This window comes from Cupressus sempervirens, chromosome 5 (assembly GCF_028749045.1).
Source record: "Cupressus sempervirens isolate cs-2001-9-10 chromosome 5, ASM2874904v1, whole genome shotgun sequence".
Classification (NCBI taxonomy): domain Eukaryota; kingdom Viridiplantae; phylum Streptophyta; class Pinopsida; order Cupressales; family Cupressaceae; genus Cupressus; species Cupressus sempervirens.
Window position 1 is genome coordinate 399,758,228 of NC_143122.1, and position 72,089 is coordinate 399,830,316.

Here is a 72,089-nt window from a genome sequence, read left to right on the forward strand (position 1 = left end):
TTAATCATTGTCTAGCTTGAAACTTTGCCTAAATTTTTTTCGAATCATCATTTGGATTTTGTACTACCAAATCTACAATGATAATCTTGCAACTAGTTCCTACACATAAAAAATAAGGAAGAATTTTTAAAAGAGGGGTTTACCTTAATTAAACCTCTATAAGGAATCAACCTTAAAATTAAATGAAATAAATAAAAATGTGTTGTCATATAGAAGAGACCAGATTTATTAAACTTTTAGTATGTCATACCCTGGAAATATAAATGCTTATTTGTATGTGATCAAATATGTCCATGCAATAGCTTTGACATTACTCAAAATCCAAAAGGAAATCACGAGAGATAAACCCTTGTGTAATAGATATTATAGTTTGTCACAATTATTTGAAGGAGAAAGAGAACAAAGGGTATAGATGAATGGTATTATTCCTTGATGGTTGACTCCTTTTCTTGGCCTTTAACAAGGGAAAGAATCTTGATCCATTGAGAGGGTCACCTTGAATTATTGAGAAAAAAACTAGATCTGGATGATTAGATATTTGGATGCTTGCCTTCAAGCCTTGAGCTTGATTGTTTAATAATAGGTGTAGATTCTTGAGAGTGATGTGATATTTTATTTATGAACTTCATATCCAAATGAGGAGAGACAAGATGTTTATATAATTCTCACAATAATTCTAGGGTTAAAACTTGAGAAGAATGACCACATATCCAAATAATCCACCAAATTACCAATATTAACTCATGATTTAAATAGAAGCTAATAAAATAGGGTGTACAATGCACTTGGCATTCTATAGAAGGCATATAACATTGAGTTTATTTTATAACAACCAATCATGGCTCAAATTTGGACCTTGATCCCTCAATAATTAAGGGATGTCAGATCAAAAGGTATATGTGATTTTAAGGTTGAGAAGAAGTACAAAGGCCATAAATGGTAAGATAGGAACCATGCAGGCTAATAAATGAATCAAGAGGTGAAATAATAAAGAAGTGTGTCTAGAAATTAGGGCTTGCATAATGTTTTGATAAAATTGAAATAACATATAACCTGTATTCAAATTTAGGTGTCCATTAAGTCCCATATGAAGCCTTATTATGCATGTTATGACATAACCATACTATGGTGGGTGCTAAACAATCACAAAATGGTACACACCTATAGGGTCCTTACAATTTCTGATTGTACAAGTTGTAATCAATATATTTTTACATTTTTTATTCTATCAATTGTTATACTAATACATGCTTATGAATGGTAGAACTACATCTTTAATTCATAATATTGTCTTTTGAAAACTTAATAGAACAACCGATATAGAAAGTTACAATGCACAACATAAAGAACATGGAAATAATTAAATAAGATTCTATCTTTGTCATCGATAATTTCTTGTCAAATATTATCATTAAATAGTTCCTATACATGAATAAAATATTGATGCAAACATTTCCACACAGTTGAATCCATAAACATTCATGTAAAAATAGGTAAGTTTGATATTTCATCACTAACAACATAACATAAATAATTGTAATTAACTTCTTCTTTCACATATCAACTAGAATAAATGGTACAAAAGTTGAATGCTTAAGAAAATGTCAATGCTACTTATTTGTAACAATAAAAAAGTACCTTCAATGGATATATATATTTTTAAGGTTACGTATTGTCCTTTCCTATTTAGTTTTTAGCATATTTTGAGTGGAATTCACATACTTCATTAGTATTATTACATCAATAGAATCAATTACTTCGGGGATGAAGTTCTATTTCTAAGCCTTTACTGGGTTTTGGCATAGGATCACATATTATTTTTTCATCATGGCATATGAGAGACCATTTATATTTCGATACTAGATGGTGTAAAAATATAATTGTTTCTATCTTTACAAAATCATAACCTGGACAAATTCTAGGACCTGCACCAAATGGTATGAACATATAAGGTGGAGGTCGATTGTCAAAGTGAGTAGGATCAAAGTTGTCTGGCTCTTTAAAAAGTTCCCCATCCCAAAATGTGATAGCTGTTGTCCAGAATATCTATTCAATTTTGACATGAATAAAATATACATTAATGTTAAAAATATGATTAATATAAACTTATCAAAATAAAAATCCTATAAAATAATATAGAAATTAATTAAAAACTCAACATGCTTAAAAAATTTCTACTTGACATACTTGACTATTTTAAGTTTGGAAATAACTTGTTAGCTTTGATAAATCAATTAAAATTTACCTGACAATAACCTCATCAAATTTTTAGTAACAATTAATCTTTCAAAGAAAAAAACACAAGTATTCACTTTCATTATTAAGTAAGATTTTTTGAAGAAAAATAAGTGTCAATTTATTTAATATATATGTTTTTGATCAATGATTAATCCATTTATTTTCTTATTAGTTTTTAGTGATAGGCTAAATACTATTGTTTCATTTTTTGAATTACTCATGTTAAGTAGTGATTAAAAGAATTGTAGTTTACCAATTAGATTTTTTTTATATTTGATCATTTATTAGAAGTATTATGTTTTCTAAAATATACATGTTAATTTTTTTACTTTATAATTGTATAAATTAATTTTCTCTCTTCTAATTGGATGAATCAATTGAAGTCTTATATGCTGATCTGTATGCTTGTGAAATAGATATTTTATAAAATATATTTTAACTCACACTCCACCCTTATCGTGGATATTATCTCCATGATATGTCTTATCCCTTCTTATCCTTAATTATCAACAAATAATCTGGCAGAGATTTCTTTTAAATAAAAATATAAAATTCATTTACAAATAAAAATAAGAAATTCAAGAATTGGTATGATTCTAATGTAGATATTTTTTAAAAGAGTTAATTTTAACATACATTATTGCTTCTTATATTTATTTATATATTTTCTTATGTTGTACAAATAATTTAGCCATAATAGTGATAATTGTCTATTATATATATCTTAATTCTATACATTATGAATTCAAAGTATTTTTTTAATTATAAAGAAATATATTGAAAGAATTTTTGTTTTTTAAAATATATTTTAAGTGTTTAGTGTAATTAGTTATTACAATTATCAAGCGAGAACGATTGAGTTCAAATTTTTATTAATTATTGATTCAAGATTTATTTTAAATGAGTTAGAATACATTATTTGAATGCATATTTCTTAAATGTTGAATTCGAATTGAAATATATTGTGGCAATTTCATTCATCCACTACTAATATCAAATTTATTAAATAGTTCTTTTGATTTTATTTATTTAAACTATAATATTATATTATAAAAAATTTAAAAATAAAATGTTATAAAACTAAAAAATTATGGTAGCAATATAGTTAAAAAATGTTATTGTTTCAATGCCAATATTTGAAAAATATTATATTGTGAAACAATAAAATCATTATTATTCTTCTTTGTGAAAATGGGTGGAAGGACTAACCACAAAGAAATGAAAAATTGTGAATGGAAAAGTGATGAACTAGCATGGAAGAAGCTTGGTAAAGGTGAAGTTACACCCTATTTGGAGAAGTTTCATGACAACAACCTTGAAATTACCAGAAGTTTTGTGGAGAGTTGGAAAAATGGCAAGGTCAATATTTGTCACTACAACATTTGGGGTCAAATTGCGACAACAGTGTAATTTGTGGTGATTTTCGTATTTTTTTTGCAATTGTCTTTGACGTTGTCACAATATTGACATTGATGTTGTAATTGTGACATCAACGTGATTATAAACAAAAAAAACTTGACATTAGTCATTCACATTTGATTGATTGTGGAGAGTTAGATGTGAAAGATTGTGGAGAGCTCTGAACGAGGGTATAGAGAAGTTGTGAAAGAGTGTGGAGTGTGGAGATCTACGATTGCCTAGTCATGCTCTTGCTCTGCATTTTTTTTCCCATCTCTATATTTTGTTGTTGTGGTATTTTTCTTATAATGCATTCTCCTCATTATTTTGTCTTTCTATTATTTCACACTAACTTTGAATATCTTCCTCTCTATATGAGATCTTAAACTTAATAGATTTTTTTTTGTTGTCAATGGCATCGAATGAGCTTGACTATATTGTAATAATCTCCAATCAATCTATGGTCGTGCCCTAGCTCTGTGAGTGCATTGTTGTGCCATGCCCTTGTGATCTTTGTGCCCTAGCCCTTACTCTGCCCTTGCTGCATACATATTCTAGAATCCAAATAATAAAACAATAAAACTCACTCAACTCATGCTAAGTGATTTACCTCAAGATCCTACATAAAAATAATGTAGACCAAGAAAAATGAGCAGAGTTTGCAAGAAATTTTACAAAAACATATCATAAAAGATAATTTTAGAAAGAAACAAGCCATAACCCAATTAAATTGGTCTAGTTGCTAATTATTTGGGTTGATTAAAAATTCCTGTAGAACTATCATAAGATTGGGTACAATAAAACAAACAATTAGTTATTCCCAGCTAGCAGGATGAAATATAGTTTTCCAAGGTCATAAAATTGCATATGCAAATGCATCACTTGCATGCTGGGCATGAAGCACATTCCAAAATTTATAACGAATGGTTGGATATAAAGGCTCCATATGCTAGCCCAACAATGGAATCCAAGGATGTAACCATGCATGTATTGGCATAGTCTCCCTGCGAGGATCCCAAGTATCTACTCTTGTTGTTAATTTGGGCATCACTATATGATCCAAAATGTTATGAAGTATTGAAGCCAATAATGACTTATCCCATGTCTCAAGAAAGCATATCATAGGTTCAAGGTCCCTTGGCTCCTAGGAATTTGTAGTAGCTCACTACTCGAAGAAAAACTTCAATGAAGAGTTGAGTGTAAGGAGTTGAAGAAGCAAGTTTTACTTCTATATAAATGCCATAATCATGAGGCTCATTCCCTTATAGAAACCTTTGCCACAATGACATTACCTATAAACCATGTGAAGAATGTTGAAGTGATTCCCAACCTTGAAACACTCTTATAAGCAATGAATACTTGGGATCATCACAGGGAGACTGTACCAACACTTGAAACACTCTTATAAGCAAATACAGTTGCAATACATGACAAATTGCACAACTTGTAGTCCTCCTGATATTTGGACTGTAAACTCTCAAAGAAACTTGTAAGTTATTCCAATGTCATAGTGCCTACCACAACACTTTCCTAGATTCTATCTAGTGGCTCCCATAATATCCTCTATGTTGTCTAGCTGATGATCCTGTCATGCATTCTCTTTCTAAATCCCCTCCTTCTCCTTCTAGTATATTGTCACAAACTCTCTCTCGTGCCTTCAATTTTGATTATAAAACTTCTAAATATCTACCTCTACCATATCTAAAAATCAACTTCATATTGTGTTGTAACTCTGGCATGTGTGTTTGATCCTTGATAGCTTTCATTTCATCATTCAAGTTTTCAAGGTTGATCAACACCCTCACCTATAGACCTCTCATGTCAAGCACTTTTTGTATTGTTTCAACACCATATTCTTGATTTTGAGCTAATAGTTCTTTAGGTGCGTTTTCTTGTAGAACATTAATTTTGTTGAACAATTATAAACTCTTTGAAAGTGCATTGTTGTGTTCTATAAGCATTGACTAGCTTCCCTTCAACAACAGCAAAATGAAGAGGCATAAAAGACACAAATTATGACATTTCCTTCATTCCAACCATATCTTTTGTTTATGTCCCTAAGATAGACAATAATGTCTATTGGTTCTCATCAACAACTAAGATAATTAGTTCTCTGCTACTATCAAAACTTATCAATGGGAGAAACATAGTCCAAATAAGTAATCAATATGAAATGAGAGTTGTGTTAATGTAGTAGATATGTATGTATGTATGTGTGTGTATATATGTGTGTGTGTATGTATATATATGTACGTATATGTATGAATTTATGTATGTATGTATACATATGTATTTATTTATGTGTGTATACATATATACATACATACACACAAATATGCACGTATCTCTTTATATATAGAGAGAGATCTTTTTTAAGGTGCTCATTACATCTTAGCACAATAGAAAAATTGATCAAGCTACATAGATATTCTAGAATCCAAATAATAAAACAATTAAAATCACTCCACCCATGCTAAATGACTCACCTCAAGATCCTACACAAAAATAATGTAGACCGAGAAAAATGACTAGAGTTCGCAAGACATATTAAAAAAACATATCATAGAAGATATTTTTAGAAAGAAATAAGCCATAACCTAGTTAAATTGATCTAGTTGCTGATTAGTTGGGTTGATTACAAATTCTTGTAGAACTATCATCAGATTAGGTACAATAAAATGAACAATCAGTTGTTCCTAGCTAGCAGGATCAAATAGAGTTTTTCAAGGTGATAAAATTGCATATGTAGATGCATCACTTGCATGTCGTGCATGAAGCATATTCCCCAATTTATAATGAATGGTTGGATATAAAGGCTCCATATGTTGGCCCAAAAATGGAAGCCAAGGATGTCACCATGCATGTATTGGCATAGTCTCCTTGCGAGGATCCCAAGTATCTACTGTTGTTGTTAATTTGGGCATCACTATATGATCCAAAATGTTATGAAGTACTAAAGCTGGTAATACTTATCCCATGTCTCTAGAAAATTTAGCATAGGTTCAAGGTCCCTTGGCTCCCAAGAATTTGTAGAAGCTATTCTCATTGCTAGAAGAATAACTTCAATGAAGAGTTGAGTGTAAAAAGGTGAAGAAGCAAGTTATTCTTCTGTGTAAAAGCCATAATCATGAGGCTCATTCCCTTGCAGAAGCATCTACAAAATGACATCAACTCTAAACAATGCAAAGGATGTTGAAGTGGCTCCCAACCTTGAAACACTCTTATAAGCAATGGATACTTGGGATCATCTTAGGGAGACTATGCCAATACTTGAAACACTCTTATAAGAAAATGTAGATGCAATACATGACAAATTGTGCAACTTGTAGTCCTCCCAATATTTGGACTGTAAATTCTCAAATACACTTGCAAGTGATTCCAATATCATAGTACCTACCACAACACTTTCTTGGATTCTATCTAGTGGCTCCCATAATATCCTCTATGTTTTCTAGCTATTGGAGGCATAAATGAAATAGAAATTCTAACATTTCATTCATTGCACCCATATCTTCTCTTTATGTCCCTAAGCTAGACAATAATGTCTATTGGTTCTCATCAACAACTAAGATAATTAGTTCTCTGCCACTATCAAAACTTATCAATGGGAGAAAGATAGTCCAAATAAGTAATCAATATGAAATGGGAATTGTGTTGATGCAGTAGATATGTATGTATGTATGTATGCATGTATGTGTATATATGTGTGCATATATGTATATATGTATGTATATGCATATATATACATATGTATATGTATATATGTGTATGTCTATGTATGTATCTTTTTATATATATAGAGAGAGAACCTTTTAAAGGTGCTTCTTACATCTTAGCACAATAGAAAAATTGATCCAGTTGCACATGTATTCTAGAATCCAAATAATAAAACAAAAAAACTCACTCAAATCATGCTAAGTGACTTACCTCAAGATCCTGCACAAAAGTAATGTAGACCAAAAAAAATGGGCAGAGTTCGCAAGAAATTTTACAAAAACATTTCATAGAAGATATTTTTAGAAAGAAACAAGTCATAACCTAGTTAAATTGGTCTAGTTTCTAATTAGCTAAGTTGATTACAAATTTGTGTAGAATTGTCATCAGATTAGGTACAATAAAATGAACAATTAGTTGTTCCCCGCTAGTAGGACTAAATACAGTTTTCCAAGGTGATAAAATTGCATATGCAGATGCATCACTTGCATGTTAGGTATGAAGCAGATTCTAAAGTTTACAAAAAATGGTTCGATATAGAGGCTCCATATGTTGGCCAAACAATGGAAGCCAAGGATGTAACCATGCATGTATTGGCACGATCTCCCTACGAGGATCCCAAGTATCTATTGCTGCTATTAATTTAGGCATCAATGTATGATCCAAAATGTTATAAAGTATTAAAATCAGTAGCTACTTATCCCATGAATCCAAAAAATGTAGCATAGGGTCAAGGTCCCTTAGCTCCTAGGAATTTGTAGCAGCTATTCTCACTATTGGAAGAATAACTTCAATGAAGATTTGAGTGTAAGGAGTTGAAGAAGCAAGTTTTGCTTTTCTGTAAATATCATAATCACGAGGCTCATTCCCTTGCAGAAGCCTCTGCCACAATGACATTACCCCTAAACCATGCAAAGGATGTTTAAGTGGTTCCCAACCTTGAAACACTCTTATAAGCAATGGATACTTAGGATTGCGCCAATACTTGAAACACTCTTATAAGCAAATGAAAATGCAATAAATGACAAATTGAACAACTTGTAGTCCTCCCAATATTTGGATTGTAAATTCTCAAAGACACTTACAAGTGATTCCAATGTCATAGTACCTACCGCAACACCTTCCTAGATTCTATCCAATGGCTCCCATAATATCCTCTATGTTGTCTAGTTTTTGTTTCTGTTGTGCGGTCTCTTTCTAAAGAATCTCCTCCTTGTGGTATATTGCCATAGACTCTGTTGCATGCCTTAAATTTTGATTATCAAAATTTTGCATATCTACCTCTACCATTTCTAAAATCAACTTCACATTGTGTTGTAACTCTGGCATGGGTGTTTAATCCACGATAGCTTTCATTTAAGAATTCAAGTTTTCAAGATTGGTTAACACCCTCACTTGTAGACCTCTCATGTCAAGCACTTTCTATATTATTTCAACAACATGTTTTTGCTTCTAAGGTAATAATTATTCTGGTGCATTTTCTTGTAAATATTAAATTTTTTGAACAATTGTAAATTCTTAGAAAGTGCATTGTTGTTTCTATTAGCATTTATGGGTTTCCCTTGAACAAAATCAAAATGAAGAGGGATAAATGAAACAAAAATTATGACATTTCCTTCATTCCACACATCTCTTATCTAAGCTAGACAATAATGTCTCTTGGTTCTCATCAACAACTAAGATAATTAGTTCTCTGCCACTATCAAAACTTATCAATGGGAGAAAAATAGTCCAAATAAGTAATCGATGTGAAATGGGAGTTGTGTTGATGCATTATGTATGTATGTATGTTTTAATGTGTATATGTATATGTGTGTGTGTGTGTGTTTATCTATGTATATATGGATGTATGTATGTATAAATATATACATATTTAGATGTATATATGTGTATATATACATACATACACACAAATATGTGTGTGTCTATGTATATATCTCTTTATATATACAAAGAGATCTTTTTAAAGGTGCTTATTACATCTTAGCACAACAGAAAAAGTTGATCTACCTACATATATATTCTAGAATCCAAATAATAAAACAATAGAACAAACTCAACCCTTGCCTAGTGACTTACCTCAAGATCTTGCACAAAAATAATGTAGACAAGGAAAAATGGGTAGAGTTCACAATTTTTTTTTCAAAAACATATCATAGAAGATATTTTTAGAAAGAAACAAGTCATAACCTTGTTAAATTGGTCTAGTTGTTGAGTAGTTGGGTTGATTACAAATTCCTAAAAATTGTCATTAGATTGGGTACAATAAAATGAACAATCAATTGTTCCTAGCTAGCCGGATCAAATACAATTTTCCAAGGTGATAAAATTGCATATGTAGATGCATCACTTCCATGCCATGCATGAAGTGCATCCCCCAATTTATAATGAATGGTTGGATATAAAGGCTCCATAAACTGGCCCAATAATGGAAGCCAAGGATGTAACCATGCATGTATTGGCACAATCTCCCTGCGAGTATCCCAAGTAGCTATTGCTACTATTAATTTGGGCATCACTATATGATCCAGAATGTTATGAAATACTAAATCCGATAGTTACTTATCCCATGTCTCTAAAAAATGTGGCATAGGTTCAGGGTCCCTTGGTTCCCAAGAATTTGTAGTAGCTATTCTCACTATTAGAAGAATAACTTCAATGAAGAGTTGAGTGTACAGAGTTGAAGAAGGAAGTTTTGCTTCTGTGTAAATGCCATAATCATGAGCCTCATTTCCTTGTAGAAGCCTCTACCACAATGAGATTATCTCTAAACCATGTAAAGGATGTTGAAGTGGTTCCTAGCCTTGAAACACTCTTATAAGCAATAGCAAAGCAAATGCAAATGCAATAAATGACAAATTGCACAACTTGTAGTCCTCCCAATATTTTGACTATAAATTCTTAAAGACACTTCCAAGTGATTCCAATGTCATAGTACCTAACATAATACTTTCCTAGAATCTATCCAATGCTCCCATAATATCCTCTATCTTGTCTAGTTGTTGTTTTTGTCGTGCAGTCTCTTTCTAAAGCCACTTCTTCTCCTTCTGGTATATTTCCATAGAATCTCTCTCATTCAATTACGATGCATTTTATCTAGCTACTCTAATAATTCAATCACTCATCTATCTCTAGATTGTGCAAGCACTTCTTGTTTTACAGAATCTAGATAGATACTGACAGTTCCAAAGCCATAAACCTAAAGAAATGTTCTTGTGCATATGTTTCAATCACTTCCTTGATAGCTTTCATTTCAGCATTCATGTTTTCAAGATTGGTCAAGATCTTGGACAAAAATAATGTAGACCAGGATAAATGGGTAGAGTTCACAAGAAATTTTACAAAAACATATTATAGCATATATTTTTAGAAAGATACAAGTCATAACCTAGTTAATTGGTCTAGTTGCTAATTAGTTGGGTTGATTACAAATTCCTGTAGAATTGTCATTAGATTAGGTACAATAAAATGAACAATTAGTTGTTCCTAGCTAGTAGGATCAAATACAATTTTCCAAGGTGATAAAATTGCATATGCAGATGTATGTATGTATTTAAATATGTATGTGTATATGTATGTATGTATGTATATGTATGCATGTATGTAAATATTTATATTTATATATATGTATATATGTATATGTGTGTATAGACATATTCATACACACACATAGATGTATGTATGTATACAAAGAGATCTTGTGGATTGTGGATTATGGATTATAAAAAAATAAAAAATAAAAATGATATAAATCATTCCTCATTTGTTTTGATCAATTTTGGAGAGCTGGGCATGAAAGAGAGTCGAGAGCTCCGAACGAGGATGGAGATCTCTGAATGTTGGTGGAGATCAGTGGAGATCTAGGATTTCATTATCATTCCCTTGTGATCGTTGTATTTCATTACCATACCCTTGTGATCTCTACATTTCGTTGTCCTGCCCTTGTGATCTTAGTTTATTTATGTATATATGTATCTACATGTATGTGTATATACATATATATACATATATATACACATATGTATATGTAGATATGTGTATATACATACATGCATGCACATAAATGTGTGTGTCTATGTATGTATGTAAGTATATATACAGAGTGATCTCTTTTATGGTGGTTATTGATCTAGCTGCATACATATTCTAGAATCCAAATAATAAAATAATAAAACTCACCCAACATGTAGCATGGCCATAGACGCGATGGCAACACCTATTGGTAAGTAGATTCCTCTTTTTCTCTCACATTTTTCATGTGTTTATTTCACTTGAACTATTATTTCTTAGGGGGCACTTTGTAATATTGGATTCATTTTATGAAGGAGGTGATGAGGACATTCATGGATTTACCCATGTTAGACGTATGGGAACACTAAATAATTGTGATGAATTTCTCATGAGAAATAAATATGGACTTCCCTTGAGAGTATCCCAACTTCTAGGTACTTTAAAGATTGATCATTTCTTAAAGATTTTAGACATTAATGGAGAATTCATATGTTGTGGGGGGGGGGGGGGGGGAGATGAGCTTCCACTTTCATGTGGTTGGCCCTGATTAGTAGAGAATATTAAACTATTCTCAAAATCAAGTGAAGCTCAAAATTAACCTATGATTGCATGACAACTAATTATGTGAATCTCTTGGTTTCAGGTAATGAAGAAGGAGGTCATAGTTCAATATGTGATCTCAATTCATATGCATACAACGTCAGGTGGAGCTTAAAAAATGCAAAAAGTTTTCATTTTATTTAGAGGCCTTTAATTAGGTATTTTAAGTTATATACCATCATGAACATTGTAACTTTGACTCTTATATGTCCCCAACATGCAAGAAAATCAAGACTTTCTATGTGTTGGCTTGCTTGTCCATGGCAGCTAGAGTTCTAACATTCATGGTGGTCTATAATTTAAAAAAATTAATAGACCTATTAAATAAGTGTAAACGTGGTTTGTTTTTTCAGCTCCACCTATTGTCCATGCATATAGAACACAATTACACATGCATTCTCGATTCATAATCTAACAAGTAGGGTGGGTACCTGCAACTTGACAGATGATTCCTCTATGAGGGAGATGGTATTATCGGTAGAACCTTGTAGCTTGGAAACTCTATGGCCTTTTGTCTTTGCAATATGGAGACATGGAGACCAATTTAAGGATGGCCTAAAAAAGAAATGGTTAAGTGTATAAATTTTCTAGAACTTATGGACCAATTGTTTTAATCTGAAACTTATATCAACTTTTAAAATTATGGTTGTTTTCTAACATTAGATTTTGTTGCTCCAATGCTTGTTGATGTTGACAAATGGATTGTGCTTTCCAAATAGAATGCAAAAAAGTTTACTAGGATTGCATCAAAATATGAAGTGAGGTATGCAGTATTTGGTACTTTTCTAATCTATATAGATAATGGTCATCAATTTTTTGAAATATTGGATGAGTTAACTTTTTTTTAAATTAATAGAATTGTGCATGTGAATTTTATTATCACATTCTCATTACAATTTTATTATCAATAGTTTAAACTTTGACTCATAAAAACTTTAACCACACATCCATCTCATGCATTCAATCAGTAAATTGAAATACCATGTAAATCATGTAGATCCAAATCATGGAAACATATAAGCATTCACACACATATGACACTAGATATGATTACCCAGAAACCCTCCAATGAGAAGGTACAATTGGGGTGGGGATAACACCCACAAATATTCACTACTGCAGTAATAAAGTGTAGCCAATGAAGGTTACAATAGTTTGATCATGAGACATGATCTATCGTATGAAAGGTCTACCTTGTTCAAGGCTTACAAAAATATTAGGTTTGACCCTGTTAAATGATTTCAACACCTTGTTAGAAGTGTGCCTTGGTGAAGGACTTTAACTCACAATTTAGTAAGCACCTTGTTAGAGAATTTCAATACAACCTATTAGGATTACTTTGTTAAGAGATTTGACTGATTCACCTGCTAGAATAATTTAGCAATGACCCTGCAGTTAGCACTTGATTTCATGATGACAGATCACCTCTAGACTAATGTGTTCTTGATCCTTCTTGATCAGATGTCTCTTTGTGGTATGCTCTTCTCTTCCTTTGTTCTCCTTTAACTGATTCTACAATACAATCTTAGATCATAACTTCTTAGCCACCATGAATGCTCTGTTTGCACATGAAAACTTCTCTATATTCTCCTTCATACACCTTGTAAAGTTTAGGGTTTGTCCTCCTTAAGAAGACTTAGGTCACTTAGGGTTAGGTATGAATCAATGGCTGTGATTCATCCATTTTGTCACTTAATCCTTCCCTTTTTCTAATTGGCTACATGTCATGCATTGGGAATCCAACTTAAGATTTGTCCTTATCTCCAAAATATTGTAAATCAATATTTAAGTTGGCTCAAAAATGGTTTACATTTTTGTTTGTGCCATTACAAACAACTATGACAAAACTCTCTTATTCGAAATCTAAAGTCTCTGATGCTCGACATATACTGATTTCTATTATGTGATTGGAGTATGTATCACTTAGCATGTATTGCTTGCTTAGCTCCTGAATCACTTAACATTCACTATCTACTCGACACTTGAGTGACTCAAAACATGAGTGGCTCGACACTCATTATGACATGCTCTATTATATACAAGTTGTGCTCGGCATGTATTACTTGTTTGACATGAACTAAGTAAATGACATAAGTGCATGGACACTCATTAGTCGAAACCAATCTGAGATCAACAATCTCCCCCTTTTACATGAGTGTCAAAAACACTTGGTCATGCATTGATATCCTTATCCTTACGAGCATCACATATCTCTTTGTCGGCTTATGTACAAAACTTCAAACTTTCAAAATTTTGCAATAGCATATACCTCAAAATCTGATAACTCCCCCTCAATTGATAAGTTTGTTCTATATCCAAAATTCCATACTCATGTTGAGTAAATGTGTCTCAACTAATACTCTTTGACTTCATGTTGTTTGTGCTTTCTCCCCCTTAGCTTATTTTGTCTTTCTTTTCTTGCTTTCCCCCATTCTTATCTATCTCCTCACTAACTATTATGTATCCAAAATTCTGTACTCTCCCAAAAATCTATATCTCCCACAAAATCTATATTTCCCCTTTTTGACACTTATGTCAATGGGCTATACACTAATAGTGTGTATGTCTCGAAAAGATTTATGGATGTCTAGTATAATCTTGAGAGCTACATACCAATTTTTGCAAGTACATCCAAAGACTTGATTTGGATAGCCAGTGATGAGGCTAATTATTACCTCTATTTCATGATAGTTTTAAACACTTGTTAATACTCTATTTCATTTTCATCAGGACATTTGTGAACTTATGTTTACCTAAACCAATAATTAACCTATGGATAGATAATATGTCATCTTTTGCCAATATTATATATATGATGCAATATTTCATATAATTATTAGAATGTGTGTTCTTATATTTGAATTTAATTTGATAATGCTTATTTGCAATTATCTCTACATTGTAACTAACCTATTAGCAATGAAGCTGAAGATGATTGGAAGAATTCAAAGATGAACGTTGAAGACAATCGATAACATTCAAGGAGAAAAGAACGTTGAGGTTTAGCCACAGTGGAGAAAAACCATAACGGTACCAAACGACATGACTATGAGTATGGAGGAGCTGTGAAGACTTACTCCATTCTCTGCATTTATTATTATGTCAAGCAGTTGTTTAGACTTTATTATTCCTGCCTTGAGTCGTTATCTTTGTTTCCCGCCTTGAGTTGTTATTTTCTTTCTTTCTCTCCTACAGATTTATAACTAGGTTGTTTACTTTTCTATTTTGGAATAAACATCAATCTTCTATATGTAGGGATTGGACCAATTATGTTAGTTTAGTTAGAAGGAGAAATTTTATGAAAACAAACTATTAACTTTTGCAGTGAGTTGTTTTTACAGTTCTACGTATTGTTCACATGAAATGAATTTCTAAAATTTAATGAAATAGCTTTTGGATTCTATCTTGTGTTAGTAGTTTAGTTGAAGCCAACCAAGGGGGCCCACTTAGGAGGTGGATTAGATTAGAATAGTATAGATTTATTTCCAAGCCTTTCTAGTATTACAAGTAGAAGTTGTAAGTTCCTTCTTGTAGCATCATACTTTGTGAATGTTCCTGCAGCATCTACGAGAACAGTTATAGGAGATGAACTGAGTTGGAATATATGTTAGCATTTTATTGCATTTCTAGTATTCATTTTAGTAAAGAGTTAAACATGTTAGTTTCCTGCAGCAATAGTGTAGGTTCTTTTCCTTGCATTTTACTTTCCTACAGTGTGTCGACTAGTTCAAGTATATGTCCCTTGGTTGACAAGATTAAATGCACCTCATAGTGGGAAAAATATTACTTAGATTGAATACTTTATTCCTAAGCATGGCCTAGAGCATGATTATTATACACGTATTGTGAGGCAGACCATTTTTTGTGTCGTTGTCGAGGATGGTGTCAAGCGAGGAACATTCTTGAGTCATAGTTCTTAGATAAAGTTTTTTAGAAATTTCTAGTTTTAAAACTTTCTTCACCAATGTGAAGAGTTCAATTTCATGCATCGAAGAGGAAGATGATGAGATGAATATGGAAGATTTCTTCCATGAGAGAATGTTAATTTGAACAAAGAAATTGAAGAAGAAGAAGTTGAGTTGCCTTTTGAAGACACAAGTCCTATTTTTCCTACAAAATCATCTTAGGACCATAACATATAGATACAAGTGGTCTTCAACCTTTTACTAAAATTTTGGCTAGCTTCCTTGATAATACTACTTTAAATCCACCAGTTGTTAATAATCCAATACCTAATGTTCCTTTTCAACAACAACCTCATAATCTAATACCTCCAGTAATTGCATAACCTACTTTCCCATTTCCTCTCCCAAGCCTCATAAAAACTGATAATCTCAAGAATATACCTGTAGCTGCTCTTCCAAAGTTCTATGGCCTTGCAATTGAAGACCCTAATACTTTCTTGTTTGAATTTGACATACTCTATCGCAGTTTTGACTACAAAACTGATGCCCATAAGCTCAAATTATTTCCAACAACATTGAAACAATCAGCTCTACGATGGTTCATGGGCTTAAGAGCCAATGCAGCAGGAGCTTGGGATGAAATGCAAACTCTGTTTCTGGATAAATATAAAGAGTATTGCAAAGCATCTAGTTCAAGAGGAGATGATGTCTTTAGGATATAACATAAGGAGGAAGAAACATTGGAAGACTATGTTTCATGTTTCTTGTATACACTACAGAAGAACCCTCAGCATGTGTTGTCCGAGGACTCACAAAAGCTAGTCTTTCTAAGAGGTGTGAAAGATAACTGCCTAGAAGCACTAGACTTGATTGCTGGTCGTGATGTATATCAAGCTTCCTGGCATGACCTCAAGAAGATCTACCAAAAATATTCAAGGTCAACCATGAAGAAAGGCTGAGGACCTTGTTCCATAGTCACTAAAGGAATCAACTAAGGTATTTCAAAGCTCAAGATATCAAACCTATTGTCAGAGTTCAAACAGGACATCATCAATGATATCACTACACATCTTGACACAATGAATACAAAGAAGAAGTATGCAGAAGCTGAGTTACAACTAGCTGAATACTGCCCTCATTGTCGGAAGCAAAAGAAGGATTGCCAATGCCAATTGGTTGCAAGCATGAAGAACCAACATCTTCCAATTGAGTACCTTAAGATAGATGGAGATGATGATCAAGTATTTTTTTGTTGCTCAATGCCGGCCATGGGCCCAACATCAAGTTATGCCTCAGGACCCTTTGCAAAATTCAAATTCATATGGTAATCAATGGAAAAATTGTAATCCTCAAGGTTCTCCACAATATCAAGCTAATTGGAATAATGTTGGGAAAATCAATCTGCAACAACCCCAATGGCCTCATAATTCCCAACCATCTTGGCCCAACCAACAAAATAACCAATGGTAGAACCAATAGAACTACTGGCAAAACCAATAGAACCAATGGCAACCACCCTAAGGGAATTGGTAGTCCATGAACCAATGGAGGGGATCTCAACAATGGCCTAACCAAAATACCAATACTCTATAATTACCACCTATAGTTCAACAACTTGCTCCAATGTCACCACCTACAAATCCTGGACCTCAAAAGCAGACATAGTTACTTGCACAACCTCAGCCTAATCCAAATAGCCAACAACCACAACAACCCATGTATAGTGTTGATGCTCAACAATATCTTGCTTATGCTCTGATGTTGCAAATATACATATGAGATCTGGTACAACTTTACCAGTGCCTAAACTGCCTCTTATAACTGAAATACCAGATACTCTTGCAGCATTAGAACCCTTAGTCACTAAAGCGGTTGACCCAACCATTGTCACTATTTCAACAAAGCTCAACCAATGGTGGAACCTCCTTTTTTGGAAAATTTTATACAAAGTAAACCTATACAAATAGAGGAACAACCTTTTGATATTGTTGATCAGTTGAAGAACATACATGTCCAAATACCCCTATTCTAAGCCATTAAAGATGGTCCAATCTATGGAAAAGCCATTAGAGATGCCTATCTAAAGAAGCTTGGAAGGAAGAAAAAGGACCTCACCACAGTCCATGTTGTGGGACAATTGGCTGACATTATGTTAGAAAAATTGATCACACCAAAATATTTTGATCCAGGTAGTCCAGTAGTGAATGTGAGCATAAATGTGCAGTCTGTTAAAAATTCTTTAATAGATCTTGGTGTAGCTATAAATGTCATGACCAATGACACTATGAAGAAGTTGAAAATATAGGGATTAAGGGCTACTTCAACAATTCTGCAACTTGTAGATAATTCTACTGTCACGCTTGATGGGATGATAGAAAACATAGTTGTAACCTTAGATTCTCTAGAGCATCCTACATACTTCATGATTCTGTCCCTCAAAGTTAATCTATCTGGTTACCCTATCATCCTAGGTTGACCATGGTTAGCCATAGCTAATGCAAAATTAGTTGTAGATTAGGGAATATGACCATATCCAATGGCCAAGCAACAAAGAAATTTGATTTATATCCTCCAGCACAACCATTACTAGATTTGAGCACATCTATTTGGCTAGATTTAGGGGATGAAGAAGAAGAGTTAAATTCTATAGTATAGCTCATGATGTTATATAGAAAATCCTTTCTAAAGCTACATGAGGAAGATTCAGTACTTCAAAGTATTCTTACTAATAGTTGTGTGGTAGAAAAAGATGTATCTAAAAGTTCTGTGTTGGAATTAATCACATATGAGGAGGAATGTGATGAGAATTGTACTCTACTCAAAGAACCTAACATTATTCATCCACTCTTATCGTGTGAATTAGAAGCAAGTCTTATCTCTGAAGTTGCTATGATAGAGTCTAACACTACTATTGAACTGTCTAAAGGTCATAATCTCCATGTTAATCCTAAATTAACACCCACACAGATGGAACAATTAACAGAGTTGCTTCAAAGGCATAAAAAGGCCTTTGCATGGGACTATGGTGATATGAAAGGATTGAGTCCTACATTGCACACCCATATGATATACATCAATGAAGGTTGTCTACCACTCCATCAACCCTAGAGAAGGATAAATCCAAGCCCTAGAGAAATAGTTAAAACTGAATTGCAAAAATTGCTTGATGTTGGTCATAGTACTTTTGCATACTCTATTTTACCATTTGGTCTATGTAATGCCCTTGCAACATTAAATAGTTAAAATTGAATTGCAAAAATTGCTTGATTCTGGTCATAGTACTTTTGCATACTCTGTTTTACCATTTGGTCTATGTAATGCCCTTGCAACATTCCAACGAGCTGTTATTAGCATCTTTGTTGATATATTACATGATTGTATGGAAATATATATGGATGATTTCACAACATTTGGAGTCACTTTTGAGGAAGCAATCATGAATCTTGAAAAGGTTTTGGTAAGGTTTCAAGAACATAATTTGGCACTTAATAGTGAAAAATGTTTCATGCTCATGAAGGAAGGTCTGGTACTTGGTCATTTCATATCAGCTATAGGAATACAAGTGGATCTAACTAAGATAGAGGTAATTCAAACATTTCCCATACCTACAAAATTGAAAGATGTAAGATCTTTTCTTGATCATGTTGGATATTATAGACATTTTATAAGATATTTCAACAAAATAGCTAGTCCCTTGTATAAATTACTCACATCTGTAGCTTAAGAAACTTCTCACTACAACCCTAGTTTTACAAGGCCTTGATTGAAATTTACCTTTACACACACACACACACACACACACACACACACACACACACACACACACACACACACACACACACACACACACACACACACACACACACACACACAGATGCTTCTAACTATGCTGTAGGTGCACTTCTAGCACAACAATCTCAAAATCTTGAAAATGCAATATATTATATTAGCAAGAGCCTTCATGGACTAGAATTAAACTACATAGTGACTAAAAAAGAATTGCTAGTAGTAGTTTATGCCTTGAAACAATTTCAGCATTACATAACTGGCTATCCCATATTTGTTCATACTGACCATGCAACAATTAAATATCTCATGAACAAACCTATTATAATAGATAGGTTAGCAAGATGGTTATTGTTGTTGCAAGAATTTGATCTAACTATTGTTGATAAGCCTAGAAGAGCCAATGTTGTAGCTAATTATTTATCAAGAATCCATCATGATGATACTGACACTACTTTGGTAGATGATGCATTTCCAGATGAGCATTTATTTCATATTATTGTTCAAACTCCATGGTATGCAGGCATTGCTAATTACATTACAGTTAATAAAATACCAGAACATTTTTCTTATAAGGAAAAGAAGTTGCTTGTAGAGAAAAGTTTCCATTTCTCTTGGATAGATAATCTCTTATTTTACACTGGACTTGATCAAGTTATGAGAAGATTTGTGAGAGAGGATGAGACATATGCCATTCTACATGCATGTCATAATGAAACATGTGGAGGACACTTTGTAGCAAAAAAAATAGCTTTAAAAATCTTGAAAAATGGTTATTATTGGCCTACACTTCACAAAAATGCAGCCAACTATTCACAAAAGTGTGATAAGTGTCAAAGGATGGGCTGATCAACAAGAACAAATGAAATGCCTCTTAACCCATAGATGGCATTAACACCATTTGACAAATGGGGCATGGACTTCATTGGTCCAATTGATTCTCCATCCAATGAGAAATCCTATATCCTTGTGTGCATTGATTACCTAAAAAAATGGGTTGAAGTCAAAGCCATGAAGCATGCTCGTGATGAAAAAGTTACAAAATTTCTATATGACGAAATTTTTACTCACTATGGTGTACCCATAGAGCTACTCACTAACCAAGGCGTACAATTTGCCTCTAATATGATCTCAAAACTGATGAAGCAATATAACATCAGGCACCAGAAATCAAGTCCTTATCACCCTCAAGCTAATGAGCAAGCAGAGGTCACAAATCATGAGCTAGAGAACATCCTAACAAAAATAGTTCATTTACACCATAAGAATTGGACCGACAGATTACAAGAAGCTGTTTGGGCCTACAGAACAACCTACAAGACTACTACAAGATTCACACCATTTAAGCTCCTATATGGGAAAGTAGCAATGCTCCCCATTGAATTTGAACATAAAACTTTAAGAACTACACTAGAGTTAGACATTGAACTTCTAGAGCACAAAGAGAACATCTTCTGCATCTTGATTCTTTGGTTGAAATGTGCAAAGCTGCTTTGGAATGTATTGAAATTATATAGAAACTAAAAAAACAATGGCATGACTCTCACATTATTAATAAAAAATTTCAAGTTGGTGATTGGGCACTACTATATGATTCCAAATTTAAAGATATGTTAAGCAAGCTATAGACAAGATGGCTGGGTCCATATGAAATTATTCATTCTTTGACAATGGAGCTATCCAATTAACTACCATTGATCCAGTGCCTTTTAAATTATTAGTCAATGGTCACAGACTCAAGTTATATAAATGGCCCCAAGCAAAAGAAGACTTCCTGTAGTAGTTCTAGTGGCCAAATTCAAATACAAACCAGGTAACTCTTCCTGCAGTAGAAGGTGTTAACTTTTTGCCTGCCACTCTTCAACACTAATTTCTTTGTGCATGCTCATGATAAAAACTTTACATCAACTTAAAGTTCCAAATTTCTCCACTCACTTTCTCATTTCATCTCATTTCTTTAACTTCCACCCATCCACCTCATCTCATTTCTTTACCTTCCACCCACCCACTTTCCATGTCATTAATTTCTAATGCTTTCAATAAGCATCGCAAGTTTGCTAACGGATCCTATCACTGCTCATGTAACTTCTGCCACCTTTTGGTATGTGCGATGATCAATTAATAGGTATAAGATTTTCAAATTATTATTCATTAACAGTATGTAGATTTTATTGATTATATTAATATTGCATTCTTTATATTATGGTGACGTTATGCCAGTTCCATACCCCGTACTAAGTCTAACAAGTGGGACACTTGTTCATATTTCGTAGGGGGCAGGGAAGGTTACTAAAACCCAATGACATTCCTATTTATTCATAAAGATTTTTTCAAATCTTCATATTTCCTGAAGTACCCAAGTGTCTAGGTGTCGTACCCCTTATTTTTGAATGATTTAATTGTTAGGCTATGATGTGACTTGTATTTAAATTTTAAGTGATATGAATCCCATTTTTAGACTATTTTCACACACATTCATGACTTACTCTCATTAAAACCATATTATTGCTCATAACGAATCATTATGACATTAATTATCTATCAAATGAAATGTGAAATTGGGTCTGTAAAACAACAAAAGAAGCCTAAATTTGTAAGGGGGAAATAGTGCAAGTAGTGCAGACAGTGAAAGTGTTAAGCAAAAATGGTTGGACAATTGCAGTGGTGAGAACCAGTGGAGCATACCGTTTTGCTCTTAGATGTAGAGTTAGTGAGGAGGTTTAATGTGTGTGGCTGGTTAGGGTATTTCTTAAGTTTGTCTGCATTTAATGAAGAAGCAACCATAGAATTCACAAGGACGTTTGATGAAGGAGAAGCTTCTGTATGGGGCTTAATGGTGGTTTCTATGGAAGAGTGTATAGCAAAAGTAACTGGGTTACCAGCAATAGGAGAACATTATCCCAATACTCATGATGCAAGATCAGCCAGGGCTTAGTTTGTCACACCAACCGATCCTCAGATGGATATTACCGAGAAAGGTTGAAAAAGAACATCTCTTCTACCACCATACAACGAGCTGGCCATGCACATTATCAAGTACATCACATGCAAAGGAAGATTTTCATATTTACATGCACATCATTTTAAATTACTCAGTTGTATAAGGCATAATCATCTAGTAAATGTTCCCAATTTCTTGTACAATATGTTATGTTTTAGTGCAGAAGAAACCCAAAAGGGAAAGGACAATTCCATCACCCATCATACCCTAATTAAATTACTCATAGAAAGATCACTTGGGGATTTTTCTCCCATGTCATGGGTAGAATTTGTCCAAGCTAAAACCTTACAACCCCAGGCTGCCCTTCATGAACAACCCAGTGAGAAGAATGTAGTTCCCACTAATGAACCTACTAAGAAAAACACTCAAGAGGGTAAAGCCAAAAATGTGCAAGGAAAAGTACAAGAAAATGTGCTAGAGACTATGCCTTTACTTGTTCAAGAAACCGAAAAACCTACCTCTAGCCGAGCAAAGAGAAAAAAATAAATTCAAGAAGAAATCTTTGTTCCGATAAAAGAAGAGCCAAACCCTACAATTGTGAGGCAAAAGAGAACTAAGAAGGGTCCTACATCACTTACTCCTACAACAAAGATGCCAAAAGGAAGAGGTAGGCAGAAGACTGTGATACTAGAAGAAACCCCTATAAGAAGAAGTCTTAGAATGAGAGGAAAAATTTCTAAAGAATCCCTCTCATTCAAGCCATCTACTAAAGAATCCCTTGTACAAATTGTTCCTAATCACTCTCCTCCTCACCCTAAAACTACAAACATTCCTAAAAACCCTAATGAGGAATGTAGGGTTGAAGTCAATGAAAATCCAAATGATACCCTCGTAGGCCAACCAGATTCTTCAAGCTGTAGAGATGAAATAGTTCCTGAGCAAGTTTATCCAAACACTGCCCTAGTCCCCTATAAATCAACATGGCTTATTGATTTTGTAGAGAATTTATGGAAGGGAATAGAGAAAGAGGAAAATAAACCATGAAGAAGACAATGGTTCCATTACCTTACAGAAACTCCTTTTCCAGTTGTTTGGACAACATATGTTTTCTGAGGCCTTATGGGAAGAGGAGAGAAAAAGAATGAAGAAAGACATAGTGTCTCTAAGTGAAGAAATCACAAATTTGAAGGAGCAATTAGCAAATCAGAAAAAAAGGATGGATCATGTCCTCAAATTGGTTGATCAAGCACTTGCCTATAGACCGCTGTCACAGATTTATGCTCTCTATTTAAAAGAACAATTTCTCATATTCCAACTTATGCTAACCCTTAAGAATGTAAATGCAGAATTTAAATCGGCCCCATAATTTAATGGTTTATATCAGATTCTACCATCTTGGCAGCATAATTTTCTCTATGAATTATATGTACATAATTTTGTTATCTCTTTAGAAACCCAATGGAACCCTTTACTCTATATAGGGGATATACATCTAAGGGCTTTGATGTCTTGGATGTCTAATAAAACAAACTATGATAGGAAACTGAACAATTACAGAAACAAGGAAAGAATAGAGCCCTTGCCATTAAGAGCTGAGAGTAGTAAACTAGAAGAAGTTCTAAGGGACTGGATCAAATTAACCTATGGGGATAAGAACAAGGGAGTAAGGGATAGAGTCTTCACTACTAGAACTAAGGTCTATGTTGATTAAGAGAACTTGCCCTACTTTTCCTTATAGAGAGCTATGGCTAATGCTAGAAGTAGATGGGCTAGATTACCTGAGTCACTTAAAAGGTCAAAGCCACATAGTCCCATCAACTTGGAGGCTGCCCTTCACCGAGCTCCAAAGTATCTAGAGTTGGGGAAATAGGCTAGACTAGAACTATGGTGCTCACTCACTATGCAACCTCTAATGCCCATGTGGCCCTTATATGACATTGATGTTGACAGAATTGATAACCTATAGGAGGACAATAGAAGGGAGGTTTAGGAAAGAACACGAGGATTCTATTATACCTTCAAGAGCAGTAGGAAGGGAAGGACAAAAGTGGGGGAATTCAGGTCACTGACTAGGAAATGCCATGCTTGAGGAGAAGCATCAATTTACCAAGGGGCAGATGATGAGGCTAATTATTGCCTTTATTCCATGATAGTTTTAAACACTTTGTTAATACTCTATTTCATTTTCATTAGGACATTTGTAAACTTATGTTTACCTAAACCAATGATTAACCTATGGGTAGATAGTATGTCATCTTTTGCCAATATTATATATATGATGCAGTATTTCATATAATTATCAGAATGTATGTTCTTATATTTGAATTTAATTTAATAATGCTTATTTTTAGTTATCTCTGCATTATAACTAACCTATTAGCAATGAAGCTGAAGATGATTGGAAGAATTCAAAGATGAATGTTGAAGACAACCAATAGCATTCAAGGAGAAAAGAATGTTGATGTTTAGCCACGGTGGAGAAAAATCCTAAGGATACCAAAGGACATGGCTGCGAGTATGGAGGAGCTATGAAGACTTACTACATTCTTTGCATTTATTATTATGTCAAGCAATTGTTTAGACTTTATTATTCCCACCTTGAGCCATTATCTTTTCTTCCCACCTTGAGTAGTTATTTTCCTTCTTTCTCTCTTGCAGATTTATAGCTAGGTTGTTTACTTTTCTATTTTGGAATAAGTGTCGATCTTCTATATATAGGGATTAGACCAAGTGTGTTAGTTTAGTTAGAAGGAGAAAGTTTATGAAAATAAACTATTAATGTAATGTCCCCACTTTAGCAATTAAATTAATTTCTTATAAAGTCATTAAATAAATTAATAAATTAAAAGGTGACTTTATATTTAATTAATTTTATAAATTATTGTATTACAAGGGAGAAGCTTCTAGAATGTGTATTAATTACTAGAAAGGTGGAAGCCTCTAGTAATTTAATTTTCTAGAAGCACGATTAATTATTGTATTGCAAGGGAGGACTTTCTAGAGAGTGCATTAATTATTGGAAGGGGGAAGCTTCGAGGTCTTGCAATTAATTAATGTTTTAGTTCCTTCTAGAAGGGTGAAGGAAAATGATAAATAGGGGTAAGAGTCTCATTGCTCGGTATTAGATTGTTGTGAATGACATTTGATAAGAGCTTGGATGTATGAATCACATATCTTTCTTGGCAATAGAGGATGTTCATCCTCTCTTGTAACATTCTAGACATCATTCCCTTGGGGTTTGGCCTTTGGAATACATTGCTTTGTACTTGATTTCAATATTTTGAGAATCAATAGTCTCATTGTTTAGCATTGGATTTTTGTGAAGGACATTTGATAAGAGTTTGGATGTGTGAATCACATATCTTTCTTGGCAATAGGGGCTGTTCATCCTCTCTTGTAACATTCTAGACGTCATTCCCTTGGGGTTTGGCCTTTGGAATACATTTCTTGTATTTGATTTCATCATTTTGAGAATTAACATAATTTCAACATCGATTCAATCTTTAGTTTGCATTAAAAAATCTATTTCGACAATTGGCTTAGTTTTTGGGCACTCTAGGGTGCCCATTACAGTGGTATCAGAGCTTGCTTGCAAATTGTTTCACAAAGTTATAACCGGTTAGGGTGTGCCTATTACAATGGTATCAATGCCCATTATAGTGGTATTAGAGCCCATTATAGTGGTATCAGAGCTACAAGTCCAGCCATCCTGTGGAGGTGTTATAGGTAATTTGGGATAGCTAGATAGAGAGAAAAGTGTTAGACAAAATGCATCAGGCAAATGAAATGTTCAAGTTAATGGGTAAATTAGAGGAGGGACAATGTATGCAATAGGAGAAAAATAGATGAATGGATACGATGCAACAGGAGCAAAAGAGGCAAATGTATACGATGTTGCAGCTTATTGCTAGACAGATGGGCATCAATATTGAAGATTTGTATGTTGCTCTAGTTTAGGAGCTAGTTGCTTCCTCAAGTAGGATCGAGACATGTATAAAGCCACCTAGCTATGATGTTGGTGAGAGTCAGGAGTCCACATATGAAGCTTTGTCAGGAGATGGTGATGCAACAATAGAGGAATTAGGAGAATGCAAGGATATGGTCATATCAACAACTACTTCTATGCCAGTTGAACCATCCAATGAGGAGTTTAGCAATATGCATGTAGTTTTAGATGTGTGCTCTAATGATAATACACTTGTTATTGCTAAAGAGGTGAGTGATATAGTGACAGAGTCATATTATACTATCGATCAACAAAGTGTTGATGTTCACTTTAGGGATAGTACTATGTTCAACATGGATGCAACGTTGTCTTATGACAATCTGATGTTTGAAGTTGATGTTGATCATTCACCTGAGTGGAGTTGGGCTCAGTTTTCAGCATCTACAAAGATTCAATTTTGTGTTGCAGCAATTGGGAAGAAGAGATTTCATAGATTTTCTATGGAGCTGCCTTCTAGTGACATTCTGACTTCTACTTCATCAGCACAAGTTTTGGGTGCTAGGTTGCAGGACATATGGTTGGTCCTAATGATGCTAGTTTGCAGTTGGTTTAATGTCCACAGGGATGTTACATACTACTTCAATTGGGATCCAGGTGGCAGTTGGAGTTCATTGTGCTGTTGGATTGCTTGAGGACAAGCAATTTCAAGGAGGGTGGACTATAATGACCCCATCTTTTAGCCTTTGCATTCTCCAAAGTCTAAGTGGAGCATAAGAGGAAATTAAATTATTTTCTTATAAAGTCATTAAATAAATTAAAATTTAAAAAATTAAAAGGTGACTTTATATTTAATTAATTATTTTATTACAAGGGAGAAGCTTCTAGAATGTCTATTAATTATTGGAAAGGTGGACACCTCTAGTAATTTAAATTTCTAGAAGTACAATTGATTATTGTATTGCAAGGGAGGAGTTTCTAGAGAGTGCATTAATTATTGGAAGGGGGAAGCTTCTAGTACTTGCAATTAATTAATGTTTTAGTTCCTTCTAGAAGGGTGAAGGAAAAGGATAAATAGGGGTGAAAGTCTCATTGTTGAGCATGGGATTATTGTATCGGATTTTTGTGAATGACATTTGATAAGAGCTTGGATGTGTCAATCACATATCTTTCTTGGCAATAGGGGACGTTCATCCTCTCTTGTAACATTCTAGATGTCATTCCCTTGGGGTTTGGCCTTTCGAATACATTGCTTGTACTTGATTTCATCATTTTGAGAATTAATATAATTTTAGCATCAGTTCCAACTTCAGTTTGCATTAAAAAAATCTATTTCAGTATTTGGTTCAATTTTTTGGCATTCCAGGGTACCCATTACAGGGTATTAGAGCCCATTCTATTACAGTGGTATCTGAGCTGTCTTGGCCCATTATAATTTAATAATTTAATAATTATAGTAATAAGTCTAATAGTAATAATTGTAAGGGCCCTTGATACCACTATAATGGGCACCCACTGATTATAAATTCGTGAAACACTTTGCAAGCAAGATCTGATACCACTGTAATAACCGGCTCTGATACCACTGTAATGAGCTCTGATACCTTTGTAGTGTGGCTTTGATACCACTGTAATGGGCACCCGCCGATTATAACTTCGTGAAACACTTTACAAGAAAGCTTTGATGCCACTGTAATGGGCACCCTAGAAATGCCCAAAAACCAAACCAATTGTTGTTAATGCAAACTTAAGATGGAACTGATGCTGAAATTATATTAATTCTCAAAATAGTGAAATCAAGTACAAAGAAATGTATTACAAAGGCCTAACCCCAAGGGAATGACATCTAAAATGTTACAAGAGAGGATGAATGTCACCTATTGCCAAGAAAGATATGTGATTCACACATCCAAACTCTTATCAAATGTCCATCACAAAAAACCAATGCTAAGCAATGAGACCATTGATTCTCAAAATGTTGAAATCAAGTACAAAGAAATGTATTCCAAAGGCCAAACCCCAAGTGAATGATGTCTAGAATGTTACAAGAGAGGATGAATGTCCTTTATTGCCAAGACAGATATGTGATTCACACATCCAAGCTCTTATCAAATGTCATTCACAACAATCTAATATCGAACAATGTGACTCTCACTCCTATTATCCTTTTCCTTCACCCTTCTAGAAGGAACTAATAAATTAATTAATTGCAAGTGCTAGAAGCTTCCCCCTTCCAATAATTAATGCACTCTCTATAAACTCCTCCCTTGCAATACAATAATTAATTGTGCTTCTAGAAAATTAAATTACTAGAGGCTTCCAAAATTAAATTACTAGAGGCTTCCACCTTTCCAATAATTAATACACATTCTAAGAAGCTTCTCCCTTGTAATACAATAATTAATAAGAGTAATTAAATATAAAGTCACCTTTTAATTTATTAATTTATTTAATGACTTTATAAGAAATTAATTTAATTGCTAAAGTGGGGACATTATAGTCCACCCTCCTTGAAATTGCTTGTCCTCAAGCAATTAAGTAACACAATGAACTCCAACCTCCACCTACATCCCAATTGAAGTAATATGTGATATCCATATGGACATTAAACCAACTAGAAACCAGCATCATTAGCACCAACCACATGTCCTGCAACCTAGCACCCAAAACTTGTGCTGATGAAGTAGAAGTTAGAATGTTACCAGACGACAGCTCCATAGAAGATCTATGAAATCTCTTCTTCCCAATAATTGCAACACAAAATTGAATCTTTGTAGCTAGTGAAAACTGAGCCCAACTCCACTCAGTTGAATTATCAACATCAACTTCAAACATTAGATTGTTATAAGACAATGTTGCATCCATGTTGAACATAGTACTATCCCTGAAGTGAACATCAACACTTTGTTGATCGATAGTATAATATGACTCTGTCACTATATCACTCACCTCTTTAGCAATAACAAGTGTACTATCATCAGAGCACACATCTACAACCGCATGCATACTACTAAACTCCTCGTTGGATGGTTCAATTGACACAAAAGTGGTTGTTGATATGACAATATCCTTTTTCTTCTAATTCCTCTATTGTTGCACCACCATCCCCTGACAAAGCTTCATATGTGGATTCCTGACTCTCACAAACATCATAGCTAGGTGGCTTTATACATGTCTCAATCCCACCTGAGGAAGCAACTAGCTCCTGCATTGGAGCAACATACAAATCTTCAATATTGATGCCCATCTGTCTAGCCATAAGCTGCAACATCATATCTATTTGCTTGTTCTACTCTTGTTGCATCATATCCATTCGTCTATTCTACTCCTGTTGCATATGTTGTGCCTCCTCTAATTTACCTAGTATCTTGAGCATTTCATTTTCCTGATACATTTTGTCTAACACTTTTTTGTCTATTTGGCTATCCCAAATTCCCTATAAGACTTCCGCAGAATGGCAGGACTATAGCTCCGATACCCCTATAATGGGCAATACCACTGTAATGTAATGGGCTCTGATACCACTATAATGTAAGGGGCTTTGATACAACTATAATTTAATGGTCTACGATACCACTATAATGGGCACTGATACCACTGTAATGGGCACACCCTATCTGGTTATAACTTTGTGAAACAATTTGCAAGAAAGCTCTGATACCACTGTAATGGGCACCCTAGAAATGCCCAAAAATCGAACCACTTGTTTTTAATGCAAACTGAAGATGGAACTAATGTTGAAATTATATTAATTCTCAAAATAGTATCATTACAAGGGCCCATTACAGTGGTATTAGAGCTACAAGTCCTGCCATCCTATGGAGGTCTTATAGGTAGTTTGGGATAGCTAGATAGAGAGAAAAGTGTTAGACAAAATTCATCAAGAAAATGAAATGCTTAGGTTATTAGGTAAATTAGAGGAGGGACAACGTATGCAACAGGAGCAGAATAGATGAATGGATATGATGCAATAGGAGCAAAACAGGCAAATGGATATGATGTTGCAACTTATGGCTAGACAGATGGGTATCAACATTGAAGATTTGTATGTTGCTCTAGGGCATGAGATAGCTGATTCTTCAGGAGGGATCGAGAGTCAGGAGTCCATGTATGAAACTTTGTTAGGGGATGGCGATGCATCAATAGTGGGATGAGAAGATTGTAAGGAAACTATCATATTAGTAGCCACTTCTATGTCAGTTGAACAATCCAATGAGGAGTTTAGTAGTATTCATATAGTGGTTGATGTATGTTCTAATGATGGCGCACATGTTGACTATGAGCTTTCATCAAGTACAAATTTGGTTCAATTTTCTATTGTGACAGTTAGTGATGTTCCTATGTCCATATATTTCAATGCAGCTACACCTATTGTTGATACAGTTAGCATGAGTGCATATGGTTCACCTGAAGCTACATCTTTTTTAATGCATGTTGGTGATGATCAGGATTCCAATCCAATATATATTATGTGGGTGGATTCGATGAAGAAGAGATTTTATAAATCTCCTATAGAGTTGCCTTGTAGTGACATTCTGACTTCTACATCATCAACACACATTTTGGGTGCTAGGTTGTAGGACATGTGGTTGGCCCTGATGATGCTCATTTGTAGTTGGTTCAATGTCCACAGGGATGTCGCATACTACTTCAATTAGGATCCGGGTGGAGGATGGAGTTCATTGTATTGCTGGATTGCTTGAGGACAAGCAATTTCAAGGAGGGCGGATTGTAATTACCCCATCTTTTAGCCTTCATGATCTCCAAAGTCTAAGTGGAGCATAAGAGGAAATTAAACTAATTTCTTATAAAGTCATTAAATAAATTAAAAATTAACAAGTTCTGATACCACTGTAATGGGCACCCTAGAAATGCCCAAAACCTGAACCAATTGTTGTTAATGCAAACTAAAGATGGAAGCGATGCTGAAATTATATTGATTCTCAAAATGTTGAAATCAAGTACAAAGCAATGTATTCCAAAGGCCAAACCCCAAGGGAATGACGTCTAGAATGTTACAATAGAGGATGAACGTCCCCTATTGCCAAGAAAGATATGTGATTTCACACATCCAAGCTCTTATCAAATGTCCTTCACAAAAATCCAATGCTAGAGAATGAGACTCTCACCCCTATTTATCCTTTTCCTTCACCCTTCTAGAAGGAACTAAAACATTAATTAATTGAAAGTGCTAGAAGCTTTTCCCTTCCAATAATTAATGCACTTTCTAGAAACTCCTCCCATGCAATACAATAATTAATTGTGCTTCTAGAAAATTAAATTACAAGAGGCTTCCACCTTTCTAATAATTACTACACACTTTACAAGCATCTCTCTTGTAATACAATTATTAATTAAATTAATTAAATGTAAATTTACCTTTTAATTTTAATTTATTTAATGACTTTATAAGAAATTAATTTAATTTTCTCTTATGCCCCACTTAGATTTTGGAGAACATGAAAGCTAAAAGATGAGGTCATTACAGTCCGCCCTCCTTGAAACTACTTGTCCTCAAGAAATTAAGCAATACAATGAACTCCAACCTCCTCCTAGATCCCAAATGAAGTAGTATGTGATATCCTTGTGGACATTAAACCAACTGCAAACCACCATCACCAGGACCAACCACATGTCCTGTAACTTAGCACCCAAAACTTGTGCTGATGAAGGAGAAGTTAGAATGTCACCAAAAGGTGGCTCCATAGAAGATCTATGAAATCTCTTCTTCCCAATTGCTGCAACATGAAATTGAATCTTTGTAGACGGTGAAAACTGAGCCCAACTCTACTCAGGTGAATGATCAACATCAACTTCAAATATCACATTGTCATAACACAACGTTGCATCCATGTTGAATAGAGTACTATCCTTGAAGTGAACATCAACACTTTGTTGATCGATAGTATAATATGACTTTGTCACTATATCACTCACTTCTTTAGCAATAAAAAGTTTACTATCATCAAAGCACACATCTACAACCACATGCATATTGCTAAACTCCTCGTTGGATGGTTCAACTGACATAGAAGTGGCTATTGATATGACTGTATCCTTGCATTCTCCTAATTCCTCTATTGTTGCATCATCAACCCCTGACAAAGCTTCATATGTGGATTCTTGACTCTCACCAACATCATAGCTAGGTGGCTTTATACATGTCTCGATCCCACCTCAGGAAGCAACTACCTCCTACACTATAGCAACATACAAATGTTCAATATTGGTGCCCATCTATCTAGCCATAAGCTGCAACATCATATCCATTTGGTTGTTTTTCTCCTATTGCATTGTATCCATTCATGTATTTTTCTCCTATTGCATATGTTGTCCCTCCTCTAATTTACCTAGTAACCTGAGCATTTCATTTTTCTAATACATTTTGTCTAACACTTTTCTCTCTATCTGGCTACCCCAAATTACCTATAAGACCTCCACAAGATGGCAAGACTTGTAGCTCTGATACCACTATAATGGGCACCCTAGAAATGCCCAAAAACTAAACCAATTTTTGTTAATTCAAACTAAAGATGGAACCGATGCTAAAATTATATTGATTCTCAAAATGTTGAAATCAAGTACAAATTAATGTTTTCCAAAGGCCAAACCCCATGGGAATAACGTCTAGAATGTTACAAGAGAGGATGAACGTCCTCTATTGCCAAGAAAGATATGTGATTTCACACATCCAAGCTCTTATCAAATGTCATTCACAAAAATCCGATACAATAATCCCATGCTCAACAATGAGACTTTCACCTTATTTATCCTTTTCCTTCACCCTTCTAGAAGGAACTAAAACATTAATTAATTGCAAGTACTTGAAGCTTCCCCCTTTAAATAATTAATGCACTCTCTAGAAACTCCTCCCTTGGATTACAATAATTAATTGTGCTTCTAGAAAATTAAATTACTAGAGGCTTCCACCTTTCCAATAATTAATACACATTCTAGAAGCTTCCCCATTGTAATACAATAATTAATTAAATTAATTAAATATAAAGTCACCTTTTAATTTTTTAATTTTATTTTATTTAATGACTTTATAAGAAATTAATTTAATTTCCTCTTATGCTCCACTTGATTTGGAGAATGTGAAGGCTAAAAGATGGGGTCATTATAGTCTGCCCTTCTTGAAATTGCTTGTCCTCAAGCAATCCAACAGCACAATGAACTCCAACCGCCACCTGGATCCCAATTGAAGTAGTATGTAACATCCCTGTGGACATTAAACCAACTACAAACTAGCATTTCCTGCAACCTAGCACCCAAAACTTGTGTTGATGAAGTAGAAGTCAGAATGTCAGCAAAAGGTGGCTCTACAGAAGATCTATGAAATCTCTTCTTCCCAATTGCTGCAACACGAAATTGAGTCTTTGTAGATGGTAAAAATTGAGCCCAACTCCACTCAAGTGAATGATCAACATCAACTTCAAACATTAGATTGTCATAAGACAACGTTGCATGAACATAGTACTATCCTTGAAGTGAACATCAACACTTTTTTGATCAATAGTATAATATGACTTTGTCACTATATCACTCACCTCTTTAGCAATAAAAAGTGTACTATCATTAGAGCACACATCTACAACTACATGCATACTGCTAAACTCCTCGTTGGATGGTTCAACTGACACAGAAGTGGCTATTGATATGACTGTATCCTTGCATTCTCCTAATTCCTCTATTGCTGCATCACCATCCCCTGACAAAGCTTCATATGTGGACTCCTGACTCTCACCAACATCATAGCTAGGTGGCTTTATACATGTCTCGATCCCACCTAAGGAAGCAACTACATCTTTCTCTGGAGCAACATACAAATCTTCAATATTGATGCCCATTTATCTAGCCATAAGCTGCAACATCATATCCCTTCACCTTTTTGCTCTTATTGCATCGTATCCATTCGTCTATTCTGTTCCTGTTGCATACACTGTCCCTCCTCTAATTTACCCAGTAACCTGAGCATTTCATTTTTCGGATGCATTTTGTCTAAGAATTTTCTCTCTATCTGGCTATCCCAAATTACCTATAAGACCTCCACAGGATGGTAGGACTTGTAGCTCTAATACTACTATAATGGGCTCTGATACAACTATAATAGGCATGCCCTAACCGGTTATAACTTTGTGAAACAATTTGCAAGCGAGCTCTGATACCACTGTAATGGGCACCCTAGAAATGCCCAAAAATTGAACCAATTGTTGTTAATGCAAATTGAAGATGGAACCGATGTTGAAATTATATTGATTCTCAAAATGTTGAAATCAAGTACAAATCAATGTATTCCAAAGGCCAAACCCCAAGGGAATGATGGCTAGAATGTTACAAGAGAGGATGAACGTCCTCTATTGCCAAGAAAGATATGTGATTTCACACATCCAAGCTCTTATCAAATGTCACTCACAAAAATTTGATACAACAATCCCATGCTCAACATTGAGACTTTCACCCCTTTTATCCTTTTCCTTCACCCTTCTAGAAGGAACCCTAGAATTCCTAAAAACTGAACCAACGATCGAAATAGATTTTTTATGCAAACTAAAGATCCAACTAATGCTGAAATTATATTAGTTCTCAAAATGATTAAAACATGTACATAGCAATGTATTCCAAAGGCCAAACCCCAAGGAAATGACATCTAGAATTTTACAAAAGAGGATGATTGTCCCCTATTGCCAAGAAAGATATGTGATTCACACATCCAAGCTCTTATCAAATGTCATTCACAAAATTTTGATACAATAATCCGATACTAAACAATGAGACTTTCACCCCTATTTATCCTTTTCCTTCACCCTTCTAGAAGGAACTAAAACATTAATTAATTGCAAGTACTTGAAGCTTCCCCCTTCCAATAATTAATGCACTCTCTAGAAACTCCTCCCTTGGAATACAATAATTAATTGTGCTTCTAGAAAATTAAATTACTGGAGGCTTCCACCTTTCCAATAATTAATAGACATTCTAGGAGCTTCTCCCTTGTAATACAATAATTAATTAAATTCATTAAATATAAAGTCACCTTTTAATTATTTAATTTTAATTTATTTAATAACTTTATAAGAAATTAATTTAATTTCCTCTTATGCTCCACTTAGACTTTGGAGAACGTGAAGGCTAAAAGATGGGGTCATTACAATTAACTTTTGTAGTGAGTTGTTTTTATAGTTCTACATATTAATGTGATCAGATTTCCACAATCCATCATAGTTTTGTAAATCAATTTCTGGATTAGATTGTGTGGAGATTTTTACCATCAACATTTCGAATCACACTACGTGATCCATCATTAGGATGAGAGAGCAAGAGATGTCAAACAAAGTGTGTGATTCGACATCTCTTGCTCTCTCATCATGATGATGGATCACCTAGTGTGATTTGAAATGTTGATGGTAAAAATCTCCACACAATCTAATCCAGAAACTGATTTACAAAGTTCTACATATTGTTCCCATGTAATGAATTTCTGAAATGCAATGAAATAGCTTTTGGCTTCTATCCTATGTTAGTAGTTTAGTTGAAGCCAACCAAAGGGGCCCACTTGGGAGGTGGATTAGATTAGAATAGTATAGATTTATTTCTAAGCATTTCTAGTATTGCAAGTAGAAGTTGTAAGTTCCTTCCTCTAGCATCATACTTTGTGAATGTTCCTGCATCATCTGTGAGAATAGTTATAGTAGATGAACTGAGTTAGCATTTATGGTAGCATTTTATTACATTTCCAATATTCATTTCAGTGAAGAGTTAAACATGTTAGTTTCCTATAGCAATACTGTATGTTCTTTTCCTTGCATTTTACTTTCCTACAGCATAAGCATAATGACTCATTAAGAGACCTAGTGCACATATTGTGCCGACCATTTCAAATATACGTCCCTAGGTTGACAAGATTAAATGCACCTCATAGTAGGAAAAATAGTCCTTAGATTGAATACATTATTCCTAAGCATGACCTAGAGCATGATATTAAACACCTATTGTGAGGTAGACCAGTCAGCTTGACAGCAAGGTGGACTAGGCCATCCAATGTTGAAAGATTGGCGTCTTTCTTCATAAGTGTTTTGGCATAGCCTAATTCCTTGTGCAAAATCTCCATGTGTGGGGTCAATGTTGTTTGGATGCTAATTAGTTTGGCCCTTATATTGGCCTCATCTGTAGACAATGCTACTAACTGAGTCTGTGTTTGTAGCAAAGTTCTGAAGTGCTTTTCACTTTGAGTTGGATTCATAGGTAGTTTTGTACCTAATGAATTAATTTTACTTTCCAAACTCAAAATGTGACTTCTTGTCTCTTGTGTGAAGAGTGTTGGATTGCACAGTTTAGTGTACAATGAGAAAATGTTCTCAAGTACCTTCTTCACACCTTCAACCTTAGTTGCCACTGCAACTTGTGTGAGTGCTATGTCACCTGATATTTTCTCATTTACTTTATTTTGAAATTTCTTTTCTAACCATTCTAATAATTTTGCATTTGTATCAAGGTTTGCATCACTAACCTTCTCTACTATAGTTGTCAGTTGTTCAATGAGTGGCTTTGTCTCATTTGGAGTAGACAGACTAAATGCATCTAAGAATATGTCTTTAATATCCAACAATGCTTGCTTCTGTATGTGCTCCCTTCTTAGTAGTTCTTGATGATTCTTTCTTGCTAGGGTTTCCTAGAGTATGCCCATTTGCTCAATTATCATTATGTCAAAGTCATACTTTGGTAACACAATATCTTCATCAAGGCTCACATCTCCATATTGTATTACTTATTCAACCTTAGATAAGCTTGAACTCAGCATTGAGATCTGCGATGGTGTTGCATCTGTGCTCAGCTTTTGAAGAGTGTGACTAGAAGGAGTGCCAAATACTAGTAAGGTTACCAGACCTTGAATTGCTACTTGCTCCTTCACCTTTGGTGTTAACCTGGTCTCTTCAAGCTTGTCCTATTCTGCCATAATGCCTTGACTTGCACTAGGTTGTACATTAGTGACTTAAGGGATGAAAGTAGGTTGTTCTTGTGTATTCACCTCTTTCCTTGGAGTTTTAGTCATTGATTTCTTTAGTTCATCTGCACTCACCAAAATAGGATTATCACATAATTTGGCTTGTAGTGTAGACTGATGAAGTATATTTTTGAGATCTTCCTCTATAAGGGGATTGATGTTCTAAGCTGTGGCATCAAAAACATCCTTAGTTGTTATTGTTTCACTATTTACACTTGTTACATGTTGGGGGTTGATATTAGGCAATTGTGTATCTTGTACACTTTGTTCTTCTTGTTGCTTTGCCTCAGTTGTTGCCTTGTCATCTACATTCATTAATGTCCCTCCCTCAACAATGTCTTCCTCATCATCCTTAACCTCAATGGGTTCTTGTTCACCTTCCTTCACTATAGCAAGCCCATATGTTACTTTCCACATTTCTGTTGACTTCTTCACAACATCTTCCATATTATTTTGCAATATGTTGAAGGCTCTATACTTAGGTACAAACCTAACTACATATTTCTTCACAGCCTTAGCAATTTGTGTCTTACTCAGTTCAGATATAACTTGTGCAAGTGATGATTCCTTTATTTGTCTTTCCAAGTTTAAACAATAATGCCACTTTTGTTGAACTCTCTCATATAAAATTTTAGGCATAGCGTTAGCAATTTCCAGTGGGGCTTTCTTGAAAATTTCCATCATGGCATATACAGCTTCCTCCACTTGATTTTTCTCAACTTTACCAAGATTACCAAAATCAACATGAGAAAATCCTAATAAGTCTCCACTTCTTGACATTTTGGCAAAGATTTTCTAAATTTGATAGTGGATTGTGACTCACCACTTTGAATTGAGTATTGTCATCTGATTCTAATTTCTCCTCATTAGATTCGGCTTGTGCAATGTATTTCCTACTTGGCCTTTTTTGCACTCCTCCTTCCTGCTCTGCTAGTTTGGCTTTCTCCTTAGCCTTTTGTGTAGTCACATGTGCACTAGCCCTTGTAGTAGGTGCATTTGGTTTGGGCTGGCTTGGTTTTCTAGTCTTCTTAGCCCCTATCACTAGTTGTGCCTTGGCCTTCCTCTTCTTCTGATTAGCAGGTGTAGGTGCTTCCTTGACTTCTTCCTCAACACCTTTAGCAACTTCTTTTTCCTCCTTTGGCTAATCTTCACCTTGACCTTATGTGAGTGCAAGTGGTGCTTGTGTTTGGATATCTTCTTCCTCTTCATCCTCTTCTTCTTCATCTTCTTCCTGCTCAACACCTTCACCAAATTTAGCTTTCAACTTCTTCACCAATTTATCTTTCTTCTTAATAATAGAGACAGTCTTCAATTCCATGGTAATCGTAGATTTTACCATTTCATAGTTTCCAAATGCCTTGACATTTTTGTCTATTTCTTCTACTAGTAAAGCTATAATTGTTGTAGAAGCCTCATCTACATTGATTTCATATCCTTATGGCCTCAACCATCTTACCCTTGGTGTTACTGCTTGAACAAAAGTGTAATCAACATCTACTAGAAAACATATATCATCATAATGCTTTTCCACTAAAGATACTAGTATTCTCAATCTTTTCTTCATTGATTGCTTAAAGTCCTCAAAGTAGCTGGTCATAACTGACTTAAAATTGTAACCCAATTGTTCTATCAATTCACCAATCTGTACTGCCAGTAGCCTATTTATTTTCCAAGAAACTATTTGAACATAAAATAATATACATATTAGGATAGAACAAAATTTGCATTGAGCACTCTTAGTCTTTCTAATTGCTTCTAGGTTCTCAATCAACTCTTGTAATTGTAGCTCTACAAGATCATATGCGTGATCTTTCATGACAATCTTATAACCCACATCCACTATAATATAGGGCACACTATTTAATCTGTTGGATTGGTAAAACTTGTGTGAAATAACCCTAACTTCAAAGTCTAACAAAGGATCTGTAATGGTGTCAATTGTCATGCCTCTTTCGTTCCACATGGCTCCTATATTCTTCTCAATAACTTCTTTTGAATCACTCCTCAATGTCTTTGGTTGATCTAGGATTGGATATCCTGTAATCCTATGGATTATACTTTTGGTTATCTTGATAGGCCATTATCTAATCAAAGCGAACTATCACCTTTCTTTTCTACAATTTTGTATTCTTCCCTTAGTACACCATTCTCACAAATTTTTTCATATGCTTTCCTAATATCCATATCTCCTATACTTCCAACTTTTCAATTATAAAATTTCCTTATATCGTGAACCATTAAAACATTCAGTGGTATCATGGATAACACACCAGAGGGGTCTTGCTTGTATGCAATATCAAGTATGGCCTTGAATAACGGTTGCTTAACCTCATTACTAACTAGTTGAACATTCAAAACCTCCTTACCCTTTATATTCTTTGAACTAGATGCCATTATACAAAACTAGGGTTTATAAAAGTATAAACAGTGTAACTCAGCACTTGATAAATACCTTGCAAGATCTAACGAAATGGTGTTGAATTGCTGCTCAATTCTTCTATAATCACTTTGGAGGGATTTTCAGGTCACCTCTTGCTCTCCTTGCTCTTTCTTAATTTTGAAATGATGAAAAAATAGTTGAAATTGACCAAATACCCTTATGGAACACTGTAATTAATGTTGAGTGCTTACATAGTTGTAAGCTTAACACCAACCAATTTTAGGCTCACTTGATATCCATTAGTATTCCATTCACTTGGCAACCATTATGAGCTTGGCATCAACTAGTCATTCTATTAGCTCAGCATCCTCTTGCATTTCACTCGGTACATATAGGAAACTTTTCATGCTCGACAACAACATGAAAAACTTAAAGATTTTCTTTGAATTTAATAACATCTTGCATCTTTGTTCATGCTAATGTAATCTTTTCATCACTAAATCCTTTCGAACTGATGTATGATATAACTTTTGAATATTAGTCCCATATATTTCTTGATTTCTTAGTTTGATGAGGTGTGATTACCTGACCCATTGGGTGAAGTGATCCCTTCTCCATTTGATGTGTTGCAATCATCTTTCTTCTTCCATGTCTTGTTCATTTCATTTTTGAAATTTTCAACATCTTCCTTGCCTTTGCCTTTATCAAATTCACAACTAGGTTCCTTTGACCTTGTTGGACAATATCAACTGATGTGACTAGTCTTCAAATAGCTAAAACATGTGGTTTGACTCAACCACCTTTTGTAGTCACTTTTGAAGTGTGTCCTAATACAATTCTTAGGAACATGTCCATATTCTTGACAATAATGATAGCTATACCTTGTATTATAATCCTAGGTATAAGATTTGTCATTGTTTCTTACCTTTGTTTGCTTGTTTGATGACCACATGGGTTTGGATCTACATTCAAAAGCTCTATGTCCATACTTCTTACAGTTCTAGCAATATCCTTCAAATCTTTGGGTGTGCAAGGTCCTAGTTCTGCATTCATGTTCTTGATGACCTTGTTTGTTGTACTTATGATAGTGAACCATGTTCTTGTAGGATTTGAGCAAAAGTGCATAACAAATCCACAAAGCCCAAGAAATCTTGCATGCAGAAAACCTATCACAGAGAAGAAAGAGACATGAAGAGACAAGGGTTTGATCTGAAAAACTCAGACGAAGAAGAAAAATATTATTCAACGGATTCTAGAATTTACAAAGAGATCAATCCTTATAAAGGAGACCAAAACCCGAAAAGGGTAACCTAAAGCCTAAAAAAGCTAGGGTTGCACATTATAATTAATAAAATATTAATTATATGCACCTATGAGATAGCTTAAGAAAACTAGAGTAATAGAAAACTTATTTAATTAAATCAAAGTGATTTAATTAATAAGTGAAAACAACTAATTACTCTAACACCCCCCCTTAAGTGAAGCTCAAGAAGCAAGCTAACCTAGCACAACTATGATAGTAGAAAAATGGGTCCTGGCAACAAGGCCTAATCAGGTACCCAATATAAAAAAATCTATATGAAATGGAGAAATGGTGAAAACCACATGGGAAAAACCCTACTCCAAAAAGAGATAGCAAATAATCTTCCAAAGGATAGGAACAAAGAGAGATCATGAAGAGAACCACTAAAGCATGAAAAACTGCAAAACTCTATCAAAAGGTGCTAATCTATAGAACCTCCACAAAAATAGAAAGCATGAACCAAGCGTGTCTATAAATGCATAGGTAGCCAGCCACTGCAATCACCTAGTATGTAGGATCAGGTACTAAATACATAGCTCACACTAACAAACCATCGAACCAAGGAAGCATTAGAACCAACAATACAACCACCCCCCTTAATGTAGACGGGGTGAGGTGACAAGCAACTAAAAAGGTGGGCCAAAATTCTCCTACTACACAAGAGCGAGACACATCGAGAGTGAGATACAGACACCTATAAAGGCACATGTCATCGACACATCATGGGGCTAATGTTATGGAAGGGACACTCACTTGACAAAGGAAGAGGGCCTAAATGACAATCAACTATCCCCTCCATGGCACTTTATAAAATAGTGCGAGTACAACGAATCACAATGATGAAAAGGATCTTGAAATGCAAGAGTGGCACTTTATCTCAATGTGTTTGCATAAAGATGCTAACAATGAATATCAACAATGATCAAAAAAAGCATATGACTAATACAATAGAAGGTACAACCCAAAACAAAGCATCTAAAGAAACAAAATTGATCCCCAGACCTGAAACAACCAGGATATCCACCAGAATAAAAAATGCATAAGAATGAATAAAAAGTTCCTGAAGAAAAATCTGGAACAACAACTAGCATCACTAAAAATAGTGCAAAAACATCTTTCCAATGATATAAAGAAGTCCAAAATCGGAGATCAGATGCTCAAGATACGCCTCCTGGAGTGCAAAATAGAACTTCCATCTTTGACTGCCAAAACAAGCAACCAAACTGCATCAAAACCCAAAAACACCTATACCAACATCTCCATCTTGGAACCAACTTTCCAGCACATTTTTTAGATTGAAATAATACATCTATATGATCGAGTTACGAAAAAAAACTCCAAGGCCTCTGAAATGCATGAAAATTTATTTTAATTAAAAAATAATTTAAAAAATAAAAAACTTCACAAAAATACCACCGTCACTTGGGTGGAGGTGGAGTTGAGGAAAGTGGTAGAGCCACTAGTGGCCGTGGTGGTGGGCGAGAGGTGCCACTGGCAGCGGTCATTGGACCCGCTGCAATCAGCGCACCGCCGACAGTCATCACTAACCACTAGCGGTTGTGGTGACCGTAGGTAGTTCTTTAAATTGCTGTAGCAAAAAAAGCCCATGATTTTAAATTTTTTTGGTGACTTTTGACAATTTTTTGCCTTGATTTGTGTGCTAGGGGTCGTATGGCCCTGTCGGGCAATTTTTTTTTGCCTCCCAGATCAATGTTGTCCAAATTGGACAAATTTTATACCAAAACGAGGGTTTTGACACCTTCTGAATCCATCTGTGACATTCGTTTGGCCTCAAACTACTCCAAAAATTAGTGACCCCCTATTTTCTCAGAGAAACTTGAAAAAACACCATATTTGATTTGCCAAACCCTTGTTCTCCCTTTTTCTTGAAACACCGAACAAGCTATAGCAGATCTGGCTCTGATACCATGTAGGATTTGAGCAAAAGTGCATAACAAATCCACGAAGCCCAAGAAATTCTACATGTAGAAAACCTATCATAGAGAAGAAAAAGACAAGAAGAGGCAAGGGTTTGATCTGAAAAACTCAGACTAAGAAGAAAAATATTATTCAACGGATTCTAGAATTTGCAAAGAGATCAATCCTTATAAAGGAGATCAAAACCCGAAAAGGGTAACCTAAAGCCTAAAAAAGCTAGGGTTGCACATTATAATTAATAAAATATTAATTATATGCACCTACAAGATAGCTTAAGAAAACTAGAGTAATAGGCAACTTATTTAATTAAATCAAAGTGATTTAATTAATAAGTGAAAACAACTAATTACTCTAACAATTCTTATGCTTGGCATTATGATATGTAATGTTTCTCCTACACACTTTAGCAGTATGTCCTTTCTTACAACAATTATGGCAAGTAGGTTTGGAGTTATTACCTTTGTTGTTCCTTTCTTCAACACTTTTGGATGACTCTCCTTCTTCAATACTTGTATATCCTAGTCTAGATGTATCATTATCGGATCTAGGGGATATCAATAATTGCTCAAAGTATTTGATAGCTTGACTTGATTTATTTCTCAATTGCTCATTCTACAACTTAAATGTTGTTATCTCAATGTCCTTGACATTCAGCTCATAGTGGGCATTTATCATTTGACTTAGTGTATCCAATTGCATGTTAGTTCTGATGATTTCTCTTCTAGTCTGTTAGCCAAAACTCTTTTGTCTTCTTCAATCATGGCTTTATCTTCCATGTATTTCTTCTTTTGTTTAGTCATCTCACATAGTAGTATGGCATGTGATTCTTGCTCTAACTTGAGATTTCTAATTTCCTCAACTTGGGCTCTGTTCTTTTCCATTAAATCTGCACTTTCTGCATCAAATTCATTTAAGTATCCATTTGCAAATAGCTTAGTAGCATCCATCTCTCTGTATTGTGTCTCATTTTCCTCAATAGCAATTTCTTTAATTATTTTCTTGCTTCATTCAGTTGATGTAGAATGAGTTGTATTTCAAATCCCTGATTCTCAATGATCTTTCCCAACTTGTAAACTTCCATTTCCAAGATCTTTCCTCAAAGTTAAAAAGATTCTCTTTCAAAGAACAAGGCTTTGATGCCAATTGTTGGAATTACAATAGTAAAGGTAAACTTATGAGAGGGGGTTTTGAATTAGTAGTTTAAACTTTGACTCATAAAAACTTTCACCATGCATCCATCTCATACATTCAATAAGAAAATTGAAATACCATATAAAGCATGTATATCTAAATCATGGAAACATATAAGCATTCACACACATATGACACCAGCTATGATTATCCAAAAACCCTCCAATGGGAAGGTAAAACTGGGGTGGGGATGACACACATAAATCTTCACTACTGTAGTAATAAAGTGTATCCAATGAAGGTTACAATGTTTTGATCATGAGACATGATCTACCTTGTGAAATGTCTACCCTATTAAAGGCTTACAAACATTGTTAGGTCTTACCCTGTTAAAGGATTTCAACACCTTGTTAGAAGTGTGCCTTTTTAGAGGACTTTAACTCACAATTAAGTAAGCACCTTGTTAGAGGATTTTAATACAGCTTGTTAGGACTACTCTATTAAGAGATTTGACTGATCCACCTGATAGAACGATTCAAAAATTATCCTATAGTTAGCACTTGATTGCTTGATGACAGATCACCTCTAAACTTATGTATTCTTGATCCTTCTAGATCAGATGTCTCTTTGTTGTATGTTCTTCTCTTCCTATGTTCTCCTCTAACTAATTATACAATGCAATCTTAGATAAAAACTCCTTAGCCACCATGAATTCTCAATTTGCCCATGCAAACTTCTCTATACTCTCCTTCATACACCTTGTAAAGTTTAGAGTTTTTCCTCCTTAAGAAGACTTAGGTGACTTAGGTTTAGGTATGAATCAACGGCTATGATTCATCCATTTTACCGCTTAATCCTTCCTTTTTTCTAATTGGCTACATGTCATGCATTGGGAATCCAACTTAAGATTCATCCTTATCTCCAAAATATCATAAATCAATCTTTAAGTCAAATAAAAAATGGTTTACATAGTTGTTTGTGCCATTACAAATAACTATGACAAAACTGTCTTACTCGACATCTAAAGTCTCTAATGCTTAGCATATATTGACTTCTATTATGTGACTCAACATCTATATCACTCAGCATGTACTGCTTGCCGAGCTCCTGAATCACTCAACATTCACTATCTTCTTGACACTTGAGTGACTCTATACATGAGTGGTTCAACACTCACTCTAGACTTGGCATGCTCTATTACATACATGTTGTGCTCAACATGTATTACTTGTTCGACATGAACTAAGTAAATGGCCTAAGTGTGTAGACACTCATTAGTCAAAACCAATCTAAGATCAACATACTATTGACTATATTCTATATAAGCTACCACAATCTCTTCAATCCTTTGTGGAGGATGACTCTTTATTGAGTAATATGACTAATGAGTGAATGACTTAACCGGTTGTTATTCATCACTTTTGATTACCATCCTTTAAATGGAGAGAACAAGTAGAGCTTGGAATATAAAAGTATTCATTCACGTAATTGATTATTTTAATGTGATGAATCTACTAATATTCTCATTAGAAAGAGCTATACATTTTCATATGATAAGTCTTTTTATATTCTCGTGGAAAAAAGGGTTATTCACATTTTGATAAAGTTGTGGCATCTAGTAACATTGTAATAGAAACACATATTCTTGGTACTATACTATCAATTGTTTTTTTTGACTCATATAATATTGATTAAGAATGAGTAGTCATGGTAGGCCCCCACTACATAGAGGAAAAACTCTAGGTGATTCCAAGCTCACCTTCAAATACATACTGTGCAAAATATAATCTAGCATTGTTCCCCTTTGTGATTCACATAATAATCCACATTCGGATCCATATTGTTCAAAATACCACTCTGATGAGAACTAGAAACCTACCCACATTGAACTAGACATTATTTAAGTAAATTTTTACCATAAATATCATTGACAATATGAAGATAATAGATAGAGAACACAAGTTCAACATCTTTACTTTTATGTGGTGTAGAGAAATACCATTCTTGTAAGAATTAACTTCCTCACACTGAATTATTAAGTAATTTTCTTTGACAAATATCTTGACAATATGAAGAGAACATATAGAGAATATATTGAACATCTTTTGTTGTTTTTGGTGTGTCCTAAAATGTCTTGTAATTTTGTGATTTGCTAAAATGATAAAGGGTCCAAAATAAAAAACAAAAAATAACACCAAGTCTAGTGGACAAAAAGTAAGGGCTCAAAAAAAGTGAAACAATACAGAAACTAGCACCAAAACTAGAAAAAATAAATAAATTACCACCAACACCAAATAGTACAAAAACTAAAAACTAAAATGCTAAGCCAACAAAGACAAATTGGCACCTAACATGAACCAAAAAGTCGCAAAAACACACCAACACCAAGCTCCAACACCATAGCCACACCCCAACATAGTACCACTACTTTCTCATCTCCTTGAGCTTCTTCAAGAAGGACGGCTACTTAGAAGGACAAGAGGAAGTTGCATCCCCTAAGTCATCCACCTTCTTAGTGAAAATCTGAAGATCCTCCTCTTTACCATGGGTTTCCTCCCTTCTTTTTCTTTTTTGTTTCCTTTCCTTTAGCTTGCCTTGAATCATGCCAATGGACTTTAACACTTTGTCCTATGCAACTCTTTCTTGTGTAGCCAAATCCTTGATTTGATCCTCTAGCTGAACCTAAGACTCCTCCATTGATGCTAAGGAAATAAGAATCTCATGATACATTCCATATCAAAATAGATATTGGTATTTCTTCCCAAAATGTCATAATCATGAGGATCATTCCCTTGCAATGGCAATGCCTATTGGCAAGTAGATTCCTCTTTTTCTCTCTCAGTTTTCAAGTGTTTATTTCACTTGAACTATTATTTCTTAGGGGGCATTTTGTAATATTGGATTCATTTTATGCAAGAAGTAATGAAGACATTTCTAGATGTACCCATTTTAAATGTATGAGAACACTAAAGAATTGTGATGAGTTGCTCGTGACCAATCAAGATGGACTTCCCCTAAGAGTAGCCCAACTTCTAGGTACTTTAAAGATTGATCCTTTCTTTAAAAAATTAGATGTTAACAAAGAATTTAGATGTTCTTGGGGGGTGGGGGGGAGGTGATGCCAAATGAGCTCCCATCTTCATGTGGTTGCCCCTAATTAGTAGAGAATATTAAACTATTTTTGAAACCAAGTGAAGCTCAACATTAACCTATGAGTGCATGAAAACTAACAATGTGAATCTCTTGGTTTCAGGCGATATAGAAGGAGGCTCTAGAAGAACCAACTTATCAATGTTGTATTATTTGTTTTTTTTCTCATGTATAATTTCATCATTTGATGTGATATGGGAAAGACAAACAATTTCTAGATACACATCATTTATTTTCATAATTTTAAAATGATTGTAGGTGTAAAAAAGAAAATGGGTTCTATTAGAGAGAAGGTATCATTCAAATGACCCCCGAATGAATATTTATATGAAAGAAAATGTGGGAGTTTTGAGGGACTATCCATGGACTATCTATGGAAGATCATGAATCTACTCTTTTTTATGTTTTCAGCCTCCTAATGAATTTATTGTTTTTATCTTGGACTATGTGATTTGCAAGAAGATGTAAAACTAATGAAGGACATGGGCTTGGATGCATAAAGGTTTTCCATATCTTGGTCATGGATATTACCATGTGAGACAATTTTTTAACCCTTAAACAAAATAGACTAGCAATCAACAATGCCTTTCTTTAAAAAGCTTCTTATTTTTGGTGAAAACAAATGGCACAATCAAAGATGGAATTAACAAAGTCAGAGTGGCCTACTACATCAACCTTATCAATGAATTCTTAAAACATGGTAAAAATTAATCCTATTTTCTATTATGGACATAGAAATCTCTGCAATTTTATGCAAGCCATAACCAAATCATGTTTGACAAGTTCTAACTTAAATTTGATCCTTGAGAAGTTTTGCTCCTCAATTAGCTTATTTCTTTTTAATTATGAACTAATTACATTTTCTGATATTGAGCACAAGGAACACTTGCAAATCTTTTGTTTCAATAACTAAGAATGTTGCTTACATTTTTGTTGTAAAGATTTGAAGTCAATCAATTTTATGGGTCCGAGAATAGCACTTCTTGGTCTAAATGTTGCTTAAAAACCAACTTTTGAGTAGCGTGGCTAATGGCGGCACTTAGTTTGAGCCAAGATGGTTTTCTTCTAAATATGCATGTAGATATCTTGTCTTGATTGATATACCAGTGTCTTCATTTTCAAAGATATTATAGTTGGTCTTTGTAGCTTATTGAAGTATATCATTCTACCATTGAATCGAAACTCCTTCATTTGATATTAGTGTGTGTTAATAGCTTTAAGAAAACTTGAACAAAGATATCATGATTTTCTCTACTTAGAAAAATCACTTTCTGAATATTTGGATTCTTCTTTCTTTGTTGTATAATCAAGATATAAAACTGTAGTATGCAGGATTTCTTCATGGTATGATGCTTGATCCCTTTTTTATCCTCAAGTTTCAAGGTATTGGATTGATTTCTTATCAATTGGATTCATTCATAACAACAATCTTATTATTTGTATCTATACTGGGCAGGTATCACAAATTCAATTGGGACATTTGTAGCCATTGTGAGCACAATTGGAATAAGGTATTTTATTCAGTGTTTGGGTTCATTCCATTGTTTCTTGACATTTACTGTCATTTTGTATTTTATTTCAATCATCTTCTAGAATATGTATGCTGAGCACAAATGGAACAAGGTATTTTATTTTAGTGGTTGGGTTCTTTCCAGTGTTTCTTGGCACTTACTGTCATTTTGTATTTTATTTCAATCATCTTCTAGAATATGTATGCCACCGATGAAAAGGTGTTTGACTGACTTGAGAAGGATATAGATTTTCATTGACAAACATATTTGTTAGTTTTCTTCCATCTACACTAAATACCAATATAGTAGTAGGCTAGCAAGAAGATAGACCCACATCCATCCAAATGATCTTCTTTTTGGGTATCCTAAAATAATGGGTTGACATCAAAAGGCTGGTTGACATCAAAAGGCTTGAGCTTCATCATGTGATTTTAATCTAAAGTGTTCTAATAAGTGTGTATTGGCATGTTTTTAGGCCCTAAGTGTAATTATATATTTGATCTCAGGAATCCTATAACGTATGTCTCAAAAAATTTGTCTCGGGCCTTATCAACTTTAAAGTAAGGTCATACTTGCCACAAAAGACATTCAAGTGTTTAGCCCATTTAACCCATTTTCTATCATTTATAATACCCTAGTCATTAGATCATTGTGAATATGAAAATCTGATCATCTCTATAAGATGGTGTTTTCCATCCAAGTGATTCTAATGTCATAGTACCTACCACAACACTTTCTTGGATTGTGTCTAGTGCTCCCATAATATCCTATATGTTGTCTAGTTGTTGTTTATGTTGTGCAGTCTCTTTCTAAAGTCACTCCTTCTCCTTTTGATATGTTGCCACAGACTCTCTCTCGTGCCTTAAATTCTTATCAAACTTCTAAATATATGCCTCTACCATATCTAAAATCAACTTCACATTTTGTTGTAACTCTAGCATAGGTGTTTGATCCTCAATAGCTTTCATTTCAGCATTTCAACATTCAAGTTTTCAAGTTTCCTCTTTATTATATGTTTGGTTTATCAATGATTTCCTCTAGTTCAAAAAGTCACTCCTTATCCTTTTGATATATTGCCACAGACTCTCTCTCGTGCCTTAAATTCTTATCAAACTTCTAAATATATGCCTCTACCATATCTAAAATCAACTTCACATTTTTTTGTAACTCTAGCATAGGTGTTTGATCCTCAATAGCTTTCATTTCAGCATTTCAACATTCAAGTTTTCAAGTTTCCTCTTTATTATATGTTTGGTTTATCAATGATTTCCTCTAGTTCAATTATAGTGCATCTCAACTAGCTTCTCCAATGATGAAATCACCCATCTATCTTTAGATTGTGCAATCACTTATTGTTTTACAGAATCTAGATAGATAGTGACAGTTCCAAAGCCATAAACCTGAAGACTGTCATGTGTGCATCCCACTTTAGGGGAAAATTAGATATCATCTTCTTGTGCATATGTTTCAATCACTTCCTTCAAACTCAACTGAGTTGTGCCCACAGAATTATTCAGGTGAATTCCACTGCCCATGGAAGCTGAGGCTTATTGTTGAGCATATGTTGTTGTTGCTTCTTGTTGTTGAAGTTCCTCAAATTGGTGCTGCTCTGTCACCCTAATAGGTTATATTCTCTCTAGCCCAAGTTTGTTCCACAATCGTACTCTTTATAGCTTGATTAATCATTTCAAGGGCTACATTTAGTTGATTTTCTATCCTCTTATTAGCAAGAAGCTCGGGGAGAAATAGTCCTTTCTACTCTAAAAACCATTGTGTTATTTTATTAAAATATGGACTTGAACAAAGCCAATGATACAAAACTTGTTTCTACTTTGAAAAAAATGTTGCCTCCAACATTGCAACCATATGATAAATGGGAATAACAGATGCCCAAGCCATAACCCAGTTAAATTGGTCAAGTTGTTGATTAGCTGGGTTGCTTACAAATTCTTGTAGAACTATCATCGGATTAGGTACAATAAAATGAACAATTAGTTGTTTCCAACTAGCAGGATCAAATACAATTTTCCAAGTTGATAAAATTGCATATGCAGATGCATCCCTTGCATGCTAGGCATGAAGCACATTCCCCAACTTATAACGAATGGTTGGATATAAAGGCTCCATACGTTGGATATAAAGGCTCCATAGTAGATATGTGTGTTAGACAAACATGGTATAGACCAGTTAGATTATATGAATAATGAATGTAATGATAACATATCAAAATATATTAAAATATTCTCTTGCAACATTTAAAAATAATAATTTGGCTAGTCATCGTAGTTGCAATGAAATGTTCCAATGGCTAGCTGTCACTTGCATAGCAAGGGTGTCACAATTATGATGGCTACTCCAAATGGATCAACATCACTTCCATAGAAAAGTTATTGCAATTAAGAAAACAACCTAGATGCTTAAGCCATCGTAATTACAATAGAGGACTATCGCAATTGTGACGTTGTTAAGAGGAATTCTTATCCCTTCCTTCTTCCAAGTTATGACAATTTTATCTGTCACAATTGTGACAAATGCCATTTGCATCACAATTTGCGACAATAGAAGTTTGATATCCATCCGATGAGAGCCAGTTCATGCTTCTGTCGCTTGGGTGATGAGTGGCCATCGTAATTGAGATGACATGTTGTCACAATTTGGGTCCAAATGTAGTAATGTGTGGAAGGAGCATTTAGGTAACTATGGACTTAATTGCTAAAATAACATGACTTCCCAACATTGGTATGAAGTTTTTTAAAGATGTGAAAATTTCAAAGGATGCGGTGCTTAAATTTCCTAAAGATCAAACATAGAAATATCTTCTTTTTAAGTCTTAAGTTAGAATTGTTTGAAATAAGCCAAATCAAACCTTTTTGGGTCAAAATTCTTAAAGTGGTTATAGGGTATTTCTCTTTGGATGGAAGGTATACTAGGGTCCATAATTTTCACTTTGTCTTTTTAAATCATTTTTGCCACAAAATATGGATATCTTTTCCTTATTATTTTGTACAATTCTATGGTGAAAAGTATTAAGATGAATAGGAAAAACCCAACAAAACATGTTCTTCATAAAGGGTTGATACTACTCATTTATGAGCATTGTAGAGATAACAAGCTAGGTTCTTTACTGGAACCAAAAAAGAAGTAGAGTAAGAGTAAAATGGAAGAATCAGGGGAAGGTAGATCTAGAAAGAAGAAAAAATCTCCCCATGGTAAAAATAAGGAGGATTGAAAAATGGAGGTTTTTGCAAGTGACGATCATATCACTGAAGATGAAGATGAGGTTATCTCTATAGGTTACTCAAACAAGGAAAATAATGGAATCCAGGTTAAGATTCACAAAAAGGGCAAGCAAAATGTTGGAAAAATCTCAAATAAAAAAGAAGCTATGAAGGACATGATCACTGAAGACTCAAATGATGAGAAGAATCTCTCTCAAGCAAAGAAGGACAAGGTTGGCCAGAGTCAAGATGGGTCTGTAAATGAGGTGGCCTTCATTCTTCAAAAACTTAGTGGAGAGGACTTTGAGAAGGGTTTAGATTCTATGGTTGTTAAAAAGAAAAAGGATGGAGAGATTGAGGTGAATGATGAAAACGGTGCAAATAAGGGACTAGAAATTGAGGTTGGAGAGGAGATCAAGGATGATAATAACTAGGGAAAGGAGACTTCTGAAGATGAGAAAAATATGGGTGAAAATATTATTAGTATGGAACCTAATAAACTACAAAGGGAGGTGAATGTTGGTTTTACTCAAGAGAAAGACAACACTATGGACATGCAGACAGATGGTGTTAGAAATGAGCCTGGCTAGGGTAATCCTAATCTTGTGGCTTGTGAAGAATTTACTACCACTCAATAGGAGGTTTCTATCTCAAACCCTAGTGACCCTATTCCTAATGTTGAAGAACATATCACGCGAGAGTAGTCCATTCATCTGGACTTGGAAGACCTCAAAGATGAAAGGGATAGAGTGTCATGTGTTCTTTAGGCAACTAAGGCTAGGTACATTTATTCATTATAAATAGCCAAATTATGAATAGCCAAATGGATGGTCAACAAAGTTTTTGATCTTCATGGAAAAATTAAAAAAGATTGAGGATACAATGGTGAAAGAAGTCAACATAGCTAAAGGGAAGTTGTCTGAAACTAGGAACATTAGCAAAGATATGGTTAAAGAAGAGTAGACTAAGGTCGTGACAAAATTGAAAGCTAAAGATGTTATGGATGAAAAAATGTAGAACATGATAGACAAAATGGAGCGAAATGAGACTTTTCGTAGGTCTATTCTCATACATAATAATGAGGGTCTAAAATTTTCCGCTAGTAACGTGAAATGTATCTATGCTATGTTGGAGGAAAAGAAAAACACAATCATCAAAGTGGATCTTGAAGAGGATTTGACTATTTGCCAAAGTGAGAGACCTCGAAAAAGAACTAGAGGTAGCTTGAAGAAGAAAGCTGCAAAAGAATCTAAGGAGGAGGAGCCCACTGAGATCAATGAAATGAAACTGGCTTTTCAAAGGATGGAGGAACTGGAGATGGAAATAGAGGAGTTCCTAAAAAAGATGGTTTAACGTCCTACTTTCTATATTGGTTTGTGATGTTTTTCCTATTTTTTTGGTTGAATCTATTGGTTGTGATTGCTAGTTTTGCTAGATATGCAATCTTTTGTCCTTCTCGTTTTTTTTGCTTTGGGTTTGTCCTGTTTTGGTTTGATGAGGCTAAGAAATTATTGAAAATATAATTCTAATGTTGTTGTAAAGGGTTTAAGGTCCCCTTCAAAACCTATTTTTGAATTAATAAAAAATAATGAAATCATTATTCCACTTATAATATGTGTGTGCGTGTGTGTGTGTGAATCTTATGTGAGATTAGTGTGTTGGTTTTACAAATAGATGTTTCTTAATCTAAACTTTTTATCCACAACTGCTTCATTTTTTAAAAAAATGAGTCATATATAAAATATGTTTGAAGAAATATAAATTAACATTGTCAATTAAAAAAGTACTTTCTCACCTTAAAATACATCAAATATAGATGCAAAAAGTAAAAATTAATATGTTTAATACATATAATAAATATATAATTAAATCACAAGTAAATTTACAGACAATTTAAAACTAAAACTACTTAAAGGCAAATACTAAGCCATTAAGTGACACTTGTTTATGGATGATTCAAAAGCATATGTCATCTTTAAGTAAATGTATAATCTACATATTCTTCATCTAGTATAATTGTTTTTCTATTAGATTTTACATTGCTATACTATTTTTAACTTTCATTTTCTCAATTTTTTTCTTTCATTTGAATTCAAACATCAAGAACATACCTAACATCCTTTAGAAATTGTATAGCCTCCATATTCTACCTCTTGACTAATATTATATTTGTGTAATCATTCCATGCTATAATACTATTTTTTAATAGTTTTATTTATTTTTACTTATCTTCTTTCAACCATGAAAAACACAACTTCTATCCTTTAGAAATTGTATAACCTCTATATTCTACATCTTGAACAATATTTTGCTACTCAATTTCATGTTATTATACTGATTTTAACAACTACTTTACTTATCTTCATTCACAAATGCAACACTTACCTGCCATCCTTTAGGAATTGTATAGCCTCCATAATCCACATTTTGAATAGTTGTCTTGAATGCACCAACCACGGGAGGGATGCAACGTAAAGTTTCTTGAGCAACCTTCCATGTATACTTCATTTTCTGGATATCTTCCCATTGAAGAGGATCATTTACTTGTTTCTCAGATAGAACCTGGGTGTGCTCTACAAAACAATGCAAAAACAACACAATCAAATATAGAAACAGTAAAACGTCATAACCTATCATTAAAATTTATAGTCATTAATTATCCAAAAGATTTCCTTAATTGTTTCCCTGATTTGACCTATGCTCGCTATGTGGCAAAAATGAAAAACAATAATTTGAACTTTGTGAAAGCCAGAATAAACCGCTGAATTTGATCCAAGAAAAAATAAAACCAACCAACCAACCAACCTTGAAGAATGTTGTGGTAGACTCTAGGGTTTAAAGCCAACATTCTGACAAGCTGGGTTAAAAGAACAGTAGTGGTGTCATGGCCTGCCAACATGAGCACAATCATGTTATCTATGATTTCATCTTCAGTCAGGGGTACATTCTTCTCATCCTTCATACTTAACAAGCATGATATTAAGTCTTGAGTGGGAGAGGCTCCTCCTTGTTGCAGCTCTGTCCTCCTCGCTCTCAAAAAGACTGATAAACGCCTATATAATCTAGATCGAGCCTTTAAGCTTTCATGAAAAGATGTGCCCGGAAAATTCAATGGAAGAGACCAGGTACCCTTTATAAGTGCAGCCATATCATTCCCCAGAGCTTTTCTCTCATTTTCATCCTTGAGGCCAAAGAGAAGATCACAAGCAACATGGAATGTGAGCTCTTTCATCAAAGGGGCCACTGTAATACTCTCCTTTCCTTCCCAATCCTCAGCAAAATGTTGTAGTATAACTGACTCCATTCTAGTCAGGTACTTTTGCAGGACTTCAGGCTTCATGAATGTCATGATGGCGGCTCTCATCCTCTTGTGATCATCTACAGGCAGATCCAACAAGTTTTTGGGCCCAAGAAGTCTGCTAACACTGGAATTCTGCTTGCTACTAATGAGATTGTAATCGTTGTTGAAGATGAAGCGGTTGCCTGCTTGGCCTGTGAGGACAACTGTGGGGCGCCCCATTAATGAGGTTTTGAAGACATGCCCATATTTTGAGACCTTTTCCTGTACCCACTCCTTGGATTTGTTTGCCTTGTGTGCTCTCATGAATTGCAAGGTTTCGCCTACCAATGGAGGCCCTAAATTTCCAGGAGGAAGATTTTTGCCTCTTCCCCTGTTATGGATCTTGACTGCCATGGCAACAAGTATTGATGCAATTGAGATGGTCCATAAGAGTAGAATCAGATCACTGGTAAAGGGCTGAGAACCCATTAGAGATTTGCCCATGAAAGCCTTGGCAAACTCCATTGTTAGGGCCAATGGATTCTATATGCAGGGGAACAGAGCTTACTTGATTCCTTTGGAGTAGGCTTGAATGGATCAATGGGGAAACAGTTGCCGGCATCAAAAGGGCCGTTGACAAGCTTTATCATTAAAGTAATGAAAATGAAAACAAGAGCTGCTTCTTGTGATTATTATTGATTCTCTCGAGTTCTTCATATGAGATAATTGATTCGTTTCTGTTATCTTCTGAAATTTCTCGAGTTCTTAATATGAGACCATTGATTCGTTTTTGTTATCTTCTGCAATTTTTAAGAATATACAGGAGTCAACTGAAATGAAATTTTATATCTAATGACGATATTTTAAAAAAAAATTTGGCAGAGGTGGGCGAGGTCATTAGATAATATTTATTACTAGCAATCATACTTTAGTGTGCAATGGGTACACTGAAGATATTCTCAAGGTAATTCGAGAAGAAATCCAATTTGCTTTTTGTAGACATTTTTGTAATATGTGGTAACTTCAAATCAATTATACACCTACTTTGAATGATCCAAATATGTCTTAACAAAACCTCTAACTGTAGGAGAAAATTAGGTTGGAAAGAAAATAAAGACTCGCTACTCCATAACCAACAAGTTCATGTTAGATTTACAATAGAGAGTGGGGAAGGTACATGGAGAGAAGGATAGTGGGGAGAAGAAAGAGAAGAAAGAGATGTAGATGGAGATGAAATAGACACATATACTAAAAATCCATTAGAGATAGAAAAATAAATATAGTTGAATATTTATAGAAGTTAATATAACAAAAGTCAAATGAAATTTTATATCTACTGACGATTTTTTAAATATTTTTTTTGGCAAAGGTGGGTGGGGCCATTAGATAATATGTATTATTATAAAAGCTAGTTGGAGAACTCCATAGATATCATCATTCTAATGCAATAAAAACAAACATGGACAAGGCCACATCCAAATGTAAGAATAGTCATACAAGGATTTCCCTGAACAACCATAAGCTCCCAATTGGGAAAACACCTATCAATTCTTCCGGTTGCAAACATTTAACCAAGCAACAACACAATAGACTGGGCATATAAAACATATACAAAATCAACCATGTTTTTCCGTACTTGCCAAATCACAAATCATAGGATATAAATTACAGTCTACTGTCGGGTTGAAAGAGCAAATACTAACACCATCATGCCCTAAATTTGCGAGATAATCAACAAATTTATTACCTTCACGGTATACATGTGATATTCTACAATCACTAAAGGAGTAATAAGCTGCCAAATACGATCCATTATGTATGCAATCCTCCAATATTGTAATTTTTTGGTAATGCAAGCATTAATAATAACTAGAGAATCACCCTCAATATGCACTTTTGTGAAATCATCAAGTTTTGCCAAAGTCACTCCCTCAACCAGCGCTTGTGCCTTAGCAACATTATTTGTACCAGTTGGACAACTCTTGACAACCAACAGTTGCCCATCTCGATGACGAATTATTTGACAACTATTAAATCCCTTTTTCAATCCATTCCAACTTCATTTGTCTACACAATTAAAGAACTTCACCGCCTTGCGTACCATACAATGATTTTAGTTCTCGGTGGCAACTTTCTCTTTCAATCCAATTATCTCTATTTTGTTTAAATTTTTTTACACCTCATCCTTAATTTATACACAAAATCGCAACCTCTCTTCAAAAAGTTCTTCAATTTCATTGTCATCTCCATATTCGGCATATTGCAGTCATTGTTGTCCATGAGATTACAACTCTTTCAAGGCACTTTGTCAAAAGTTCATGCACCATTTATGTGCTCCTACATTTTCTATTATAGTTAATTTTGTATATTCTAAATTTCTAAGATAAATTTTTAATGTTTTCTTATGTGATTTAACTATTTATAGTAGTAGTTGTATTTTTTGAGCAATGAAGACGAGTGTTGTGAAGTCTGTTATATACACAAAGGTCAAAAACTTGTCATTTAGAAGCGTTGCCCAATATCTACTTAAAGATGTTGTAATTATTGTGTGCTACAACTACTTCAAAAATTCATACAACTATTCCAATACATTTTCTTCTAACAATCATTTTAACCAATACTTGTGAACAAATGTCCCACGAGTCTTGCGTTATGGGTACATATAAAGTTGCACAACTCATCCACTTGAAGTCTACCAATTTTAACTATTAGAGATGAAAGGTATTAGTTCATGTGAATTTTATTAATGAGCATTTAGTTGTCATTTTTTACTTTCTTTAAAGTTTGTAATTGGAGGGGGTGGGGGGTAGAAGGCATTAGAACATATGAAATTTATTAATGAGATTTTAGTTATCATTGTTTAATTTCTTCAAAGTTTGTAATTGGATGTTGGGTTGAGCAAAGAGTGAAGGATCATTTGGATATGAGTGGTAATTGGAACCCTTCCCCTATATGTTAGGCAAATAAAACTATATTTATGTGAGACATTTGTGGGGACTTTTGAAAGGTTATCATTCACCTTCTAGACCTTTGATCTTTGTTTTAAAATATCTGTTTAAAGTGATGTCATAGTTAACCATCAATCATGAAGTGTCGAGACTTATGGATTTCAAAAAATGTGAGGGCCCAAGAGTAGAGTAGGAATTTTTGGGTTTCATAGTCAATTAGGATCTAAAATAATTTGAGGTTCATATTCAATTAAGAAGTATGGGGGATTCAGTGTTGAGATTTAGGGGTATAATAAGGACTATTAGGGGTCAAGAGTAGAGTAGGAATTTTTGGGGGTCCCGAGTAAATTAGGAACTTAAAAGTGTTGGGAGTATGGATTGAATGAGGAATCACAAGAGATAATCCAATAGTTGAGTGCCTAATTTCATGTGTATCAAAACTCTGTGTGGAAATTTCTAAGTGTTATATTTTTTCTATAGTAGTTTAGTTGACAAGTCTCTTGCTTATAACTAAGGTTTAAGAATCATATCATCAATTATGGTGCCACATTAAAATAATTTTTGTATAGGTGAACAAAAATGCCAAGAAAAAGTTAGATGCTAGTCATGCACTAAGCCTTGTTTTATTGGTGTGCTAATGTAGCATTACACGATTTGAAGTTTTTGGTGCCCAAGGAATACATTTCATTCAATTATAGGCACTTCTCATCAAGACTTACAACTTTAAAGTCATAACTATTGATATAATAGTATTATTAATGTTGAACATTAAATCGAAAAATTCTATAACAACTATTGAAGTATGCTCAATTACCAACTCCTTTCCCCTAAAGAGATTATGGGGTTTTAAAAAAGAATCTTGAAATTTAATTTTCTAATAAAAGATGCCATTGGATATTTGAAAGGGTTATAAAAAAATCACCTGAAAGAAGCTCGAGAAACCAAAGCACCCAAATTATTATATGACTAACATATGTAACCTGTTATATATTAAAATTATTTAATTGTTGTATAGATCTATAGCCTTTTGCCACTTAGAAAAAGGAACATTTTAAAGTGAAAGAAGTTCCAAAAATCATGAAGTTTCTAAATTTTTAAAATTTAACACATTTCTATGGTCTTCAACAAAGATGAACTCTAGGCTTATTATTTTATTTATGAACTTGGAGAATGCCTAATTTTGTACATTTGCTAGGCTTGATTTTGTCAGAAAATAATAATTCACTCATAATCACAATTCTACATTCCTTGGTTGACATGAAAAATCATCATATAACTTAAATACGCCATTAAGATATTACTTAGTAATTATTTATTGTGATACAAGATAAAATCTCACGCTCATTATTTAATTTGTTTAAGTGAATATCAAAATATTTCTTTTAGTCAAATTCAAAATACCACATTTCATATTACGAAACCTTTTTAAAATTTAAAATTTAAATGCTTCAATTCTTAGATCAATTATGATGAGTTTCCAAAAAGACAAAAAATAAAACACTTCCAATTTTTAACCAAAAATAGCATAGTCAATTTCTCCAGCTTTGTGTAGTGAAAAATGCATGCACCTATATGTTCATTCTTAGTCTCTTATTTTGTTGGCTTTAATGTCAATAAATATTATATATATTTTTAATGTTGGTAAAAATTTTAATAATATTTAGTTTTTTTATCTATAATTTGTATTTATAATTAAAATATAATATTTTTTATAATAACTTAAAACTTTTTTTCATCATTATAAATAAGATATGATTTAACTTAATTTTTTAAAAACATTTCTACTTCACATTTAGAATTATTAAAAAAAGGATTTGTGCATCTTTACATTTGTACGTGAGATGATATATGCTATCATTTTTTCTTTAGAAATTATGCTTCCATTAATAAAACAAAGGCTTAGATTTTAGCCTTTTTCTTCCGCATCTTCACCAACAAGACTTTGGCCCAATCATAGCAAGGAAACAATATAATTTCTTCGAATCCTCTATGCAAAGACCTTCTTCCTCACTCACTTGGTGAATTAGTTGAAGAGTGGTGACAACAACATGGGTCACCTTTAGAGAAAACTTAGAGAGAGTCCTAGAACTCTCATCCAAAGTAGTGAATTGGGCACTGAGGGACTCCATCTCACATTTTATATATCTAACCAAGTTGCTCAACTCTTGGCATTAAAAACATTTCAAATTAGGCACCTCCAACTTCTCAACCTACATCACATTTGGGTTAGCAAAAGTTTTCCATTTTTTCTCCATCCTCACAAGGGAGGAAGTCGTGATTGGTGAAGTATCTTTGGCATTGTGGGTAAGAGGGGTGCCAATGGGAGTGAAGTCAACAATGTCCATAGTGAAACTAGTAGACACATGAGTGGTGTCATAGTTGACTGTCTTCCTTTCCTTAATTTTATCATTCTCCAAGTCAGGGATATTATCTTTCATCTCCACCTCAATGTAACCATCATCCTTCCTCACTTATATCTTCTCACTCACCTCATTCTCACTAGCCTCTAACCCTAACTCCTCTTTAGCTTCCAAATTTATGTAAGCCTTATGTTTCTATCTAGCCCCACTTTTAGTTATCCTACTTGACCTCCTATTACTACCATCATTCTCTACTTTTGAATAAAAAAGGTCAGATTCCACCTACTTTCCCATTTTAGGCATTTTAGTAATAAGGGACCCCTTTGAAATCTTCATGTGTTATCTTAGCTTGCTTTGTTTCTCCTTATTGAAGTTATTTATCAAAGATGATACATGATCTTTTATATTTTATTAATTAACATTTCTAAGATGTAATTTAAATTTTAGTTATTAAAAAAAATTGTTAGTTAATGTTAGTTGCATTTCATTTCAAGTTTAATAGTTTATGATGATTGTATTTTTCTTTTAGTGTCTGAATAGAATACACTTTACCATAACATGAGATTTTTTAAGTCGACAGGGTTTTCCTTTGGAGGGAACCTCCTACCATACGTGAATTTTATTGTCTCACATGTGATACTAGTCTCATGCTAAGTCTGGTTTTTGGAAGCGATTTTGATGAAATAAAACAAAAACTTGTATGCATAATCATGGGTTCCCCATGTCATTTCTTCTTATGTGTTGCTAGCGTGAAGAGTTAGCAATTGATGAATTTCTCACTCACCACCAAGCGCAGCCCATTCCCATTCCCATTCAACTCTGACATTTGCAATTGTTGCAATGAATTTGTGAGGGTTTTCGTGCAAAGTGTTTAAGAAGTTGTAGTTTTTCTTTTAAATAAAAGGAACTTATGTATTAAATATTTTTGAAATATTTCTTTAAACTCATATTTATAAATGAACATTATACTTCATATTTATTTTTTAATTGAATAAAAAAACATCTCTTCAATATATATTTTATCAATTTACTATTTGAGAAGATCTTTAATAATTTTTAAAATTATTTCTATAACGAATTAAATCTTATTATTTTCATTAACATTTAGATTATATTTCATTCTAAAATTAAAATAAATATCTATAAAAACTTTACCTTTTAAATAAGTTTATGATTTATTTATGAGATCAAAATGTTTTTCTCTTTAGTTTAAAAATTATTTTATTTAGGTGAAGTATTGATTATATATTTTATTTTCACAATGTTTTACATGATAAAATCTTCTAATTTTATTTTTAAATTTTTTTAAATACAATATAAATCCTTTACATTGTAAAATTAACTAGAAACATCTTGATTTCAATTACATGCACATTAGGTGCTTATATTCATTTTAGGTTTTATCATATATGTACATTATCTTTAGCATTTATAATTTTTTTTATCTTAATAATTTTAACAATGTAAGTGTATAAGTATATAAGTATATTAATTTTCATGTTTTAAAATAATTTCATACAACATGTCATAACTATGAAAATATTATATTAAAATAGTTATATCATTTTATGGAATCTTGTAATATTAAATGTTTAATAGTTTAATATGAAGAGATTTGAATGGTCAATTTGAAAAAAGTTATATTTATTTGAATAAGTTAATATTAAAAAACATGATAATGAACTATGACAATCCTAAATCTAGCTATGATTAAATCTTAAACCTAACAATAATCGTAATTGTAAACACTAAAACATAATTTCTACTACGACTTTATTTTAACTCTAGTCAAAATCTAAATGATACTAATCATCACATAAAGCCTAACTTATTATGTGGATTTGTTGATGCACATTTATTAGTTTTATAAATGAAATATTAATTAATATATACCTAAATATATAAATAATATTAACAAGTACTAAAACATAAAAAGGAAAATTACAAACTTGAAGTTAAATATAATAATAATTTTTAAAATAAATTTAAAAATACAAATAAATCTATTTGTATTAATTCATTTCATTCAACTCGTATATAATTATATTATAATTGAAAAATCTACATTTAATTTTTTTTATATCTATTGAAATAATATAAATATTACATTTGCACTTGTATTGGATGACTTTTTACTAATATCACAATCTTAACTAGAATTTTGGATGAAGATCAATGATGGAAACCTTTATATCATTTTTTGGCTCGGCTCTTGGTGTTTTTGCCGATACCAAAAAATGATTGGATTAATAATTCTCTTCATATGAGTTTTCGCCTCTTTTGTAATCACAATGTTCTAGATTTGGGATTCACAATGACAAGAAGCATTAGTGTTGATAGACACTCTCTCTAGATGTAGTCTTTCTTCTTCTACATCATCTTTGTATTAGGCAATGACCGAAGTTCTTCTTTTGTAGTTTTTTTCTCGGGGAGCCCTTTTTGAACCAATTATTATATATATATATTACATTTTACCACTCTTAAAATGTAATAAATAACTAGTAATATCATTCGTCTATCAAATATGTCAGATGACATATTTGAATCAACTCAAATCCCAATTAGAGTGCAAGAAGAGACTCCAACAAAGGTGAGTAGATCTTCTTCATTTTCTTACTCTTGTATCAGGGTATTCTACACACCAATGAATCAAGTAATAAATTTGTGAATAAACATGAACTGCTTCATCATTTATTACCTACATTGTTTATGAGAATATGCATCCAACAATATAACATGATGATTAAAATCTGATGCATGTACTTTTGTTTGACTTCATGCTTTAAGTGGTTAAAGATTTGCATCACGAACTCCTCTAAAGTTTGCCTATGATAAATTTATGCAAACATGATTAGACTTAATTCCTCAATATGTTAGAAAAAGTTTTCTAGATGACACTATTACGAACATCTGACATACTGGAATTACTTACACTTGAAATCCTCTATGTTTGGTGCATGTGGAATTAATTCTCCATTTGATTTCAAACAAAAAATGGAAAGTTAAGAAAAGTAGTTACATTAAGTTGGAATCCCCTAACATATGCCCAATAGAGTCTCAACTCCAATATATTTTTATAAATATATTAGAAGCCAGAAGCAAATCAAAATTCTAGCTATCGAATATCTAAGGAATTGAAATTAAGATATGGTAATTTCTAGATTAATTTTTTTGCAAGACTTTAGCATCAAAATCTCATATCAAACTCTATGATCCATCATCAAGATGAAGAGAGCCAAAGAAATCATGACTCCTTTGGCTCTCTTCATTATGATGATCCTCATGTAGACTAATAATGTTTATTTTAAGTGAATGGCAATGCCCCATGATTACAAATAATGCAAAAATTTTACCCCTAAGTCCCAATTATTGCTTTCAATACATATGTTTCAATTTTCAACAAATATTTCTTTTGTATCTACTAACTAGATATAACAATCAAAACTTTTCCATACTAATGTTATGTTCCTTATGTGAATATATAATAGATTTTACACTAATTGATTTTGTGTTCCTTATTATTGAACTTTAACAAATTCTCGTCAAATATATTGTGTTTTTAATGTCAACTTGGAAAGGGATAAATCTATTTAGGAGGGAAATATTTTATTCACAAGGTATCTATACTAAATTGATAACTAGGAGTTAAAATCCATAAAATACTCTATCGTCTTATCCCTTGAACCTCTCATAGGTGCAAGGGCTAATGATACTATTAACTCACAAGAGTTACGTGAATGTTAGTTGATCACGTACCAACCAACACATTCTATTCCACTTGTAACTTGTGAAATACATAGTATTCAATTAGATAGATTTTCACTAACTTCAATCAGAAAATTTTCCACAAAGAGGTGAAATGACTTAGTAGCTACCCAAGGAAACTTCGTGTACCTATAGTTCCTAATCTGTATATCAAAATTTGCTAAATTTTTGGTGAACCTCTATAGGTGAGTGAAGAGCTTAAAGCTGACCTTTTGGCTTTTCCACATTTATGGAGCTCTTTGTAGAGCTTGTTGAGTGTGAGGTGGTCTAAAAGTGTCATTTTAAAACATTCGTATGATACCCACCCCTAAGAGGCGTCGACTATACAACCCCACCATTCGGGCTGGACAACATGCATGGGGTCCATAATGAAGATGCCCATCCCCCATGTCTCAGACGTAGCTTGTCTTAGACATTGTACCTTACAACTACCTCCAATATTTTCATCAAACATTGCTATAGTTCCTCGAGCCTAGAGTCTAGTGTTTGCGTATAAGCAATACCAAATGGGATATTTTGAAAATGGCCCAGGCAAGGTTGTAAATCACTGAAACTAGAGGGAGAGGGAGCAGCTTGATCATAAAATTTCTCATTTTTTTCAGCAGGTGCAAGAGGGCAGAGTGGAGTCTAGTAGAGTGTTGGAAGAGGGAGGGCAGAGTGCTAGAATAGGTAGGTAGTCTCCAGACATTTTTCAGTTTGTGAATGGAAAAAAATGAGGTTCCAGGTGTTAATTATTTGTAATAAAAGTAAACATTGGTATTTTTAGAGCTAAGATGTTATTATTGTTCATTGTTTACTGAAGATTGGTTAAGATTGTCATTTATTTTTTATTGTTTATTGTTTACGATCAACATTATTGTTTATTGAAGATTTTTTCAATTTGTGAATGGAAAAATGAGGGCATGTCATCTAAAATGTTATTATTGTTTATTGAAGATTTTTTCAGTTTGTGAATGAAAAAATGAGGGCCTCGGTATTAATATATTTATTATTTATATTATACTATATATATTTCTCTTAAAACATTGGTATAATTGCAATAGATTTAATAATTATTATAAAAATGTAAAAAACTATTCAATTTCACAAACATTTCAAAAAAATTGGAAACATCTTACAAATAATTTATAGATATAAGAGAAATATTATGTTATTATATTTATATTAATAGATATGAAAATATATTATTCTATAATTTCATTGAAAAATAAAGTTAGATATTTTGATATTCTCTTTTTACTTTTTTAATATATTCTCTTTTCTAAAGGAGAATAAGCATATTTTTAATTGAAAAGTCCAAAATGAATATATAAACATCTAATTACAAAAAACTAATAGACAAATAAAAACATGTCAATTTTTAATAAGAAAAATAAGATATCATTATTGTATTATTAGTATGCATCTTTATTTTCAAATTATCTTCTTATTATTATATAAAATTTCAAAGAAGAAATCTTAATATTTATAAATATGAAATGATTTAATTTATATTAAATAATTAATTAATAGAATTAAAGACATCAAATAGAAAAAAAATTGTTTCTTTATGATATTCAAAATAATGTAAAAATAATTTTCTAAAATCTAACTTATCTACAAGATTTTAATAAGACCTTATGATATTTTCTTCCTATTCTTTTAATATTATAATGTAAAAATAATTTTCTAAAATCTATCTTATCTATAAGATTTTAATAAGACCTTATTATATTTGCTTTCTATTCTTTTAATATTTTTCTTTTCTAACTTAGAATAAAGATCCTTCTAATTGAAAAGTACAAATGACATCTAAATACAATTTTTTTATAAAGAAAATATAGAAACAAGCCTATTTTTAATAAGCAAAATAAGATATTTCTACTTGCATTTTTATTGTATTAGTAGTATGACCTTTATTTTCAAATTATCTTGTTATTGTATAAATTTTATAGGTTTTTCAATGAAGAAATCTTAATATTTATAAATATGAAAGGGTTAAATTTATGTCAAATAATTATATAATAGAATGTAAAGACAAAAGATAGAAATAAAAAATATGTTTCTTAATGATAGACTTCATTTTATTCTAATAAAAAATCTATAAATAAACTAATTCTTTCTAAATTTTATGCAAGCTACTATAATCACGTCAAACTTGTTTGTATGTCCAATTTGTTTGGCACATTCAAATTTCCAATCTCTTGGAAATATGGCTAGAATGGCATGCAATGATTGTAAAATTTGTATATAAAAAATTTGTAGAACATGTCATTGATTTAAAAATATTTTCTTTTGGCTCATTCTTCTTAATTGACTCTAAATGAAAGCTTTTAATAGGACATGAATTGTGTCAAAAATAACATTACCTAAGGGTTTTCATCAAAAATAATCTAAGCAATCTAGGAATTATTAATGGCTTAGATTATTAATACTCAAAATATTTGATCATAGGTCATGTTAGGCACTATTGGATACAATCCATTCATGCAACCTGCATTTTAGACAAACACATTTCAGATAATCGATCTAATTAGAGAACTAACTATTCAATATAGGTTGCAAAATAAATCCTAAAAAGAAAGTTTCTTAGAAAAACAAAGATCTTGAATCTACTATCAATCTTAGCTCACCAATCTTTCGAAATTTCAGAGCATTGTAGAACAAATCAAACATTCAAATGCAATCCTTCATGCAAAATGAATAGACCTATCTCATTAGGCTTGTTTGAGAATGTTTCATGCAAATGTATTTCACCTTTCTGTTGTTTACTTGGCATAATTGTGTTTAAGGATGAATGATTATGATTTCCAAAAAATAAACTTTTGGTACCTATAGAATGTTTTTTAACTATAAAGAATAAATGTCTATTACTTAAGAATGTTGGTCTATATATATAACTTTGTATCTAGAAATGCATCATTACAATCTTCATAATATTAGAAGATTATTAAAATTCATTTCGGTTCTACTTTAGTAGTTTGGTACAATTATTTAAGGTAGCAACCAATTGTATATTATATCCTTAAACTTATGTGTAGCTAAATAATTAACGTATATAAGTTTAAGGATATATAAAAAGATCTTGTAATTAGAATTTGAAATTTGATTGATGACTATAGATAGAAAGCTAGAAGAATTTGACTTTATATTCGATCCACTTGTAATATAATTTTGAGCAATCCTTTCATTGATGAAATAATGACATTCTATTATATTGAGGATAACATTCTACTTGTATGCTCTTGATATATTAATTTTTTTTAATTGAGGATATATATAATGATCCATATGTAGTTCTAACATATTTAAACAAGATAGAAGGCCACTGACCATCTTAATAATCTTCAGAATGGATACACAGTTCAAATGGAAATCACTCATTTGATTACTTATGCAAGATGTTCCCAATAAAGGAAATAGTTTTTCAAGTGCGCAACTTGAGTGGACTACAATTGGAGATCATGATTGTTTCATGGACTTATGTGCTACTATCCCTCTCAATAGAATCCCTCACTTTATCGAGGGAGAAGGTTTACTAGATGGTACAGAAACAACATTTATCAGAAAAGATCATAAAGAAACAAACTTGAAAAACCCTAAAAGCCATTCTACCAAGATGTATTCAAGGTTTGTATAGACTTAATATAATAATTAACCATGCAACATATTATATTTTTTAATCTATTATATCAATTAATAAAAATATATTTTTACATGTATAAACAAATATCATTATGCTTTTTGACCCGAGGATAACAGGAACCAACCTCAAAAAGAAATGTAAAGAAAGCTGAGGTTTATTAAAAAAGGGGGTTGTAAAACCCACTTTCATGTTAGGGTTATGTATGGAAGACCAAATATTGCCATCATTACATACAATGAGTTTAGTCATCAAGATGCTAATGGTGAATATTGTCATGGAAAGGATGACCCTTTTGGTGATCCAAGGAGCATGGTTGCTCCAAGATTGTCAAATGAATATAAATTGTATATTGAATCCTTGTTATTGATGGGTGTGGGGATTAACACCATATGAGAACAACATTACTTAGATCCTAGTCTAACAAATTTGATGAACAAAAGGGATACCTATTTGCTAAGAAAAGATGTTTTAAATGCATGGAAAAGGGTGTGTTCTCTTCAATCACAAAAAAATGAAGATGATGCGAAACGTGTAAGTTTGTGGCATGTAGAGGAGAAAGACAACTTCTTCTACTATAAAACACCAACTAGTGGAGAAAATGTTCCATTTATCATAGGAATTCAAACACAATGGATGCGAGAGATGATGGTGAAGTATTCACATAACTCAATAATTGCAATGGATTCCACATTCTCAACAAATAAGTATGTTGTAAGTAGACCAATTCAACTATATTTATAGATTTTTAATTGGTTGATCTATATTCTATCTAACATCTTAATTTATCATTGATTTCTTCTTGTGTAGTATGAATTATATTTATTGCTTGTATTTGACGAACAAGAGTCTGGTGTACCCATTGCATGGGCCATATCCTCAAGAAATGAAGTAGAGGACATAAATGGATGGCTAGTAGGAGTCTACAAAAGAGGTAAACAATGTAAAGAAGATTGGCAAGTCAATGCATTTATGACGGATGATGCTAGTGTAGAGATTGAAGCAATTAAGTTTTATTACTCTCCAATTATATTTATGAATTCATATTTAACATGTAATTTTTAAAACTATATCTTTCATATTTAACTTATAGTTCAATAATTAATTTTTTGAGAATTATACTTATAAAAGTTTGTAATGTAACTTGTAGGTTATCCTTCAATTGTCAAGTACTTCTATGTATCTGGCATGTATGCAGGGCATTGTTGAAAAATGTATACAAGTGAGTCAATTTTTATTTAAAATATATGAAAATTTATATTATTAAACATCAAAGCTTGATATTATGTTTTTTATATTCTAGGTTTGTAAGCAATAAGGATGTCGGAACAAAAATGTTCACTAGACTGGGTGAGATAATGTATGCAATGAGTGACAGTGAAGATGTCACTACCCACCTGATTAAAATTTTTATGGAGGAATTTAAAGAACAGAAACAATTTATTGATTACTTTCAAAAGACCTGGTGTCATGATGAGAGACGTATTGGTAAGATTATATATATATATTTTTGTTAAGATATATTTTTATTTTGGTCACTTTTTTTTTTTTGTATATATGCTAAAAAAACTCCATACTTTTCTTAATAGCAATGTGGGAAAAAAGCTTTAGAGGTTTCTCTCATGCGAATCAAGAAACAAATGCTTCCATAGAGTTGTACCACATGTACATCAAAACTCACTACCTAACAGATTGGTCTAGGAAATGTACAAGGAGAATAGATTGGCTTATTCATGTTCTTCTTCATAGGGTAGAGCCATATTACAAAAATAAGAGATACTTGTAGTTATCTGGGTTCCTGACTAACTTTAAAAAGGAGAGATATTACATTACTACTTTAGAAAGATAAAAAAGAATACCAGATACAGATTGCTACCCATATGACCTCCTTCTTGATACATATAAAGTAAGAAGTCAAACTATTTCAACCAAATGGTATCTTGTGAGAAAATTTGGACCAAATTTGCAAGTATGTGATTGTCAATGGGCAAAAAGAGGAAACACATGCAAACACGTGTTAAAGATTTTAGGTCTACTAAAGAGAAACAAAATAAACAAGCAAGATCAAACTGTTGGTAAGTGTCATTTGAGATTTATTTTTAATATTAATATTTTAATAATTTTTATATTGCAATGAACTATCTCAACTAACCTTATTGAACTATAGATGATGTTATTACATTGGTTGATGAAAATGATAAAGCTAGAGGGAGTTCTCATCATGAAAATAACAACACTGGTAATATCAATATTTTTTTATAAGTGTTAAATTATTTTATGGTTTAAGAAAATTAATTAAGTCTTATACCAATTGCAAAATGTTATGTTCCTTCAGAAAATCAAGATGTGCTTGGAGTCGCCATTGTTGAAGCTCAAAGAACTAGTAAGTTTTAACACCCACATTTTTCTAATAAAATATCTAGTGTTTTAAAATAGTTTTTTGAATTAATAATTTAATTTTTTTATTATAGATGATACTTATAGTAATGAATTTCAAAATTGCATTGATTATGTCAATTCAATGCTCCAAAATTTGCCAACTAGTGAACATGAAAAAAAGCTATTCATGGAGTGTGTTGGGAGATTTAGAAACGATATGCATGTAACTTTCTCTTCATCTTCCAAATTTGAACCAATTCCTAGTTCAGAGGACATGCCTATGAGACGAAAGTCACCATGGTTTAGTCCAAGTAAAATGCATAAACGACATTCTATTCATCAAAGAAAAGATGTTATATCTCAAAACTTAAATGAAAGAGTTGAGGAGCACAAAAGTTTTCAATTCCCCTCTATACGCTCTAGAAAGAAAAAGAGGAAAAAGGTTATTAATTGCTCAGGCATAGCAATACAAGAAGAAATCAACATTATCTCACAACAAGGTGTGTACATTTATTTAAATGTACTTTATTATTTTCAATAGCAAAACACAAGTTTTATATTTTATTTCATATGTTAAAAGTATGTCAATATAGGTTTGGCTGATCAAGGAAATGCTCGTCGACGTCGATTGCCTTTCTCTATTGATCTGAACCAAACAATAATAGATGCCACACACGTAATAAATGACAATTTATTAACTATTTTTCTTAATTTTATAAAAAAGTTACTGAGTTCCTAATTCTAACTACTTTTTATGCTTCATCAATCAAAAAAGATGTAGTTTGCAGTGATCAACCATCAATACTCAATATTACTCCTGTTGAAACATTTCAATAAACTAGTGCAGGTAATTCAAAACTTCAATTTTTTAGATTAATTACACAATGTGATTGTGAACTTAACAAATTATTCAATTTTACACACACACACACACACATTGTGCATTTTATTATTTGTTTAGGTGATAAAAAAAGGTAAATTACAACATATGTCACCTTTTGGTGTTGATCTTAGCTAGACATCAACAATAGTGGATGCAAGCTATGGTAAGATTTTTATAATTATAAATTCAATTTATTCTATAAAAATAAAATTAGGAATAAAAATTGATTAATTTTAAATCTTTATCTTAGGAATTAATTTTATCTAATTTGGTGTGTTATATTGTACGTGTTATTGCAGTGTTAGATGATCAACAAATGGATCAAAAATATGTGTCACCCTTTTCTATTGATCTTAACCAAACAATAGCAAGGACAATACAAAGTGGAGATGGTGAGGAAATTATGAAATGAAATTCAATTAACGAATATTTTAATTTGGTAGCTAATTTTTATAACTAATTCAATCTTTTTGCAGGTGTTGATGACACCTATATGGAGGATCATGTTGTCATTCGTTGATATTCTCCTTGGCATTTATTATAATGTGTAATTATTTAAATGACAATTGTTTTGACTTTTTATGTATGGGCAAGGAATGAAGGTTTTCTTACTGGTTCTTTCCTCCACGAGCCCTTGAACCAGCTATTTTATTAATATAAGAAATTTTTAAAAAAAATTGAAT

The 72,089-nt window shown here is 33.1% G+C and overlaps 1 protein-coding gene across 1 annotated transcript; it reads right to left on the bottom strand.

The window, feature by feature from the left end:
- Positions 1-1,749: 1,749 nt before the first annotated feature.
- On the bottom strand, positions 1,750-55,974 carry LOC149556500 (taxane 1-beta-hydroxylase-like). Its single transcript, XM_089785878.1, has 3 exons — positions 54,975-55,974; positions 54,555-54,742; positions 1,750-2,046 (listed from the first exon to the last, which is right to left on the bottom strand). The coding sequence occupies exons 1-3, from the start codon at positions 55,972-55,974 to the stop codon at positions 1,750-1,752; spliced, it is 1,485 nt and encodes a 494-aa protein (XP_089642004.1).
- Between the last annotated feature and the right edge of the window lie 16,115 nt (positions 55,975-72,089).

Bases quoted from the DNA above. Each gene is read 5' to 3' on its own strand.
- LOC149556500 (XM_089785878.1), bottom strand. From the start codon at position 55,974: ATGGAGTTTGCCAAGGCTTTCATGGGCAAATCTCTAATGGGTTCTCAG. The intron at 54,743-54,974 runs GTTGGTTGGTTG...ATTGTTTTGTAG, and splicing joins CTACCACAACATTCTTCAAG to AGCACACCCAGGTTCTATCT. The intron at 2,047-54,554 runs GTAAGTGTTGCA...AAAATTGAATAG, and splicing joins CAATTCCTAAAGGATGGCAG to ATATTCTGGACAACAGCTAT.